This window comes from Schistocerca cancellata, chromosome 5 (genome assembly GCF_023864275.1).
Source record: "Schistocerca cancellata isolate TAMUIC-IGC-003103 chromosome 5, iqSchCanc2.1, whole genome shotgun sequence".
In the NCBI taxonomy this organism is placed as follows: Eukaryota; Metazoa; Arthropoda; class Insecta; order Orthoptera; family Acrididae; genus Schistocerca; species Schistocerca cancellata.
In genome coordinates, this window is record NC_064630.1 from 73,746,637 (window position 1) to 73,818,725 (window position 72,089).

Consider the following 72,089-nt stretch of genomic DNA (forward strand, 5'->3'; position numbering starts at 1 on the left):
TACGTCCACCCGGCCTCCCGCATGCCCACTATACGCCCTCGCTCAAAGTCCGTCAACTGCACATACGGTTCACGTCCACGCTGTCGCGGCATGCTACCAGTGTTAAAGACTGCGATGGAGCTCCGTATGCCACGGCAAACTGGCTGACACTGACGGCGGCGGTGCACAAATGCTGCGCAGCTAGCGCCATTCGACGGCCAACACCGCGGTTCCTGGTGTGTCCGATGTGCCGTGCGTGTGATCATTGCTTGTACAGCCCTCTCGCAGTGTCCGGAGCAAGTATGGTGGGTCTGACACACCGGTGTCAATGTGTTCTTTTTTCCATTTCCAGGAGTGTATTTCACTCAGCAGTTTAAGAATATTGAGTAGGCATTCAGCAGTTTAAGTAAAATTATCTATGAAGAAGTTTCAGAACAAACGTATCAACCTCCTAACATACTTTGAATATTTCCACTCAATAATCTAGTATGGAATAATTTTCTGGGTAACTCATCACTTAGAAAGAAAGGCTACGTACCGTATTTTGACTGCGGTGTGACAATAAACATTTTCGCTAAGTAAATTCGTCATAAAAAAATCCATCACAATTTGAAAACAGTTACATACGTTCTGTAGAAATATTGGAACACGTGAGGCAATACTGACCCTACGACTCATCTTAGAAGAGAGATTAAGGAAAGGCAAACCTACGTTTCCAGCATTTGTAGACTTATAGAAAGCTTTTGACAATGTTGACTGGAATACTCTCTTTCAAATTCTGAAGGTGGCAGGGGTAAAATACAGGGAGCGAAGGGCTATATACAATCTGTAGAGAAACCAGATGGCAGTTATAAGAGTCGATGGTCATGAAAGGGAAGCAGTGGTTGGGAAGGGAGTGAGACAGGGTTGTAGCCTGTGATATTATTGGATTTCAGACATTTTGCATATGAAAAAAGGATAGCCATCGAGCTGTAGTTTGTAATGATACTAAGCATGACAACGCGAGAGCAAAGAAACGAAATCTGTTTATAACGTGCGCCTATACCAAAACGCGCGGCCAGCCTTTAAAAGGTACTTGTAAACACTATGACTCGCTGGGCGCAGATATTTAAAATCATTGCCGCAGCGCTTAATAGCAAGAAGCTGCGAAACAGAAGAAAGAACAATTTATCATTTGTTGGGAAAATTCTAGAGTCTTTATAGTTAGTTGTACTTCTGGTCGTCGATATGTTAACATGTACTTCATTACCTTTGATGTTTGGTCGCCGACTTGTTAAGACGTGTTGTGTAGCAACGCTACAAGTTATATGTCATTTAGTGTGAAAAACCACGTTATCACCAAGAAAAAAAAACGCTTTTATAAACCTTGTGACGATAAAAAATACTTACGCGCACGCCAGGACATTTAATTTTTACAAAATATCACACATACAAAAGCAGCGAGTGTTGGACTGCTCCATGTACGAGAAAAACATAAAAATGTAAGTTTTGTATTCATTGTAAATTTGTTAATGTTTATAGTTTAACGCCTTTGTTCTTTGAGAATATATTGATGCTTCACTGTACAGAAAATCTATGCTTATTCTTTTCTTTAAATTAACCACAAATAATGTTTATGTATAATGAACTTTGTTACAGGTTCGCTCTTTATCGCGGTGTCTCGATTGTATTTAGGAGACCATTAATGTGTTCAATTTCCGATCTGACAACATTTTTTTACAAAATTTCACTGTTCTGCATTTATTTACATTTTCTTTTTTTTTTATTCAAATTGGTCCCTTAGGTAATTTCACTGAAGAGTCTGATTGCGTGAAAGCAATCCGGGTTAAGAGGTCATTTGAGAAACTATTTTCGCGCAATCAATATGTACGTCTCCTGAACACAATCGAGAACCGACGCATCGGAGATCATTCATTAATTTTTGTCTCTTTCCAAGTCGTACCAAAAAACGGCCAAGGAGAACTGCCGTGAGTACGCAATCTAGTGTTAAAGGCTGCATTCTTTATCTTGTCGGCAAACATTGCCATAAATTATCTTCATCAATGTTATATTTGGTTAAATGTGATAAGCAAAAACCTTTTAACGCTAGATGTGGCGCCCGAACAGGAACCTAACTAAAAAACTAATTTGTTCTTTTTATTTTCATGCTACCATCTGGAGAAAATTGGAAGCCAAAACGAGTGATAAAGAAATGGACGCATATGCAGAAAATCGCAGTAAGAATCCACAACAGCAATAAATAGCAGCGCGCAAGACAACTAATGTGAATACGATTTTTCATTACGTTTGAAGCTTTGCGAACCGAGCATTCGGTCGGCTCGTGACATTCACTCTCTACGCTTTTTTGCTTTTCCTCAAGCAATTTAACTTCCAAATTTCTGTTTCCTTTTGCTATTAGATCCGCCTCTATCACATCATTTCGCTTACAATAGTTAGCAAGAATTTCCATTGTTGTGCATTTTAGTGAATCACAATGGCCGCTATCTGTGCCAGTTTCAGTGCTCTATAAGTGTTTTTCATTTATTTTATCACTCCCGTTGCCATATTGGCATTTTCGTGTGTCAGAGTTTCAATTGTTTATAACGCGCAAGCAATATCTGAAAAATCAGGACGCGAAATCCTTGGCGCACCTGACAAGTGAAAATCATAATTAAAAAAGTTATCTTTTCTAGCTCGTGCAGTGTAACTACTTTAAATTTACGATGGCTGATGAGCAACCAAGGCAACTTAGACCGCGCGCGGGTGTAAACAAACCTGAATCTCGTAGTGAGGGAACAACAGACGACGAAGCGACACGTGAGCTGTCGGCGCCACAGACCGCGTCGCAGTCACGTGAATGCTCGCTGTCAGATATACTAAAATTGTTTGCTGATATGAAAACCAGATTTGAAGCAAACATGGCACAGCTTACAAACAAGAGTGATAACATTGAAGCTCACATGGGTAATCTTGGAACGCAAATCAGTCAGTTAGCAAATCAAAGTGACAGCAGGTTCAACAGTTTAGAATCAAAGATAGAGGACACTCAAGTGCGAATGAACAATATGAATTCTGTTATTACCCACATCCAAGCACAAATCAAAAATTCGAATGACACCATGGAGGAAAGAATTAAAGCCATTACCACTGCTTATGCAAGCGTGCTAAACGCAAGCGAACACGCAAAAATTGATAGTGTTCTTTCGATGGTGGAATCCGCCGAGACCAATATTGGTAGCAAGTTCACAGATATGCAGGCCCAAATAGATGTGTGTAAATCAACTGCGAGTGACTCTTTGAAACATTACAGTGATATTTCAAAGAGAGTAAGCCAATTGACAGAAGGTGTCAACCACGTTGGCGAGCGAGTTGAAGACCTTGCTCAGCAAATATCCGATGTCAGTATTGACAAAAAGATCGCAGATGTCAACACCGGTATAAGCAATACACTTAATAGGGAATTTTAAGAGTGGATGCAATCCAAAGAACAGTACATTGTCAGCAAGGTACACGCTGAACTAAAGGGTACGGTTAAATCTGCTACAGCAGAAATCTTAACCGCTCCCGGTACTTCTGGTGACACTTTAACCAGTGAATTAGGTGAAATCAGACGAGCATTTTGCCACGATCTTCCGCAATGGAAACGTCAGCTAAACAATGATATATATCAACTGAAACGACAAGTTACGAAATTGCAAGGTGACAATCAAAGTGAGTATCCGCTACCGCCAGAACACGATAATCGTCAATATCCCGAGTGTCAGGTTCAATTCAAATGGTTCAAATGGCTCTGAGCACCATGGGACTCAACTGCTGAGGTCATTAGTCCCCTAGAACTTAGAACTAGTTAAACCTAACTAACCTAAGGACATCACAAACATCCATGCCCGAGGCAGGATTCGTACCTGCGACCGTAGCGGTCTTGCGGTTCCAGGCTGCAGCGCCTTTAACCGCACGGCCACTTCGGCCGGCCAGGTTCAATTCTCACCAACAGTAAATAATACGAAACTTCCACGTCACGTAGTCATGCCGATCAACTAACACTCGTTGAACTAATGCGAGACGAGAGTGTGCTAAAACACAGAGTTTTTCAGCCTTTTATACCTGAAAAACGAAATATACATCCCATGGTATTTCTAAAATCATTCACAGGTGCTTTTCCAGAGTCATGGAACGACAGGCAGCGGATACAGTTCATCTTAGGCTATGTACACGGTGAAGGATCAATTTGGGGTACAGAAATAATAGACAAATGTCACACCTATGCAGATTTTGAAAAGCATTTTTTGAATAAATTCTGGAGTTCAGGTATACAACAAAGACTCCGAAAGGAGGTTTACAACGCCGAACCTTTCAACACCAAAGGAGGAGGTTTGAGACGTTATTTTGAAAAATATCTACGTAAAATTAGCCTTTGTTCTTTGAGAATATATTGATGCTTCACTGTACAGAAAATCTATGCTTATTCTTTTCTTTACATTAACCACAAATAATGTTTATGTTTAAATGAACTTTGTTACAGGTTCGCTCTTTAACGCGGTGTCTCGATTGTATTTAGGAGACCATTAATGTGTTCAATTTCCGATCTGACAATTTTTTTTTTTACAAAATTTCACTGTTCTGCATTTATTTCCAATTTTTTTTTTATTATTCAAATTGGTCCCTTAGGTAATTTCACTGAAGAGTCTGATTGCGTGAAAGCAATCCGGGTTAAGAGGTCATTTGAGAAACTATTTTCGCGCAATCAATCTGTACGTCTCCTAAACACAACCGACAACCGACGCATCGGCGATCATTCATTAATTTTTGTCTCTTTCCAAGTCGTACCAAAAAACAGCCAAGGAGAACTGCCGTGAGTATGCAATCTAGTATAAAGGTTGCATTCTTTATCTTGTCGGCAAACATTGCCATAAATTATCATCATCAATGTTATATTTGGTTAAACGTGAAAAGCAAAAACCTTTTAACGCTAGAAGCCTCTCCCCGATGTTATTCAATCTGTATATTGAGCAAGCAGTGAAGGAAACAAAAGAAAATTTCGGAGTAGGTATTAAAATCCATGGAGAAGAAATAAAAACTTTGAGGTTCGCCGATGACATTGTAGTTCTGTCAGAGACAGCAAAGGACCTGGAATAGCAGTTGAACGGAATGGACAGTGTCTTGAAAGGAGGGTATAAGATCAACACGAACAAAAGCAAAACGATGATAATGGAATGTAGTCGAGTTAACTCGGGTGATGCTGAGGGAATTAGATTAGGAAATGACACACTTAAAGTAGTAAAGGAGTTTTGCTATTTGGGGAGCAAAATAACTGATGATGGTCGAAGTAGAGAGGATATAAAATGTAGACTGGCAATGGCAAGGAAAGCATTTCTAAAGAAGGAAAATTTGTTAACATCGAGTATAGATTTAAACGTCAGGAAGTCGTTTCTGAAAGTATTTGTATGGAGTGTAGCCATGTATGGAAGTGAAACTTGGAGATAAATAGTTTGGACAAGAAGAGAATAGAAGCTTTCGAAATGTGGTGCTACAGAAGAATGCTGAAGATTAGATGGGTACATCACATAACTAATAAGGAGGTATTGAATAGAATTATGGTTCAAATGGCTCTGAGCACTATGGGACTTAACATCTGGGGTGATCAGTTCCCTAGAACTTCGAACTACTTAAACCTAACTAACTTGCCTAGAAGAAGGGATCGGTTGGTAGGACATGTTTTGAGGCATCAAGGGATCACCAATTTAACATTGGAGGGCAGCGTGAAGGGTAAAAATCGTAGAAGGAGACCAAGAGATGAATACACTAAATAGATTCATAAGGATGTAGGTTGCAGTAAGTACTGGGAGATGAAGAAGCTTGCACAGGATAGGGTAACGTAGAGGGCTGCATCAAACCAGTCTCAGGACTGAAGAGCGCAACAACAACAACATATACGTACCTACAACACTAGAGGAAAAAACTATCCTTATTAGCCATTATTAAAGCTGTCAGCCGAGCGGTTCTAGGCGCTTCAGTCTGGAACCGCGCGCCCGCTATGGTCGCAGGTTCGAATCCTGCCTCGAGCATGGATGTGTGTGATGTCCTTAGGTTAGTTAGGTTTAAGAAGTTCTAAGTTCTAGGGAACTGATGACCTCAGGTAAGTCCCATAGTGCTCAGAGCCATTAGAACCATTTTTTAAAGCTGTCATTGGCTGAGAGAAATGTTCAATACGCAGCTGCAAAAATTTTAGATCATCTGCCGAATAACATAAAATGTCTGACAGGTAACGAAACAAGTTTGAAATCCAGTTTCAAGTCATTTCTCCTGAACAACTGTTCCTATTCCACTGTTGAATTTGTCATTAAAAACTGGTAGCCAGTAAAAAAAATCTTGTACATAAGTTTAGTTGCATGAGAAGGACTGAAGTAATAATTTGTTCATTAATGTTAACGCAAGTCACGAATGCGTATCTTGTAAACTGGCCCGTTCCGCATCATTTCGATAAAAGAATCGTTCAGACGATTTATGGAAAGTGCTGTGAGGTGAGGTGTGACCTACCTGGCTTGAGGGTTGGAGACGGCGACCCTGAGAGCGAGCGGCAGCGGCAGGATGCGGGTGAGGAGGAGCGCACGGCAGACCAGCTGCTCCTTGCCCGGCAGGTAGGGCCCGGTGCACTCCAGCTGCCGCGGCGCCGGCGGCTCCAGCAGCGGCTCGCACCTGCGGCACGGGGAGCGGGAATGAAAACGTGAAAACAGCTCTGCGACGGGTGACCAGCGCCGGCTTTAGGGTGGGGCGACCCGGGCGGTCGCCCAGGGCGCCGGGGCCCAAGGGGCGCCACATACTAAACGCATGTAAAAAAAAAATTACAATTTACAATCACCCATTTCGCGAAACTAAAATATTATTCAGTCTCATTCAACATACGTCGCTAATCTCACGAATGCGCGATGAATTCGGGGTAGCAGAAGAGAAATCAATGCTGAATGCAATCTTCGTATTGTCTGCAACCATCCATGTTTGACGCGGGCTAGCACGGGCTGTACCAAAGCGCCTCTCTTATTTGTTTCAAGAACTGCAACAAGGAAGAGTCCATGCAGCCGCACCATCTCTCGTTCACAACAGAAACTACCGGTCGGACTGACAGAAAATATAGGTTTATGGCTTACAGGTATATTAAATTCAATAAAAATATGGTACCCAATTCAAAATTAGTGTTTTTTCGTTATACATATTACCTGCTATATATAAAAATCAATTGTTGTGTGTTAGTCTCACCAAAACAAAGAAATGGCTTGACCAATTTGAATAATTTTTGTTTTGTTTTGTTCGCTTTAGTACAGGGGTGCTTCAGAAAAGAAAAGAAACATTTGGGATATACGAGCCTGTTTCAACCACATTTTACGCATATTTTCTTTGTTTGAAACACGCAAAAACAATTTTCTGGAGTTTTCGTAGATGTACAGTGCAGTACTACGCAATATTTTTAGACAATTTCCCAAAACGTGAATGCCCAAACAATATATCACTGCTATACTGACTGTTACGACAGCGACAGCAGCATGCTGGACTGACGTCACAGGCTACACAAGACTCACATGGAGCGTCTTAGCGGGCTTTCAGATTATTTGGATTTCATTTCCATTTAAAAAAATAAAATACTCAAATTTACGATGGAAAAAACCATGTTATGATCATAAGATGACGCCATTAACCACTTAAGACGATTTCTAGAAAACAGTCAAATACCGTGTTGCAAAGCACTGCCAGGTTCGCTATTTAAGGCGCCAACTGGACGACTCGCCCGGGGCACCTGGATGGCTAAGGCCGGCCCTGCGGGTGACGTGAAACCGGTGACGCTTGAAACAGCGCTGCAGGAGCCTGCAGAACAAGCAGGAGGTCGAGCACGTGGCGTTCGAGAAGTAACTACGATTTGCTGCTTCTCGGCGCACTGAAATATCACTCGCAAGGTTATTACAAAGAACAAACCAAACAGATATTTAACACTGCTTCTCATTAATAGTCCCTTTACATTTGTACGCAACAGTTTAAGCGATTTTCCCACTGTTGGAAGTAGTGCTGGAAGTCTCCAGAGTGAATCGCATTCAAAAATATTTGCGATTCCGTTTGAATCTCTTCTTCAGAATCATAAGTCTTCCTTTCAACTATAGCTTCATTTTCGGAAAAGAACAAATTACAAGGAGCTGTACCAGGAGAACAGGGTGAGTGGTGGAACAGTTGTCACGGTTTTATTTTTCCAGCAATTCCCTCACAGGGAAGGAAGTGTGTACCAATACATTGACATTAACTAGCAATCACACTTTGTTCTGCGTATCTCTCAGATCATTTGCATCTAAAATCTTTACTCTGTCTCCTCAAAACATCGCAGTAGAACTTCCGCGTGACTACCCGACCACATGGCCCAAATTCCTAGGAACAATTCCATAAATGTCAAAAACTCATTAGCACCGATTTGATGTAGCTGCGAACATTGTAAGAGGTACTACCATCAATAGTTGTATCACGTAGTAAATCGTACTCGTTACGCATGGCTATTTCTCTGGAACTTGTGGAGTTGAGCGTGCCTTTTCCAGACAGGTGCATTGCCTTGCTGTTAAGTGTTGTAACTGCGACCGGGAAGGTCGCGGGGTAGCAATCACGGAAAGCGCGGGGGACCCGCTGAGAGGCCCGCGAACAACACAACGGGAGAGGACGGACATGACCAACGAAGGACAGAACGAATACAACAAGAGCGAACAAAGGAGTCTCAAGGAAACAAACACGTCCACTCGTACACAGAACAACAAAGTAAGCTGTGTAACTCGATGCGAGGTGTCAAGAGACTTACGCGAGATTAGACTGGCTGGCTGAGCTTTTTTTTTTTTTTGTCCTTTACTGATTTTCAATTCCCCCCGAAGGGGGCGGACTGGCAGCAGCGTAGTACGCTGCTCTACAGCCTACAGACTTTTATTTTAAAAAACGGAAGAAGAAAAGAAACAAGAAAAACAGGCGATAAAACGGTGACGTCAAGTGTAAAATGGCGGAAAAATGCGGAAAGTTAAAACAGAAAGCAAAAGGGGTTGGCAACGTTAATAAAAGACACAGGAATCAGACAAGTAACATAGTACACACACAATTTAAAAAAGACGCGGCGACAGTCTGGTTTCTGTTCGCAAGAGTTAAAAGGCACACCCAGCGAGAGTATGATGGCCGTTCGCAACACTTCCCAAACAACACAACACGGAACACTCACTGTAGAACACTCACTGCAGAACACTGCACGAAAGTGGCGGCACAAAGATGACACTCCCGAGCCAAAGGCAGATGGGGGGGGGGGGGACCTGGAGGGGAGTGGGGAAGAACAAGGAGGGAGGAAGGAAAAAAAACGAAAAAGGGGGGATAACCAAGGAAGGAGAGGACTAATAAAGGGGGAGAAGGGCAGACGCGAGAGGGAATGAGAGGAGGCAGAGGAGGGAAATGTAAAAGGACTCGGGGGTGAGAAGGGGGCAAAGAGAGGGGGGGTGGGGAAGAAAGAGGATGGAAGGGGGGAGAGGGAGCCCGGGAAAAGGACAGAGGAAACGAGGGGGAGTGAGGATCAGAGTTGATAGGAGGGATAAATGGAGGGAGAGAGGGCATCATCCAGGAGAGGGAGTTGATGGAAGCCACCTTGGGAAAGGAGATGTAGGGTGTAGAGATGGAGGGTAGGGGGTACACAACAGTGAAGACGTGGCAGGGGGTGGGTATGGGAGAGAAGAGGAGCAACCAGGGGATGAGAGGTTTCAAGGCGGCGGGAGGTGTAGAGGATGCGGATATGTTCGAGGAATAGGAGCAGATGGGGGAAAGGAATAAGATCATAGAGGATCCGCGTCGGGGACGGGATGTGTACACGGAAGGCGAGGCGGAGTGCATGACACTCAAGGATCTGGAGGGACTTATAGAATGTGGGAGGGGGGGGGATGCAGATATCCAGGCAGGACTGGCATAACAGAGGATGGGATGGATTAAGGATTTGTAGGTGTGGAGGATGCTAGAGGGGTACAACTCCCATGTCCGGCCAGAGAGGAGTTTGAGGAGCCAAAGGCGGTTGTGGGCTTTGGATTGGATGGAGCGGAGAGGACCTGGCTGAGCTTTTTTTTTTTCTTTATTGATTTTCAGTTCCCCCCGAAGGGGGCGGGCCGGCAGCAGCTTACTACGCTGCTCTACAGCCTACAGACTTTTTTTTAAATAAAGGAAGAAGAAAGAAACAAGGAAAAACAAGCTATAAAATGGCGATTTAAAGTGAAAAATGGCGTAAAATTGCGGAAAGTTAAAACAGAAAGCAAAGGGGGTTGGCAATGTAGATAAAAGACACAGGAATCAGACAAGTAACACAGTAGACACACGATTAAAAAACATGGCGACAGTCTGGTTTCTGTTCGCAAGTAATAAAAAGCACCTGGAGGGACTTATAGAATTTGGGGTGGGCAGATATCCAGGCAGGACTGGCATAACAGAGGATGGGACGGATTAAGGATTTGTAGGTGTGGAGGATGGTAGAGGGGTGCAACCCCCATGTCCGGCCGGAGAGGAGTTTGAGGAGTCGGAGGCGGGTGTGGGCTTTGGATTGGATGGAGCGGAGATGAGGGATGCAGGTGAGGTGACGGTTAATGGTGAGGCCTAGGTAGATGAGGGTGGGGGTGAGGCGGACAGGACGGGCACAGACAGTAAGGGAGAAATCCAGGAGCCGGAAGGAGCGAGTGGTACGACCTACGATGATTGCCTGGGTCTTGGAAGGGTTGAGTTTCAGGAGCCACTGGTTACACCATGCAGCAAAAAGGTCAAGGTGATTCTGGAGAAGGCGTTGGGACCGTTGGAGGGTAGGAGCGAGGGCGAGGAATGCGGTGTCATCCGCATATTGCAAGAGGTGTACTGGAGGGGCGGGTTGGGGCATATCTGCGGTGTACAGGAGGTAGAGGAGAGGGGAGAGGAGAGGACAGAGCCCTGGGGCAGATTTCTGGCTGAGCGAGAGGCACTTAAGTACTCTATCGGGGGCGCCGCTATTGGCCGCTGGGACCACGTGTTCCACTGCGGCGCCCTCACGCTGAATGCAGGCCAGGAGGCGCGCGCCGCCATAGATTACGGGGCGATGGTGCAGAGACCTCTATGGGTCTTCGACGTCCATGACGTCTGGCGCGGATTCAAATTCCTAAGTCCAACAAATTCCTAAGTCCAACAACGGCCAAGGAATACCGGCGATGTCCCAGAGTAGGAGGAGAAAATCGTTGTTTGGGTTTCGTGCGAAACGATTAAGTGCAGTTGCGTCGCACCAAAATTATTTGAACACGTCAATGTATGTTCTGTCGATGCAACTAATTGAAGGCAGTTTGTTTATCGCCACATGCGTTTCGTTTCTTTTATTTGTGAAGCATCATCATTGGCCTGTAATACATGTTTCTTTTTATACATAAAATAAACGTATTATGTTGTAGATACAATATGTTGCTATGCTACATTTTGTCCTGTTTTGCTCTTGTTTTTTGGGTTAGAATAAACTTTTGTAGCACAAAACCTAAAAAAACAAGAGCAAAACACGACAAAACGTAAATTAATGACATATTGTATGTACCACATAATACGTTTATTGTGTGTATAAAAAGAAACATGTATTAAAGGCCACTGAAGATGCTTCATAAATAAAAGAAACGAAACGCGAAGGGCAATAAACTGCGTGCAATTAGCTGCATAGACGGAACACACCTCCACGAATTTAAAGCACCTAAGGAAAGACGGAAAACAGGAAAAATGACGATTATATGAAGAGTTTGCTAAAGAAATGGATTATAAGTCTGGTACTATTGCGTCGATAGGTAGAGTAATTGTGAACCATGATTTGGTTTATTCGCGGAAGGTGCACGTAGTTACCTATGAAATCAGTAGACGAAAGAATAAGGCCGTTCCTAGTCAGCAGCTTCCATTGGCTGGACCTGTTACTGTTTGAACAGTTCTAAATACGCTACAGTGGACAGTTAAAACATGAGACATTAATTGGTAAAAGCAATACAGCAGTGACAACCTGTTAATACGACCATGGATGGGCCTAGGCACTGACAGAGGAGGGTGTTACTTGCAAAATGTCAATAAACTAAGTAAAATGATCTGTGGTATTACCCTTCGAAAACAACATTTTTCCACCTAAAATTTTGAGGAACTTCAATACTTATAAACAGACACGTTTTCGTATCAAGCAACACGGTAAAATTTATTTTGCAATGGAGCGTTTTCTCTCTGTTAATCATCCCCTAACAATGTCCGATCGCTACAAATGAGCATGATAGGAGATAAGTGGGAGGTTATAATTCGAATGTTCGTTTGCGATAATTGTTGTTTTATTTCAGGATCATAGCCATACTCCAATGATTTATCGGCAGTTATGACGCTGCACAGGATATCTGCATTATCTAGAACTGCCGTTTGCAATGCACTGCACCACTGCACCCGATCGTGTCGTTTGTCGGCGTTCAAAGGACGATGAATTAACTTCCCTGCAATTGGTCTCATTAGCTAGAATACATGGACATCTGCCGCAGGAAATTTCAAAGCTTTGACACACATCATTGACTGTCTGACCTCTGTCCTTGTGAACCACTTCATCAACTTTCGTCATCGTTTCTGCATTTGAGCAAGATGATAGTCGGCCCGAATATTTGTTATCCACCATAAACATCCAGCCATCTTCAAATAGCTAAAACCACACTACTACTACTTTCTCGCACAAACCTTGCTTGTCAAACGCTTCTCTTGTCGTACCTTGTGATTAAACTTCAGTTTTGGAGCTTCAAGCAAAACTTAATGCAGATACTTTGTCCCTTTAAGTTAGCCATTTCAAAATTCTCGGACACACTAGACCGCAGTGTAAAGATATTAGCAACAACATCCATATTAATCCAGTCACAATGAGGACACGTATTAGACTGGAGACACCTTTGTACTACCGATTGTTTGTGTGCGATATTTCAGATCCCGGAAATTTTGGGTAGCTCCCTGTGCACTATCACCAATTATCTCTGATAAATATCGAGAGTTCTCTCTCTCTCTCTCTCTCTCTCTCTCTCTCTCTATTACACAAACACACATATTCACTCTCACGTTTACTTTTCCTCTTACAATATCTCCCTCTTTTTCTGTATTTCTTTCTATGTCTGTCTGTTTCTGATATAGCTTACATACACAGTCATGTACGTGCACGTGCTCACAGATACACCCGTACACATACACGCACACACCCACATGCGCGCACGCGCGCGCGCGAGCGCTCACAAATGTGACAGCTATAAATACAAACAGACCAAGATCGTACAGTGCTCGACTTGCGCTTGTGGAGTGGTAGAATTTGTCCTGTGCCAGCACGGTTTCTGTTGCCAACGATGCCATAACACAATTTTTACATCGTTGGATTCATACTGTTTATTACTCCTTTGTGGAAAGGTGAAAGTTCAACGTGATTAAGTATTTAGAAGGGAGTCTTTTGCAAAGTACTCCCTGGAATAAGAAATTATGCCGAGTTATTGCGAGTAACCCACTAAAGCCACTGAGGTAAAGTTCGTACTCTTCGTCGGAATACACGCCGTGATGAACTCGAGCAACGTATAGCTGTGTGCTGCATTACAGTTCAAGTCCAGGTGGCAGGCTTTTGCGAGCAGTCTGCTCAACAATTTGCGTTTTTACAGTTGTATTGCTGCTCCACTGTTCTGCTCCACCGAAGATTATGAAACAGCAGGGAGAACATTCTTTGCAGTTGGTTGTTTAAAAGATAAGACCCACTTAGGACAACCACTAAAACGACTGCATAATGCGTGTGGAGGCTGCAGCGTCCTGTGGGGCGCCGGTTAATGAAAATAATAAATCATAAGTAATAGGAAATATTAGAATATTGTTCGCTGTCTTTATACGAGAGCCTGAAAACTATTTTTGTGGTCAGCTAGAAAGCGATGGAGAACATACTGACCATAGTTTCCAGTCTGCAAGTCCACATTCTTGTCCAGCCCACTGACAGAAATGTTTCTGTTTTCTGCTTACTCAGCGGAGTCAGGAACTACGACTATAAATAAAGATTTTGAGTTCTAATTGATAGATATATTTGACAAATTTTCAAACGCACAGCATCGTAATATTCTTGACCTTAATACCAATAATAAATCTCTGTAAGCTAAAACGCACTATGAGCAGTTCAGAGACTACCTCTACGGTAAGTTCCCATTAAATTGTTTTTTGCCCTAACTTCTGATAATCAAAATAATTGCTCGCCACAAAAGTGGGAAATAACTGTAACCACTTGCCACGCGGATTTGTTAACATTATGGGCGGCACACAAACCGTCACTTCCGCGAAATCTAAGTGATCCAGGACGGTGTACACTTCTCGCGATTTCACTTCCTATTTGTGCCGAAAACGTGAGTTTAGTTGAGGTCTGGCTGTGACGTCATCCGAGGCATCGCGAACTCTGGCGTTTGACTGACATGGACGTACGTTAGTGGGTGCGAAGTAAAGTCTTTTCAGAAATCTAAACGATCCAGGACGGTGTACAGTTCCCGCGAGTTCACTTCTATTATTACTGAAAATATGTGTTTAGTAACAGCCTGTCTCTGACGTCATCCGAGGCAGCGCGTACTCCGGCGCATGACGGACGTGGATCGTACGGTAGCTGGGTGCGAAGTGAAGTGAGGTCTTGCCTCTCAGGCCGTATTTATATATGGGCGCAGCGGACGGCCAAGGGAACATCTGGTGTTATCCGCTCTATGCCCACGGTAGCAGCCTCTAAACGGCCGCTTTCTCGGACACACAAAATTTTATAACAATGTCATGAATCAATTTCGAATCTTCATAAGTTTTGTATCGATGTAGTTAAGTTGGATATAACCACAAAAAAGATTTAGCTTGCCTACATATAAACTCTGGTATCTAGAAATTTTAGAACAGAACTGACAGTAGAACATGACCTCTGAACTACATTTTTTATTTGCTATTATTTACATCCAGCCCATGAAACTTGTTAAAGATGTATTATTTAATAGGTCTCATCACATGCTGTAATTAGAACTTTCTGACATTAATATAACAGATACATAATCTACTACAAATAAGGACGTTTTAGTCGGCAAGAGTGGCCGAGAGGTTCTAGGCGCTACAGTTTGGAACCGCGCGACCGCTACAGGCGCAGGTTCGAATCCTGCCTCGGGCACGGATGTGTGTGATGTCCTTAGGTTAGTTAGGTTTAAGTAATTCCAAGTTCTAGGGGACTGATGACCTCAGATGTTAAGTCCCATATTGCTTAGAGCCATTAAGGACGTTTTTATTCCAAATTTAGTTTTCAGTAAATTATTCGAAGACTATTAGAGGTATCTTAATGGGGTCACGTAGTTAATATTTTTATGTTGAACTGAAGCGTCATACAAATTTTCATATTTCTAAGTCTAATATTTAGCGCCTTCAATTTTTTTAAAAACGTGGATTCTGACCAAAATATTGCCTTAATCACGTTGAGATTTGTACCAGTTAATTTTGACATACATTTGCACATTCTGACCAGTTTTTGGCTTCCTAGCTTTATTATTTAGCGCCACTTATTTTTTTCTTAAAACCATGTATTGAGGGAAAGATATCCATCCGATCACTCCGAGATTTGACAATTTAAACATTAACATACTGAAGCGTTTGTTAACAATGTTTGGAAAAATAACTTTAACTTTTAATTTCATTCTTAAATTATGGAGCAATACTTGTGTGCCACGCACAGACGCGTTATGGTGACGTGGCGCTACTAGCAGTGAACTGGGGTAGGTCCCGGCACACTCGCTCGCCTCTGTATCTCTCAAATGATACAGCGCTTGTTTCGCCACAATCTGCAGAACGTTCGCCAAAAGTATTATTTGTAAGTGGTCACAGGAATTGGGAGTTCCAAGCTGGACATTACTAAAACGTATGATATAACTGGAATAAATGAATTGAAGTTAAAACAAAATGACTGATAATGACAAGCAAAAACGTCTCCCGGCTTGTGGGCAAATGCTTATTGCCGTTACAGCTTTTCCTTCAAGGAGAAAAGTGTTTTTTGTTGTGGATTGACAGGAGAGCCAACCCAGTGTTATTAGAGGAAGCCGAAAGGCACGCGTTTTAGCTCACGCAGGCTGGCGTGAGGTCTGGAACAGGTCAAGGAAATTAGACTAGCAGAAAAGGACGTAGATGTGGAATACTTAACTATAATCAAAAAGTGGTTCAAATGGCTCTGAGCACTATGGAACTTAACTGCTGAGGTCACCAGTCCCCTAGAACTTAGAACTACTTAAACCTAACTAACCTAAGGACATCACACACATCCATGCCCGAGGCACGATTCGAACCTGCGACCGCAGCGGTCACACACATCCATGCCCGAGGCAGGATTCGAACCTGCGACCGCAGCGGTCGCGCGGTTCCAGACTGTAGCGCCTAGAACCGCTCGGCCACTCTGGCCGGCTAACTTTAATCCATAAATGGTGAACATAGCTCTTGACGGTACATGTTTTACAGCATCAATAGTGACTGGTAATGGCGCCTTGCTAGGTCGTAGCAAATGACGTAGCTGAAGGCTATGCTAACTATCGTCTCGGCAAATGAGAGCGTAATTTGTCAGTGAACCATCGCTAGCAAAGTCGGTTGTACCACTGGGGCGATTGCTAGTAAGTCTCTCTAGACCTGCAGTGTGGCGGCGCTCGGTCTGCAATCACTGATAGTGGCGACACGCGGGTCCGACGTATACTAACGGACCGCGGCCGATTTAAAGGCTACCACCTAGCAAGTGTGGTGTCTGGCGGTGACACCACATTTTTCACCTACGAGTGTGCAATATTGCACTACAAAAGCGAGGCACATTTATTTCTGGAGTAAAGACAAACAACATTTTTAAAAAAAAATTTGAACAAAACCCACTACATGTCATGACCTGGGCAGAAATGTCTGAAACACGCTCTCTATGTTCACGTTCCTTTGACATATCTCACCATCTTATGTGATTGGTTTGTTCAACACCTGTAACATCGGAGACTGCTCGGTAGTATATGGTTCCAGAAGGATGGAGCACCAGCCCATCATGCTACTGCCTTTAGAAAATATTTCAGTGAGGTATTTCAGAATAAGACTTCTGTCCCTTTGCCTGCACCTTTGGGGTGACCATCTCAAAGTCATGACATGTCATCGTGCGTCAATGCGTTATCGAGGTTCATTAACCAGAAGATTGCTGCCACACGTTACGAGACGGCTGACGAAATTGAGGATGGTGTTCGACGTGTATTTACTGCCACCACTCCAGGAATGTTGAGAATTTCACATCGTTCAGGGAGAAAAATCAAAGTGTTATGAAAACGATGGTCTACACATAGACACTGTGGAATAAACTATTAATAGTAGTCACACTACCTCAAAATTGTGCTCTTCCACGATACCACATTAACACAATGCGACCATCTAGAAATATGTGGACACGCGGTAGGGGGTAAAGTGCCTTTGTGACCACACTGCAAATCTATCAGGCAGTCCGACAAATTCAGCAGGGAGATAGGCCTCGCACCCATTACCTCAGTACCTTGAACGTATGTTGCACGCACTCTAACAATATCGACGATAATTTTGCCGTTGTCAAATATCGAGAAAAGTTCTCCAACATATGTCCAGTCCTGCAGTGAGCATTTCGATTATGGGTTCGTCTTTCAAGACGATAACCCGCAAGCACACAGTACGCACCTCGTGAAAATTCTCCTGAAGACAGGAGTGACTTGCAGTATCTGCTAAATGTCCCTGATGCAGTGTGCTCTTGAAAGGTTGAAACTTGGACTGCGTCATCACGGCAATGCTTCTCACACACTGAGTCACATCAGGGGTACCACCTTCGAAATGTTGGACAGAATTAAGCCGTACTGTTTCAGTCGTCCTGTTGACTATCTTTTCGACCACCTTGCGGACAACATGTAAAGGAGATCCAAGTCTGTTACCATGTACGATGTGGAGCAACACGATGCTCACTGTTACTCAGCAGCAAATTTCGATTTTACAGTTGAACAAATCTGTACTTTCGACAGGCTGCCCTATTTTAGATATTGTTTTGTTGTTATTACACAGTGAGGTCATTTTTATTTTAGTTTCATAAGGATTATTCTTTCGTGCCCTTCTCTTACTGAATTTCAAATCACACACCTTCGCAAATAACCTGGTCGTGTAAAACGTTTTCGAGCAGTTTGCATCCATGCTCTGAGATCCACGACAAATTTGCAGACGCCTCCCTTCTGAAGTGATCAGTTGGTGTTCAGAGCGCAACAGAGACACTTCTCCGTGTCGATGGATCGCGGGTAAAACTGCATTAACAAAACGCTGCTGACAGCGAGTCACCTGTAAATTTGTTGAATGTAATAATGCCAGTTAAAAGGAAATTCATCGAAGTTAATACAATTCTCAAAGGAAACCCGAGTTTATAAGAACTATACCCACCGCAATCCATAGCCTATCGACGCTTTACCTAGAAATATTATTTAGAGACGAGACACATTGCTGGCACAAGACGAGAAACAAACGGCCAGGAAAGTGGCTGAACTGAACTTAGTTCTGATTCATTTGATTCACATGACGTCGATGTTTTACCATCACAAGTCGCTGTAACATGCAGTCGCGCGACTTCATTTCAAAAGACGTAAGTGTAATGGGGAAACCTCGGCGCCCTAAAATCGCCAATAAGGATTTTAGAGAAAGGACAGGACCCTGGGGTTTGTATCGTCATTCACCATTTATTGCACATAAAATGATTTATTCATGTAAGGGTTTCAGAATTAAAGCAAGCAATAAACTGTACTGCAAGTATAAAGGTTCTTTAAACTCGATCACAGGTTACAAGTTATAGCAGAAATTCAACAACATAAAGCTATCAAATAGAAAAAAAAAACAATAATTTAATTGCAAAGAACCGCAAAATACGAGTATGTTTGTATGACCTTAACTACAACCTCTTAGAGGACAAGAGATCAGTAAGTGACACTTCATTTCACATGAATCACAGTTTTAGTAACTACAAATGGTTGAACGACTAATGGCAAATCCCAAAATTTCTTCGCAACAGGTAACAAGTCTCAGGCACGCAATCATGCTAACAATATGTTCCGTTAAGTTTCGAGTGTGCAGCCGCTAACAATACTTCGCCTATAGAAGGAACGAGATGACGGAAATCACGGGCAAGAAGTCGATCCAAGAAAACGAGGAAATCTCAACCCCTGTTTATTAAAACAATTTTGAAACATACATGATAATTGCTACTAGTGGGAGCTAGAGATTCCCATACTGTTAGTGAATACCACGAGCGAAATTTTTCGTGTCCACCAACATTTTTTGGAAAGCATTAACATATAAACCTTTTTTCTTTTAGAAATATAAAACTTCAGCAACAGTAAAAAATATACCAATCTCAATATACAGCCCGAAGGTATGGCAATATACAAAATTAAAATCCTTTTCTTTGACACAGAAGTTAATGGTTCAAATGGCTCAGAGAACTATGGGACTAAACATTTGAGATCATCAGTCCCCTAGAACTTAGAACTACGTAAACGTAACGATCCTAAGGACAACACACACATCCATGCCCGAGGCAGGATTCGAACCAGCGACCGTAGCGGTAGCGCGGTTCCAGACTGGAGCGCCTAGAACCGCTCAACCACATACAAATTAATGACCGCTTGGAGAGCACGAGCCATTAAAGGTAACACTCCACAGTTGTGTCAAAGACTCTGAGGGATATAATAAAACAAATATAGTTTATCTTGTATATGAATTACGTGAAAGGAGTGGGCTCCGATTACACCGACCACACAACGGTAGACACAGTTAATACCTCGCTAGCCCGACCGTTCGAAAGCTGGCGAGGGGACAAGCAGTGTACCGCTAGACTACGGGCGTGAGTACCCAAGATCAGAAGCCCCAACCAGGCTCGTACATGGACGCCCGCGCATGTCAGTCGAAGGCCCACAAGCAAGCAAGTTTAGTGTGGACACCTAGAGTTCGGAGCATGTATTAATAAATATTAATTTACGGTGACGCCAAACGCGTGCAAACAAAATCAAATTGACACAACTAAGCCCGAAATACACCAATGGACCCCTAAGTGTAGTGACCCAATTTCAACTGAGTATACAAAATACAAGTAAGCTACAGCCAAATCTACTAAACAACACAAGGAAATTTAAATCTTAAAACGATTGGGTCAAAACCACACTTGGCCGCCCGCTGTGGCCGAGAGATTCTAGGCACTTGAGTCTGGAACCGCGCGACTGCTACTGTCGCAGGTTCGAATCCTGGCTTGGGCATGGATGTGTATGATGTCCTTAGTTTAGTTAGGTTTAAGTAGTTCTAAGTTCTAGGGGACTGATGACCTCAGGTGTTAAGTCCCATAGTGCTCAGAGCCAAAGCCACACTTAAATTTCCCAATAAAACTAATTCACAAAATATCCGATTATAAATCTGTCTTTCAGTCACTGCTTATCCAGTGCAGAGGAAATGCCCAGTATCCCTCAGAAAATATCTGGCGGAATAACATGCCTGACGAATACGACCTCTACTGGGCAATACACAGTACTACTTAGAACATACTAAATGCCAGTACTGGGAGGGGGGAAAACAACAAATACTCACACTGATGACAGATTTTCAAGGTAACAATATTAGTGAAATAACTCAAACCCCGACGCGGATAATTTGATTTACTATTCAGCATAATACTTCAGGATAAACACACCTACAGATACAGAGGCCGCAAAATATGTTCAAAGAAAACGACGTAAGCACAGGGAAATCATCTTAAAACATCTCCAAGAGTCTGCGTCTGACAGCATAAATTCTCGGTTGGAATATAAGCGAACCAGGTCCACATAGGAACGGCCGTCAGCGCCCCCTTATTACTTAGGCTCTCCAGCTAGTCCAGAACACACTGCAATTACTGCCGACGACCATTTCGCGAGACACTTGCTAGACTCGCACTGCTCTCACCTCTCTGCAGGGACTCATTTGTAGCTCCACCAGAGCGCGCCACCTCCCCCTCAAGTCGCAACCGACGACCAAAGATCAAAATAGTGGTCAAGGATCGATATCCAGAGAGCCGCCATGGCTCGGTCAGTACAGAGCAGGTCAAATAGCATCTAGCTCCTGAAAGGCTAAGAAAGGTTCAAATGTTTCAAATGGCTCTGAGCACAATGGGACGTAACATCTAAGGTCATCAGTTCCTTATAACTTAGAACTACTTAAACCTAACTAACCTAAGGACATCACAAACATCCATGCCCGAGGCAGGATTCGAACCTGAAGCGCCTAGAACAGCTCGGCCACACCGGCCGGCTGCTAAGGAAGGTATTTCGCTTATCGCCAACATTGGGGAATTTGGAACTAATGTTAGGACTGCCTGTTTCCATAAAAAAAAAAATGAAACAAAAACTGTCCGAACAGGCCTTGAAGGCCGAACAGTACCGACCGGCCGTCGTGTCATCCTCAGCCCTTAAGGTACGTTGTCCAAGACGCGACGCACACTAGCGACTGCGACGGGTCGCTACGTGACATCAGAAGTTGCCTGCTGGCGCATGCGCAGTTCGAGTTTGGGATGCGACGCGCGACTGTTGCGGCAGCTGCCGCAGCACTGCACCAGTGAGCAGCGTTGCGACGGAAGTCGGACGACACAAGGACGTGCGGCTGCCAGAAAGATGTCGAGCCAGTCAAGGAAAACTGAAATGAGCCACTCACAGGATGTGGTGCTCTGTGAGCTGGTCTCGCAACATCCTTGTCTTTACGATTTGAAGAACCCTAAATATAGAGACACTATGTTCAGAGACAGAATTTGGGAAGAAATTGGTGCACAGTTGAAACTGGTAGGTGAGTGAAATATATAATATTTTCCCATTAATGCAAATTTTTCAGGCCTGTTATGAAAATCAGTATAATCCATGCAGATGTAGAATTAGAATGATGAAAATGAACTTGAAGGTCAATTTTCGCATTACTCTTTTCTGTGACGATAAAAATTGAAAACGGCAAGTACATTATAAAATGAACAATCTAAAGTACAACGAGAAAGTTACATTTTACAATACCTTCACTTTGATAGTAAACGGTAGATTGGTGTCTTGATGATACCTTCTAGTTGTGAAAAACCGCCACCAGATTTTTGTACAGCTTTCTGTAATCAATAGATGTTCGTTTTTGAGGAAGGCGTTTCTCAACAGATTGCGCAAACAGTATGCTGCAATAAGTAATTTGTCACATTCACTTCAAAAAACTTGTGCCAAAAGTGCACTACTGTTTTACAAGGCCCTTCTGACACAGTTCACAATTGAAATTCGTCTTTTGTAAATCCTGGAGTCATCTTTTGAGTGCAGCTTGGCAAGATTAAATGTTCATGTCATCCATAACGATGTATGCTGTCAGAATATAAGAATATGAAAGTTCATTTGGATGGGAATAAAGAGTCAGTCGGCTATGAAAGTTGCCTTAGCTTGTTCCAAAATTTTCTACATGGGAGAAACTGACAAGTATAATTTGGGGAAATTTTGTGAACAAGCACGGACATTATTTCTTCCACATTTCTGCCAGTGTATACTGTAGACGTTCAGACTGAAAATTCTAGAGATGTTTAAGGTATAACCCTATCTTGTTGTCAAGAACTTGATACAATGCAATGACTCTAGCGTGCGCTTATTGTTAATAAACTTATCTTTCATTGGAATTTTAGGTGAAATGTGCAAAAACAGATGGAGGAATATGCGGGACTCGTATCGGAGAAATAAACGAGAAAGAAAGCTTGGAACAGGTTCAGATGCCTCAGCAAAACCAAGAAAATGGGTTCTGCTTGATCACTTGGCTTTAAGAAACCTACATTTCGTGGCATTTTAAATTAAATTGTCAAGAGCATATGGAGAAATATTAGTAACTCATACCGGAGAAATATGACATAAAATGGTTTCATTAGGTCCAAATGTGTCAGCGAAACAAAACAAATGCATTCTCTATCGTGTGATGACCACACGATTCTCGTTGGGCGTCGACAGAACTGGCGGCTGGTCGCGACGCTCCCGGAGATATATGAGCCCAAATCTCGGTAACGAAGTTCGATATCATTCTGATCTCAACTTTAAAAATAATTTCAATATGTTATCTTCTTTTCATCGGCAACGATGTATGACCTAACGTGAACTATACGTAAAGTAGCCAGCGACCACATTTTTCACTGTACACAATTCAAATTTTATGCAGTAGGTTACTTGTAAATTAAGTATCGGAATAACTGTGACGAATATCGGAAAAATAGACACCTCATTATCAAGCTGCGATGTGAAACTGTAAGTTACGCAAACATCAATTTTTTGTGCCTTTTACTTTCCTCACAATTGATAGAGAAGTAATATACAGCGAAAAAAACACGCAAAACCGGAAGAGATACTTTTCAATTTTTTAAAGTAAAAGGAGAATCTGTATCGAAAAACTAACTTTGGGAGCCGATGTAGCTTTGTTGCATTAACATACAGTATTTTTTAAAGCAAGAAAATCGGAATTCTTATTTTTCTTATGTATTTGAATCCACCGCCGCCGACCGGAGCTTGGGAAACAGCGACGACTCCTGTCGTGTTGCGGCCGTGTCGCCGTCTGCCAAGGTGGGAAAAGAGGAGGGGGCAGCGTCGCAGTGGCAGCCAACTGTCGCATCTTGCACAACGTAACTTTAGGCGTCACCAGATGCAAATACGGAGGGGCATGTGGTCAGCACACTGCTCTCCCGGGCATTGTCAACTTCCGTGACCGGCGTCGCTACTTCTCAATCAAGCAGCTCCTCAATTCACCTCACAAGGGCTGAGTGCAACCCTTTGGCCAACAGAACTCGGCAGACCCGGACGGTGACCCATCCGAGTGATAGCCAAGCCCGACAGCATTTAACTTCTGTGATCGGATGGAAAACGGTATTACCACTGTGGCTCTATGTACGTAAAGGATTGGGCAAAGTACAGAAACATCAAAGACCCAACACATCACCATGACTAATACGATGTAAGGAAATGCGTTGGCATCAATAACAGATTCCAGCAGTAACGGAACGGATAAATACACGTCCTGTATGTTTTCCAAAGAAATTTTATACGATCCTTCCTGCAGTTTAGTGGCAAGGTCACGTAACGATGATGGAGGTGAATAGTTATCATGTATCCATCTGTGGTGGCCAGGGGAGATCGACAAGTCATCCTCGTGCCAACAAAATCAGTGCTGCAGGCTTTGTGAACAGTGGTCTTATTGTCTTGGAACACGGCATCACTGTTGGGAAACGAATATTGTATCATGGGATGGACCTAACCAGCCATAATATGGTACTTTGCACAGTAATCACAGTGCCCCCTGAATACCAAGATATGACTGCCCAAATCATCACCAAAGACCCGCCATTATACACTCTTGGGACGTAAACTCTACCAGGAGGTGGAATCAGTGTGAAATAACGCTCGTACGACCAAACTGCTCTATAGTCCAGGTTTTATGGCTTCAGCATCATGTTTTCTTCTTCTTACAGGCATTTGTGTCACTGATGAGTGGCTTCGGAATTCCACCTCCGCCTGCAATTCCCTGCTCTGGACCGCCTTTCGTGCTCTTTTGGTTTTGACAGGGTTCAATAATGCGACATTCAGTTCTGTAGTGACGTTTGCAGCTGCAGTCCTATTATTATTCTTCGTTATCCTCTTCAATGGCCGTCTGTCACGATCACTCAACACACACACACTTCCGACCGCGTCGTGACTTAGCGGATGATGTTTCTCCGCATTCCAACAAGAATTTGTCGACGCTCGAATTCCCTTAGCGCCCACATAATGGACTCACAATTACACAGAACACTTTTCTTACCACGACTGACACTTACGATGTATTGAGGACATCGCTGAGGTGTCGTTCGTGGTCAAATATAACTGTGCAACCGGTAGGCTTGGTTATCATCTGCATTTACGTTCAAGTTTTGCATTTCTCGTGGCATCTGCGAATTTTTGTCCGACTCCAGTAGTTGATCCTAAACTTTGTGTGGTAGTGGAAAAGGTTGTTCTATTATGATTCGACTCACATCTCAATAGTGGCTGCAAGAATTGGACTCTAAAATGAAGTCACACGTCTGGGTCAGGAAAGTACACGCCGTTCCTGGTATTTCTGTGTGAGAAGCTCTTTGTGCACATTCTATATTCTTTTACTGTCAATCTCTTGGCCGGGGCGGGGGGGGGCGGGGGCAGGGGGAGGGGGAAGGGTGCAGGGGGCAGTGCAGTGGATGACAAACGAAGAACTGACATCAAGTTCTTGGTCCTAATATTACTGTTCACATCTCAGAATCTTTATGAGAGCAGTCACTGAACTTAAATGGGGGCACTGGGGTAGGAACACTACTATGGACGACTACCATTACTAACAAGAGCAGAAGAATCGTCGTAAGGACACTCTGCAAAATCAGTATAATCTCCTGCTCTCCGACTTCGCATGGTCTGTACCTCTCTCATTTTTACCGGAGGGGCAAATTTAAGCACCAGTTACTTTTTGTTTTATTTCATACATCGTTACCTATAATTTAAATACGTACTGTACTTATTGTTTCTTAGATTGTTGCTATGAATAGCTAACATTAATTTCTTCAGATCAGCATCTAATAAAATAATATGCACAACAACAACTAACATAATACACTCCTGGAAATTGAAATAAGAACACCGTGAATTCATTGTCCCAGGAAGGGGAACCTTTATTGACACATTCCTGGGGTCAGATACATCACATGATCACACTGACAGAACCACAGGCACATAGACACAGGCAACAGAGCATGCACAATGTCGGCACTAGTACAGTGTATATCCACCTTTCGCAGCAATGCAGGCTGCTATTCTCCCATGGAGACGATCGTAGAGATGCTGGATGTAGTCCTGTGGAACGGCTTGCCATGCCATTTCCACCTGGCGCCTCAGTTGGACCAGCGTTCGTGCTGGACGTGCAGACCGCGTGAGACGACGCTTCATCCAGTCCCAAACATGCTCAATGGGGGACAGATCCGGAGATCTTGCTGGCCAGGGTAGCTGACTTACACCTTCTAGAGCACGTTGGGTGGCACGGGATACAAGCGGACGTGCATTGTCCTGTTGGAACAGCAAGTTCCCTTGCCGGTCTAGGAATGGTAGAACGATGGGTTCGTTGACGGTTTGGATGTACCGTGCACTATTCAGTGTCCCCTCGACGATCACCAGTGGTGTACGGCCAGTGTAGGAGATCGCTCCCCACACCATGATGCCGGGTGTTGGCCCTGTGTGCCTCGGTCGTATGCAGTCCTGATTGTGGCGCTCACCTGCACGGCGCCAAACACGCATACGACCATCATTGGCACCAAGGCAGAAGCGACTCTCATCGCTGAAGACGACACGTCTCCATTCGTCCCTCCATTCACGCCTGTCGCGACACCACTGGAGGCGGGCTGCACGATGTTGGGGCGTGAGCGGAAGACGGCCCAACGGTGTGCGGGACCGTAGCCCAGCTTCATGGAGACGGTTGCGAATGGTCCTCGCCGATACCCCAGGAGCAACAGTGTCCCTAATTTGCTGGGAAGTGGCGGTGCGGTCCCCTACGGCACTGCGTAGGATCCTACGGTCTTGGCGTGCATCCGTGCGTCGCTGCGGTCCGGTCTCAGGTCGACGGGCACGTGCACCTTCCGCCGACCACTGGCGACAACATGGATGTACTGTGGAGACCTCACGCCCCACGTGTTGAGCAATTCGGCGGTACGTCCACCCGGCCTCCCGCATGCCCACTATACGCCCTCGCTCAAAGTCCGTCAACTGCACATACGGTTCACGTCCACGCTGTCGCGGCATGCTACCAGTGTTAAAGACTGCGATGGAGCTCCGTATGCCACGGCAAACTGGCTGACACTGACGGCGGCGGTGCACAAATGCTGCGCAGCTAGCGCCATTCGACGGCCAACACCGCGGTTCCTGGTGTGTCCGCTGTGCCGTGCGTGTGATCATTGCTTGTACAGCCCTCTCGCAGTGTCCGGAGCAAGTATGGTGGGTCTGACACACCGGTGTCAATGTGTTCTTTTTTCCATTTCCAGGAGTGTATTACTTGCCCTTACGATAGTCATTTCTACATCTACATCTGCATCTACATTTATACTCCGCAAGGCACCCAATGGTGTGCGGTGAAGGGCACTTTACGTGCCACTGTCATTACCTCTCTTTCCTGTTCCAGTCGCGTATGGTTCGCGGGAAGGACGACTGCCGGAAAGACTCCGTGCGCGCTCGAATCTCTCTAATTTTACATTCGTGATCTCCTCGGGAGGTATAAGTAAGTGGAAGCAATATATTGGATACCCCATCCAGAAACGCACTCTCTCGAAACCTGGACAGCAAGATACACAGCGATGCAGAGCGCCTCTCTTGCAGAGTCTGCCACTTGAGTTTGCTAAACATCTCCGTAACGTTATCACGCTTCCCAAATAACCCTGTGACGAAACGCGCCGCTCTTCTTTGGATCTTCTCTATCTCCTCCGACAACCCGACCCGGTACGGATCCCACACTGATGAGCAATACTCAAGTACAGGTCGAACGAGTGTTTTGTAAGCCACCTCCTTTGTTGATGGACTACATTTTCTAAGGACTCTCCCAATGAATCTCAACCTGGCACCCGCCTTACCAACAGTTAACTTTATATGATCATTCCACTTGAAATCGTTCCGTAAGCATACTCCCAGATATTTTACAGAAGGAACTGCTACCAGTGTTTGTTCTGCTATCATATAATCATACAATAAAGGATCCTTCTTTCTATGTATTCGCAATACATTACATTTGTCTATGTTAAGGGTCAGTTGCCACTCCCTGCACCAAGTGCCTATCTGCCGCAGATCTTCCTGCATTTTGCTACAATTTTCTAATGCTGCAACTTCTCTGTATACTACAGCATCATCCGCGAAAAGCCGCATGGAACTTCTGACACTATCTACTAGGTCATTTATATATATTGTGAATAGCAATGGTCCCGTAACACTCCCCTGTGGCACGCCAGACGTTACTTTAACGTCTGTAGACGTCTCTCCATTGAGAACAACATGCTGTGTTCTGTTTGCTAAAAACTCTTCCACCCAGGCACACAGCTGGTGTGATATTCCGTAGGCTCTTACTTTGTTTATCAGGCGACAGTGTGGAACTGTATCGACTAGATACTAATTTAGTTTACGTCCAAGTCAGGATTTTTTTGCAGAATCCATCGTTCCCCCGGTCTGTAGACATCCCGCGCCGGCACTTTGGGCCAGTGGGGGGGTAATCTGATATGTTTCGAATGAGTTGCTGCCGGCCAGTATCAACTGCATGTCCATACAGAGTACTCCTACATCCTCTGCATATATGTTCTGATGTATCTTTGTAAGCGTACTGTCACATCGCTGGCTTGGTTGCGGACTATCTCTGCGGGCAGTGCGTTTTCAGAGACGAGCACGGGACAAGGAACTGGTACGTTGTGTAGTGGGTAGCTCTGCATGTGAGAGGCATTGTTAGTATGGAAGATGAAGTGTTGCTGCAAGTTCTACTACAGTAAAGTGATGATATATGGAAGTTATTTAGAGGAAAGTGCGTCAAGATGTAATTAAAAATGAACAGTGCCACCGATAACGTATTTGTGTATCCTTTCGTTGCGTGTCGTACCGTACAGTATCAATCATATGCACCATGTTCGGTCTCCCAGAATGAAATGATGTGAATCAGTAGAAATTAGTTACCACAAAAGAATGTAGTCATGTGCCAGTGTCTTGTAGCGAGCGTAAGAAAGTACGTTCGGTCATCGAGTTTCCGCATCATCAACAATCAGCCGCGTCGCGACGGTTACGCGCACGTTCGCACAAGTGAGAACTGAGAATTGAATAATTAATTCTATAAACAGTGTTATATCATTACTAGTGTCAAGGAGGACTGGTACCAAAAGAAATCAGTGTATGCGTGGCGAGCGTATGAACTTTCGTTCCATTATTCGGCTTCCGCATCATCAAAAATCATCCGCGCCGTGTTCGGCTACGCGTATGCTCGTCAGAGTGATATTGCGGACTGGTAATCACCCATTAACTGTGATAAACACCTATGACTTAGAATGTAAACAGTGCAACTTGCGATTTTCTTTTATCGTCTCAGAATATCGTTGTTCATACCAGGCGTAGGACAGTGTTGTGTTTTAACGTTGAGTGGATCCCCTAAACCCGCTTGCACAATTCGATAGATAATTTCAGGCAAGCCAGCGGCAGTGTGGAGCAGAACAGTACGACAGCTGCGGGATTATCAGGTACGTGGTGTGGACAGGGCGCACGGTCTGAAGTGAGAAAAACAGTTTAAGCCTCCTCCTCCCGCCCTTTGTACCCCCCGGGCTTGTTACACCAAGTTCACCACAGGAACATTGTGAGACTTGCAGTTTCCCCTTAACATGCCTTTATGTGGTATACGATTAAGGTGGCTCACTCCAGACTGATTTTGGAAAAGGATTCTTTTCGTCGGACTCACTGTTTAGGATTAATCCCATCTGTTCTACCATAGGAGAGGGATCAGATTGCGAATTTGGTGATTGAGTGTGATCTTATTCTGTACTAGACGGTATCTTCAGGAAATACTTTGTTGCTTCCTTTCGCAGGAATAATTCCACACTCTGGAAAACCTATAACAGGATATTAAAACCCTATAGCAGCCATTCTATAGGTAGAGATACCACGCGTGTCTGACAGTTTTGATAAATCATGCAGTATGCCGCATCGGCGTCAGCTGTGATCATTTCCAGTATCTTTCTCAGAGATCAGTTTTCCTGTGCGTTACATAAGCCAGACTTGGATCATTTTATGTATTCTGTAGATATGTAAAGAAGTACTGTAGAGGTAACTTGCATCAAAATAAACGGAGCAGAAGCTCGATTAGATGAAACAAGGAAATCAACCCTGTTCAGTTCAAAGAACCGTTTTCAACATTCCTCTTAATGAAATTAGGTGAAAGACGTAATTGTGTGCATCCAGACAGGAATCTTAGCTCAGCTCCTCTCAAATGCGGTTCCAGTGCCTTAAGCAACGCGTCTTTCTTGGTGCCGATGAATGCACGTCCTCCCAGTAAGTATGTAAAATATCCTTACACACGTTCTGTAGTTACACCGTTTATTTCCTACTAACTTTAGGACTTTGTGATATTCTGTGGATTGTGTGATACAGTTGTCGCAAGTGACTATTTAATTACCTACAAACAATCAAATAGGTTACTGTTCTATTACTTTATAACAGTAACTATACGAAACACTTCGCTCAAAGCCGGCCGATGTGGCCGTGCGGTTCTAGGCGCTTCAGTCCGGAACCGCGCTGCTGCTACAGTCGCAGGTTCGAATCCTGCCTCGGGCATGGATGTGTGTGATGTCCTTAGGTTAGTTAGGTTTAAGTAGCTCTAAGTCTAGGGGTCTGATGACCTCAGTTGTTAACTCCCATAGTGCTGAGAGCCATTTGAACCATTTTGAACTTCGCTCCATTTACGGTTTGACTTTCAAAATAATACGTAATAAGTAAAACAGTAACAAGTAGATTTCCGTTTGTCAGTTTGTGTTCTTGATTAAATTAGTATCAAAGACATATTTCAACTTCATGAAGCAGTTAAAATATTTCGAGGGGTGTATCACTGAAAATTAGGTATCTCTTATTTTATGAACAAAATTTCTTTGAGTTTATTAACATGCATTGAGAAACTAGATAAAAAATAAACAGAAATGAAATAACAAATCTTGTGCGGGATGAAAAATAAAATTATTCATGTACATTAAGGTTAGTGTTGTCAGAAAGTATATAGCATTGCTAAGGCAAGGAATTTCCATTCAAGTCTTTAAAATGAAAAATGTGTAAGTAAAATAATTTTTAACATAATTACACTCCTGGAAATTGAAATAAGAACACCGTGAATTCATTGTCCCAGGAAGGGGAACCTTTATTGACACATTCCTGGGGTCAGATACATCACATGATCACACTGACAGAACCACAGGCACATAGACACAGGCAACAGAGCATGCACAATGTCGGCACTAGTACAGTGTATATCCACCTTTCGCAGCAATGCAGGCTGCTATTCTCCCATGGAGACGATCGTAGAGATGCTGGATGTAGTCCTGTGGAACGGCTTGCCATGCCATTTCCACCTGGCGCCTCAGTTGGACCAGCGTTCGTGCTGGACGTGCAGACCGCGTGAGACGACGCTTCATCCAGTCCCAAACATGCTCAATGGGGGACAGATCCGGAGATCTTGCTGGCCAGGGTAGTTGACTTACACCTTCTAGAGCACGTTGGGTGGCACGGGATACATGCGGACGTGCATTGTCCTGTTGGAACAGCAAGTTCCCTTGCCGGTCTAGGAATGGTAAAGCAATGGGTTCGATGACGATTTGGATGTACCGTGCACTATTCAGTGTCCCCTCGACGATCACCAGTGGTGTACGGCCAGTGTAGGAGATCGCTCCCCACACCATGATGCCGGGTGTTGGCCCTGTGTGCCTCGGTCGTATGCAGTCCCGATTGTGGCGCTCACCTGCACGGCGCCAAACACGCATACGACCATCATTGGCACCAAGGCAGAAGCGACTCTCATCGCTGAAGACGACACGTCTCCATTCGTCCCTCCATTCACGCCTGTGGCGACACCACTGGAGGCGGGCTGCACGATGTTGGGGCGTGAGCGGAAGACGGCCTAACGGTGTGCGGGACCGTAGCCCAGCTTCATGGAGACGGTTGCGAATGGTCCTCGCCGATACCCCAGGAGCAACAGTGTGCCTAATTTGCTGGGAAGTGGCGGTGCGGTCCCCTACGGCACTGCGTAGGATCCTACGTTCTAGGCGTGCATCCGTGCGTCGCTGCGGTCCGGTCCCAGGTCGACGGGCACGTGCACCTTCCGCCGACCACTGACGACAACATCGATGTACTGTGGAGACCTCACGCCCCACGTGTTGAGCAGTTCGGCGGTACGTCCACCCGGCCACCCGCATGCCCACTATATGCCCTCGCTCAAAGTCCGTCAACTGCACATACGGTTCACGTCCACGCTGTCGCGGCATGCTACCAATGTTAAAGACTGCGATGGAGCTCCGTATGCCACGGCAAACTGGCTGACACTGACGGCGGCGGTGCACAAATGCTGCGCAGCTAGCGCCATTCGACGGCCAACACCGCGGTTCCTGGTGCGTCCGCTGTGCCGTGCGTGTGATCATTGCTTGTACAGCCCTCTCGCAGTGTCCGGAGCAAGTATGGTGGGTCTGACACACCGGTGTCAATGTGTTCTTTTTTCCATTTCCAGAAGTGTATTTAAGACTAAACTTAAATATTTTAGCGTAATAATCCCAGCTTTCATGTGTCTTTAACATTTGGTGACACTGTTAAATTTTAAACATGAAGAGCCGCCACGATAACATAGTAACTCAAAATAGGACAGTATAAATTGAAATTAACATACATTAACATCAATGAAAAGTCGCTGGCAAACACAATTCTCGCGTCTGCCTGCGAATAGCAATGCAAAGTTCCATTTCCTCGAAACAACTGTTACACACCTTAAGGTTCTTTCGGAGCTTCCAGCTTCAAGATGAGAGTCATGATATTCTCCGCTGTCTAACACAACTGGAAATTCTAAACTCCCAGATGTGGGAAGAGCCCCAGCGTGTCGCTCTGTATCTTACAATAGTAATTAAAATTGTGGAATATTAGACACGACGCACTTGGTGGGCATTAATTATTAGTCGCTGGGGGGGGGGGGGGGATTTAGCTCGTAGTGGGCAGACGCCCACAAGAAAGACTGATCGTGGCGCGAACATCACAGCACTTGGGACTGTAGATCTTACAGGTGCCAGCAACCATCTCCCGCGCGGAGCGAGTAGTTATTTCAGATGAGTTTACTAATTCTTGACAGCGCGTTTAAATACGTGCAAGTTGTCGATAGCACGTGAAAAAGTTAAGACCTTTAAACGGTGCCTTTTCAAGTACATTTTTTTTCCCCGTGGGCTCTGCATGGAGCCGAGCATTCGCGAAATGTGACAGACAACCCCATTAGTGTGGCGTCACAAGATCGTTTCTGGGCCCGTATTTCCCGTGAACGTCGTGCCAGGTATCTAGCACAGTAACGCTGCACATGTGCACTAGATAGGGTTAGTATTCGCGCAGCGGCTTCCACATTTATAGGGACCGCGAGATGCTACCATGCACGCGCGTAAAAGCTCTCATAGACTGAAGAAAATAGCATTCGCAATGTCCTCTGCAGTGAAATGAAGTGAGGTTTACCGTGCGTACACCGTGGGAAGTTCCTGATTTGCTGGAAGCTACCATGGCTAAAAGCTGAATTAAAAGTCCGTAATGCGCTGCATTCGGTCTGTTACCGGAGCTTCCTCTATCTGCCATTTTAATTTAATGGCAGTCAGCGCTCGGTTCCAGGCAGTGTTTCACTGAAATCCCGCATCCCTGTTGATCAAATTATCTGCCATTCGGATATGTATCGCTTCATTAGTAACAAAACTCCAGAACGAAAGTGCTGATGATAAAACATATATTGGCCGATGTTCGAACAAATCTCTGTTACTGCCGATTAGGCATGTTGTCCTAGCCGACTATGTCAGTGGTATGAAAAGAGCGTTCTTACACAGTGTAAGAGCTGTGCCCAATACAAGACTTCCGACAATGGCATAGAATGTTGGATGTGCCACATTTTCTAAGGGCAAAGACCTCTTTGAACATATCAGATTCCATAATTTTACGGATGGGAGAAAATGTACATTATCTCCTGGTAATTCATTTGATTCTTGAATATATTCCGGTAAATAACGTCAAAAACCCCTTTGCAGTGAGTGCCTTCGTATCTTGATTTCCCTTCCTGGACTGAAAAGCTTTGACCGGAATATATTAGGGATCTCTTTTTCACAATTACTATCCTGTGGAGCAACGTTATTAGACGTTGCAACTCACCCAGAGGCTGCAGGATCCAGAAACCACATGTGTTCTACGTACCAGGGTGCGTAAGACATAATCGCTCGCTGATGAAAAATTTTGGTCTGTGTGATTCCTGCTCGTGGCCTTGACAATTTTGGCCTCCTCTGCCCATACCTCATCCGTCGCATCTTGTAGCTGCTGAAGATGCCAAGCTCTTATTTCGATGGAATATTTTAGAACTTATTCAATGTTATCTGGCGGCGATAACGAGAAGTCTGTTTACAACGCATCCAGAAGGAAGGCCTAAACAGTCACCAAATTACAGTATTTGTTATCATGCAGAAGTAACGCTATATAAACTACAAATAAATATAAAAATAATGGCAATGTCTCAAAAGAACATTTATAACCTTCAGTACTAAAAGTTATTTAGGCGCCAATTTTGCCTATGCAAGAAGAGTCAGAGGCAGTAAGAGAGTAAAAGGCACTAAGCGAGGCAGAGTCTGTCAGAATAACTCATTACAATTGGTAAAGAAACGTTTTTTCTTTAGTTTTACAAATATTAGCCCAGATAATTTTAAATACATGCACCAGAATATAAACTTTACAAAAAGAATACACTGCGGTTGGATAACAAGAGCAGACAGTTAAACCGGATACCAGAAACACGACGAAGCGCGGACGGAGTCGGGACTTAGACGTACAGAGCTTCTGTGACATGGAGTGTCCGAACTCTCAAGTTTGGTCTGACGAGACGCAGAATCACTGTTATTCGCAGGCTGTACCGCCCACGAAATGACTGCGGTTGTCATGAGGGAATCAGATAAAATTGAAGCTAACTAACAGAAATAGTATGTATGTTCTGGCCCACAGCCAAAGTGTCCGCACCTAGTCAGCCCTAAAGTCACCAAAAAATTCAACATGGTGCTAGAAGGAAATTTAGGTAGGTTATGGTAGTGGCAGCAAACTTAGAAACCAAATTTGACAGCCGGCCGAAGTGGCCGAGCGCTTCTAGGCGCTACAGTCGGGAACCGCGAGACCACTACGGTCGCAGGTTCGAATCCTGTCTCGGGCATGGATGTGTATGATGTCCTTAGGTTAGTTAGGTTTAAGTAGTTCTAAGTTCTAGGGAACTGATGACCTCAGAAGTTAAGTCCCATAGTGCTCAGAGCCAGTTTTGAACCAAATTTGACGCTGGTGAGATATTTAAAATGAAAGACGGCGGTGTCAGCACATTTAAAAATCATAGATGTCACTAGCAGGAAATGTTTTTGCACGTATTAAAGTTGTAGCAGCCGTTCCGAGGTCAGTTTTGTTTTTATACCTAAAACGAAGCAGCCAGCCAGTATGTACAGCTATCCATGTTCAAAATTATCTGATTTTTTTACACCATATCAAAAAGTATCGAATTATACTACTATACTTCCACATCAAAAAAATTATGTAAATTGGTGTCATGCATCACGCACACAGGCACGCACACACACACACACACACACACACACACACACACACACACACGCGCGCGCGCGCGCGCGCGCGCGCACGTCTGAGAAACATATCATGCAGTCGAGTGCACTTGGAATGCTGGAGAGAGGGAGAGACAGTCATTGGGGTGTCTGACCACAAGCCGAGCCCAGTGCTAAGAGGAAACATATGTTAGTTTTATTACTGTTATGTCAAATTTCATATCTCTCTCTCTCTCTCTCCCTTCCTTTCTCCACCTTGTATGAGCCTTAGATAAATATTACAGGGGGAATGGGAGGAAAAACCAAACAATAAACTATAAAAACAAAGTGATTCAAATAGAAAGAACAGATTCCAATCGTTTCTCACATGCAAGCTATGAAATAACACATTGAATATGTTATGTTGGCACAGGCGCTGTACCATACTCTCAGCATGAGCACAATGCATTGCTCGAGAAACATCGAAATGGTAATTCATTTCACTCCACACACGTATCAATAAGTCCCTGTTTACTGAGTCGACAGCTTCAACAATTCAGTTTCTCATTTCTTGAAGAGTAGCTGCCACAGGGGGGGGGGGGGGGGGCAAAGGCTATGTCTTTTATGTACTCCCACAGAAAAATGTCACAAGGTATGAGGTGAAGTGGAAGGCCAAAAGCAATAAACAAGACCGAGCGGGGTGGCGCAGTGGTTAGACACTGGACTCGCATTCGGGAGGACGACGGTTCAGTCCCGCGTCCGGCCATCCTGATTTAGGTTTCCCTATATCGCTCCAGGCAAATGCCGGTATGGTTCCTTTCAAAGGGCACGGCCGACTTCCTTCCCCGTCCTTCCCTAATCCGATGAGACCGATGACCTCGCTGTCTGGTCTCCTTCCCCAAACCAACCAACCAACCAATAAACAAGATCTTGTTGTCTACCTCTCATAATCGGACGATGTGGGATGGTTTTGTCGTCTCATGTCACCGATCTGCCAACGAATATTGCACCAATACAGCGGCGCAGAAGATTGTGGATTACCCTCTCAATAGACATCGGTTTTTTCTGTTTCAATGGTTGTATTGCTGTTAACCGTAGTGATCGCGGCAGATAGAGTCCCAGACGTGTTCCACCGGCTTCGGATCAGCGAATTTAATGGCCAAGACATGAGATCACTATGCCACCGCTGTATCAGAGTGATGCCTACGTAGTCCAGTATGTTATCTATCGTGTGGTCTGTAACAACATACATGTAGTCAACAGATGGTATGTTTCTTTCGATTACAACCACAAGTCCTATGGAAGCCCAGGTAAATAGCTTTAAACTGCCCCCAATGTGTGCATTCATTCCCTAGTGCGTATATCGACTATCCATACCCCTCTATGATGGTATATCCAGACAAGACCACCGACCATATGTAACAAGAAAAGTGATTCATCCTACCATGTGCTCCGTTCCGTTGTTTCTTGGTAAAAAATTCTACGATTTCAAGTCCACTGCAATTGCAGTAAACGATGTAATTGGGGCAACGTTGGCACATGTAGGTATCGTCTGATGAAGTGTGTCATATTCAGCAGTGTGCGCTGAATACCGTGTTCCAAAACACCTGCACCAGCACTGTACACACCGCCGTCTATCCCACTTCACATAGCCAGCAAGCCTCCACTCTCGACGTTCTGTGATAACCCTTGGACATCTTACACTGTCGCTGACTCATAATTTCACCTTCCTTCAGCTAGTTTCCGTAGATGCTCACAACTGAATCACACGTACAACAGACCATTTCCGTGATGCTCGTTCCAAGACAGCTGCCCTTTGTCAAAGTCGCTTTGACAGTGGGTCTCCCTATCTGCTAGGATGATTCCCCCTTCGTCTCTGATCCTCGTATACAGGGTGCAACGGGTATGAGTGCAGATATTTTTGTATTTGGTACCTTAATATGTACATGCATCAGTGTATTGGTTGTTTCTTCTCTACCTCGAACAGTCTTTCCACAAACACGTCACAAACTTTACAACGTGATGTTTTCTGTACTGTCGTAACTACACCTCTAAGTGGACTACACCTTTCAGTATACACTAAACGTTTTGCATCCACTCGTCAACACTTCAGCACCTGACCTGCTGTCCAGGGGAAAACAAGCATTAATGGCTTGTTTGTGGCACGCGTACATGGAGGTACTTCTCAACCTCAAAACACACGACTTGTAATAGCTATAATTATTAGTCTACAAATGGCGTATATAATGCTGTAATGTTTTTCAGTACACCGTCCTCAGTCACCAACAAAAATATCTACAATCATACTCATTAAACCCGGTATTCTTTCCTTAAAGCGTCACTTACTGCCTGTAACGCTACATGACGCTATATACTCTCGCGGTGAATCTGTCGTACTGTAACATATGGGAGTTTCAGCGCAAAAGCGCGAGATGTAGTACATATTTAAATGTTTAATTTGAATAGAAGTAAGTATAACAATTGGAATTTTGTGTCGACAGACTGACAGGTCGTATATACGAGATGCGGTCACATTGGTTGTGGCAGACTCTTGTATACGCTTGAAAAGACAGGGACTTGGCTTATGTGAAACCCATCAGTCCCATCTAAAAATCTTCGTATTTTCGCTGTGCAGTGACTACTGTACTAAATTTTTGGTGTGCAGCCGCAGAAATTCCACGTCTTCATCAATATTTCAGCAGCATACCACTCGGCCTTGTTCAAAGGGAGTCAAAACACCAACGCTAAACCTTTTATCTTTTCTCGTTATTGTTACTTCAATTCCCCACAACGGGGAAGGGCTGGCAGTGGATAAAAACCGCTCTTCAGCCAAAGGTTACACAAACTGTATTCAGGAATGATTAAAATATATAAAAGGTGACTACAACAGATGATTTTGTAAAACCAATACTTACTGGGTGATATTGACAATTTTTACATATAAACAAGCGACAATAACCAAGGAATTTGCGAAATACAAGTAGGTGGAAAGTATTGACAGTTTTTAAAACTCGTTTGACGATTTCATATTATAGTTAAAATAGAGTCACTGGTGAATGTGAATGATGTCATAGTGTAATGATAATGCTAGGTGACACATGAAAACGTTGGATGATGAAGGTGCAATGAAGAATATAGCTGTGAGGCCCTGCAGGTTCGTAGGTAGCGACTAAAAGTCAGGAAGATGGATCAAGGAGGAAGGAGAATATGGGAGGATAGTGTCAGGTGGAGCGTTGTGATTAGGGTTGGAAAGATGGGTATACCTTGGGGTGTGAGAATTGGTTAAAATTCCGGCGGGTCAGGATGGGTAAGCATGTACCTGCATGGACGGTGGAACATGGATGTAGCACCGCAGCAGCGTACCTGGATTGGTTACTAGTGAGTGGGAAATTTGGTGCTGGGACTGGTTTTCGCGAGTTATGTATCGGATCCGAAGGTGCTCTAGCAAGAGAAGAAGGTGTGAGACGTGAATGAGTCGGTACAGGGCGCAACGTGGGGAAGGTAGGCGGATGTAAAAGGCGAGGCGGAGTGCGTGTCTTACCAGGATTTCAAGGGACTTGTAGAATTTAGGCGAAACTGACATCCAGGCAACCCTGTCGGTCAGATTGGGGCGGATAAGGGATTTGTAGGTGATGATAATAGTAGAAGGACGTAGAACCCAGATGCGGGGTGTAAGCTGTTTCAGCTGTTATGGTCAGTTTCGGGCTTTGTGTTGGATGGTGAGGAGGTGTGCGTTCCATGTTAGTTTTCTGTGGAGAGTAAGTCCTAAATACTTTACAGTGTTAGTCAGAGGGATGAGTTGGTTGCATATGGAGAGATGGAAGTCTGGACTACGTAAAAACCGAGTGGTGCGGCCAAAGATAGCGGCTTGGCTTTTCTGTGGTAGTACTTGAAGTATCTACATATAACACCACTCGAGTAGGAGATTCGAGTGATATTTGAGCGAGGTGTGGGAGAGTCGAAGGGTGTGATGAGTGGCTAGGTAAGTGGTTTCCTCAGCACATTCCAGAAGGTACTTAGGGAGTGGCGGTTTGAGAATGTCTGCAGTTCAGTGGAGAAAACGAGGAGTGAAAGGACAGAGTCTTCAGGCACACGTGCAGTTGGGTGAAAGATGCGGAAGCAGGCGTGGTTCACTGTGGCATTTGTAGGACGGTGTTGAAGGAAGGACACTAAAGGTGGACTTAGTTCACTGAGAGTGCATAGGTTTGTAACTTGAAGAGTACTCCAGAATGCCATACCCGGTCGAAGGCTTTTTGGATATTAAAGGAGCAAATATGGTGGAGTTCCGTTCATTCAGTTGATGGGAGATTAAATGGGTAAGACAAAGAAGTTGGTCGTCGATAGAACAGCTGTGAGGAAAGCCATGTTGGGAATGGTGGATGGATTGCAAGCTGCTGATGGATTCGTTGGTTACGAATGGTTTCAAAGATTTTGCTGAAAACTGGCGTGGGGTTGATAGTGCGACGGAGCGGAAAATAAAGAAGTGTGGTTGCAGAGTTCACACGAATCTGCATATACAAATGTTAGGTAAAAAATGTTAACGCAAATTTTGGCCCTCATGTTTATCTCAGGGGATGATTTCTACACTTGGTGCATTAGTACACTGTTCCACACCCGCCCATTAGTTATAGTTTTTTGAATTAATTATTTACTCAGACATGAGTACAGTTTATGCTAGGGAAAAAAATTAGGCGATCATGAAAGCAAAATCATTTTTTTCACGAAACAGTTCAATCACTATTTATTGGCATCGTCCTTTTCTTTCACACAATTAAATTAGCACTGGTGAGACGGTTTACAGTCTTACTTTAATAATAGTTTGGCTCCGAGCCCCCAATAGCAGTAATACAGGCTGCTACAAACGAAAATTACTCAATCAATTCGAACAGAACCACAAGTCCCACTGTCCTCTTTGTTCTAGCAGGTTTGGCGCGAAATCACAGATCACCCCAAGTTCACTTACGCCGATGTATACCTCGTAATTCATACTCACACAAATAGTCGTAGCACTTCCGGTTCACAAAATATATGCTTGCACACTTGCACTATCAAACAATACTCTTTGCCGAAATAAATTCTCAAACGACCACATGGGCCACCCTCAAGTGGGGCGCGCTCGCCACCCACCCTCCAAAACGACTGACCAAGGACTGACCCCTGGTCAAGATGGCCGCTCGCTTATACAGGGTGAGTCACCTAACATTACCGCTGGATATATTTCGTAAACCACATCAAATACTGACGAACCGATTCCAAAGACCGAACGTGAGGAGAGGGGCTAGTGTAATTATTTAATACAAACCATACAAAAATGCACGGAAGTATGTTTTTTAACACAAACCTATGTTTTTTTAAATAGAACCCCGATAGTTTTGTTAGCACATCTGAACATATAAACAAATACGTAATCAGTGGCGTTTGTTGCATTGTAAAATGTTAATTACATCCGGAGATATTGTAACCTAAAGTTGACGCTTGAGTACCACTCCTCCGTTGCTCGATCGTGTGTATCGGAGAGCACCGAATTACGTAGGAATCCGAAGGGAACGGTGATGGACCTTAGGTAGAGAAGAGACTGGAACAGCACATTACGTCCACATGCTAATACCTTTTTATTGGTCTTTTTCACTGACGCACATGTACATTACCATGGGGGGGGTGAGGTACACGTACACACGTGGTTTCCGTTTTCAATTACGGAGTGGAATAGAGTGTGTCCCAACATGTCAGGCCAATAGATGTTCAATGTGGTGGCCATCATTTGCTGCACACAATTGCAATCTCTGGCGTAATGAATGTCGTACACGCCGCAGTACACCTGGTGTAATGTCGCCGCAGGCTGCCACAATACGTTGTTTCATATCCTCTGGGGTTGTAGGCACATCACGGTAGACATTTTCCTTTAACGTACCCCACAGAAAGAAGTCCAGAGGTGTAAGATCAGGAGAACGGGCTGGCCAATTTATGCGTCCTCCACGTCGACCGTGGCCCGTGTTTGTTACAACACGCAACTAAACGTCGGAGGTTTCAAGCGTCAACTTTAGGTTACAATATCTCCGGATGTAGTTAACAATTTACAATGCAACAAACGGCACTGATTACGTATTTGTTTATATGTTCAGATGTGCTAACAAAACTAACGTGGTTCCATTTAAAAAAACGTAGGTTTGTGTTAAGAAACATACTTCCGTGCATTTTTGTATGGTTTGTTTTAAACAATTACACTAGCACTTCTCCTAATGTTCGGTCTGTGAAATCGATTCGTCAGTATTTGATGTGGTTTACGAAATATATCCAGCGGCAACGTTAGGTGACTCACCCTGTATAGGCTCGGACGTCAGCAACCCCTCCCCCCCCCCCTCGCCCCTGATCATGCAAGTACCAATCTCACCAGTTAAGGTTACAAATATTGATACAGACATCCCTCGATAGAAATAAGTACACCATCGGAAAAGCGCTAAAAAGTACATTTTATTTACTATGTTACATTAATTTCTAGGATTATCCTATCGCCCGTAAATCAAGTTTTAGTTTTTCCAAAGTTTCGCCACTTAGCGCAAATTTGTTTGTTTATATCTGTGCTGCAAAGTTTTCACACAGAACTGCATTTTTAGACGTAATCTATAGCGATCTACACATTGCGACGGAGGCATCTCACCGACCGTTGTAAATCTCGCGCAGGTGCGCCACGCGCTTCCACGATTCGCGCACCATGTAGCGCGCTCGCTCTCCGCAAAGCAATCCTTGCATACTAGAAATATTCATCTAGTAACGGGGGTTTATACCGTCACAATAGGTCGATATTATAAGATCTGCGAGTGTTTTTCTAAAGCACTAGCTTCATCCTTTTAAACCCTCCGATTGCACCACTTCGCATGCGGCCACAAATACACAGGAGCCAGAAACTTTGATCTGAAGCAAAGATGTATGCATCAGTTGAGCCTGTGGCTACCTCGACCAGCCACACTGGGAAGTCGATGAATCATTATGTGCTGCACTGTGTCGACGCCTTTGAAACTTTATTAAAGAGAGCGCCTCATTTCGCAGCCTGTCCAAGCTGAAACCGTTATCTCTATCAATTAAATTCTTTTCTAGACGCGTTTCTTCTGTTTCTTTCACAACAGAGACTAATATGAAGTCGACGCTAGAATTTCGGTATTTTTGTACAGTATAGAGTGACCGGTGTCAACGCAGCCGATTTATTGGGCTGTAAAATCTGGGTACTTATGGTGTTCCGTACATCTTTTATGGACTGTACGAGTTGTCTGTGCGATATGCGACAGGACTTCGAGGAATAGGCGGTGGAATTTGCTAGTTTGAGACCCATCCCGTTTTGTAGACATGGTGACCAAACGTTTGTAATGTGGCCCAATGGTGAAGACAAGGTCCGTCGCAAAGACGATGGCACCTTGAGACATCATGTTTATGAAAGCCGACAGGTTTATACTTACGTGCAAATAGAGGCCACCATCCTTCCAAGACGATGAGTGCCCTCAGAACTTTGTTTCAAAGAGCACGTATCATTGCTGAAGACAGCGAACTGCAGGATGAGCTTCTACACATGAAGAGATTTTTTTAAAGCCAATGTGCGGCAGAAACGTAAGGCGCTACAAATAAAAGCCAAGGTAGGAATAAGGATTCCGGAAGAAGACTTAGAAATATTTAAAACCATGGTCTTGCTGCCCTATGTGGTAAGCCTGTCGTCAAAAATAGGACGGATCCTCACCAACCACAAAGCGAAAGTGATTTTTCCTCTCCGCCACAAACAGCAACACTCTTGGGTTCCGTTTAATTTGATGCTCCTGAAGTCTGGGGTTTGCAAGTACCCCAGCAAGTGTGGTGTTTTGTTCATCAGAGAAGCGACTCGTGTAGTCCATGAAAGATGCACGGATCACCGTAAATACACCGGCTTTTACAACCCAATAAATCGGCTGTGGCGGAGCACTGTATCGACAATGGACGCTCTCTATTGTACGAAAATGTCGATACTCTAGTGCCGACTTTATATTTTGGGGGCTCGGGGGTGAAAGAAGCAGATGAAATAGCAGATGGCGATAAACTTAATTATCGGAGGTAGCTTTTCAGCTTGGACAAATCACGGAATTCGGCGCTCTGTTTAATAAACTTGCAAAGCTACGATGCATCGACTTCCCAGGATGGGTGGACCACGTAGCAACAGATTCAGTTCATGCATAGCTCTTTCCCACCGATCGAACTCTGTGGCGCTTGTGTATCTGCGGCCGCATGAGCAGTGGCGCTGACCGCGGGTTTTAAAGCTATAGCAGTCAGTCGCATGATGTTTATTGAATATCTAGATTTTATAAAAAAAAAGTTACTGACTTAAGTATTTGAACAAGATGTTTTGTATGTTTTAAAATTACGTTCTGTTGTAAAATGTGGAAAAGTAACTGACGCCACTGGTTATCTCACACATTTACCAAAAAATGGTTCAAATGGCTCTGAGCACTATGGGACTCAACATCTTAGGTCATAAGTCCCCTAGAACTTAGAACTACTTAAACCTAACTAACCTAAGGACATCACACACACCCATGCCCGAGGCAGGATTCGAACCTGCGACCGTAGCAGTCCCGCGGTTCCGGACTGCAGCGCCAGAACCGCTAGACCACCGCGGCCGGCACACATTTACCACCACGCACAATTGTAAAACATTAGTCCGTGCTTTTAGTTACAACCACCTTATTGTTTTATGGACACAAGTCATTAAAAGTATAAAATTATAAACAAAATGATAAAATATAAGAATTTTGAAGGTAGAATGAAGTTAAAAGGTGTCAGCGCATCACACATGTAAAGAGGGCGCTGTAGATTGGCATAATATACACTGTAGATAGCTGTGTTGTAACTGTAAACAGCGGTCTCAGTGTGAACTCTACCTCCGACATGAAAAGTCTTGTTGGGACTGTGTGCATATTCAACTATTTTTACTGTTTCAACTTACATTTGCTGGTATCTATTTTATGACTGATTTACATTTAAAGCTTATGCAACTGTACATTTAATAAGGCATACATGTTACATTATTGGACTGGTTCTTCACATGTTTCTTAGCGCTGAAGACTGCCACACAGTTTCCGTACTCTAGTTGTACAATAAACATCACTGCGACTGATTCCTATACCGTCTCTTACCTCTAAAAATGTCTGAAAACTTTTCGTCATTATTTCGTTATTTTTCATCACTCATTGCGTCTTTTCTCTTTTAATTAGTGGATTGAGAAGCGACGGTTGTATTGATGTTTCTGTGTTTGCATGTTTGTGGGGTTGTGTTATGAAGATATTGCTAATTGCGATAGATAATTTTCTTCCTTTCTTTTCTTTTGCTTCATTTACTCTGTACATGTGTCATTGACGGTCTAGAATATTTTTTGTTTTGTTCTTTAATATGAAATGTAACTATGTTTTGCTCTTAGTCTGCTGGTTACTTCGCCGTTGAGCGCTCGTGAACTTCATGAACCTCTTATTAATTGACTGTGCAAAATTTCAACACATTCTTAGTCTTCAGAATGCGACTTTCACTCTGCAGCGGAGTGTGCACTGATATGGAACTTCCTGGCAGACTAAAACTGTGTGCCGGACCGAGACTCGAACTCGGGACCTTTGCCTTTCGCGGGCAAGTGCTCTAGCAACTGAGCTACCCAAGCACGACTCACGCCCCGTCCTCACAGCTTTACTTCTGCCAGTACCTCGTCTCCTACCTTCCAAACTTTACAGAAGCTCTCCTGCGAACATTGCAGAACTAGCACTCCTGAAAGAAAGGATATTGCGGAGACATGGCTTAGCCACAGCCTAGGGGATGTTTCCAGAATGAGATTTTCACTCTGCACCGGAGTGTGCGCTGATATGAAACTTCCTGGCAGGTTAAACTGTTTACATTCATCTGGACTTCATTTAAGGCATTTAAGGCATACTCACGACCAAATGCCAGTTTATTTGGCTTTCCGAGTGATAACTGCTCACAGTTACAGTTATTTCCTTAATTATTTACGGGATTTTTTGTGTTTCATTTTCTACTGGAGTTTGGTACCAAACTCTGACGTGGTTACTTAACTTTTGAAATAAAGCGGGTTCTTTTGAGTTGAAATAACCAAAATTGACGGTCAAAAGTACGCAAAGTAGACCTATAAGAATAATTTCCTTGAAGTGTGTGTGTGAGAGAGAGAGAGAGAGAGAGAATCTTGATCTTTAGGATATGGCATGTTTTAATTCATCTTGACACTTCGATGGGTTTCTTTTTAACAACTTTCCTTTTGAAGATTTTCGTACGGCTGTTAAAAACCCAGATGTTGTGCATCCAACAACGGATATCATCGTAAGCATTATCTGTTGATAACAATAGAAGTTTTTATCCCTCCATCATTGCAAATGGTTCAAATGGCTCTGAGCACTATGGGACTCAACTGCTGAGGTCATTAGTCCCCTAGAACTTAGAACTAGTTAAACCTAACTAACCTAAGGACATCACAAACAACCATGCCCGAGGCAGGATTCGAACCTGCGACCGTAGCGGTCTTGCGGTTCCAGACTGCAGCGCCTTTAACCGCACGGCCACTTCGGCCGGCTCCATCATTGCACATACAGTTCATACAGATATATAAAATCAATGATCTATTCAGTTTCGAGGACTACTATTTTCCTCCAGCACAATCCTGTCACCAGTTTAAAGAAATTACGCGAAGTATCAGAACGATAAGCAGGCGAAGTGACCGGTTTGTGCTGTCAACGAACTTCGAAGCTGATCACACAGGTTCTGCTTACATCCTCTACACATATTAAACGGGCGCAAAGACAAGTATACACATATTTCTAACTAGGTATACGCCGTGCTTCGCAACGAAATTTAAAGAGCGGCATTTGCATACCGTCGCATGTTAGGATTCGTATGCGCAGCTGGTGGTCGCTCCGGTAGTGTTCTCGCTTCCCTCGCACTGGGTTCCAGGTTAGATTCCCGGCGGGGTGAGGGATTTTCCCTGCCTCGAGATGACTGGGTGTTGTTGTGTCGTCTTCATCATCATCATTCATCCCCTTTACGGGCGGAGAAAGGCAATGGCAAACCACCTCTGCTAGGACCTTGGCCAGTCGACGGTGCGGGTCTCCCGCATCGTCCCCTACGCTCCTCGGAGTATGGGACCTCATCATGATAATCATCATCATCCCAGTCGATAAAAAAGGAATCTTTATGGAATCACTTTGTCGATAAATTCATTTTTTCTATCCAAGAAGTCAAATGTGAAAAAAACCTATCAAAAGAAGCAAAGCAATTTCGTTAAATTTTTAATACTTAAACCGAAATGAGAAAATCCGTATATCCTAGCCAAGCAAATTCAATGTTAGCTTGTATTCGCAAAGATAAGATTGCGGCGCTTAAGTCTGTCGCTCCCATAAACTTGCGATGATAATTCTGTCACTGCGGTAAAAAGCTAACAGCTCCATTTATTTGTTCTTTTATATAGGCCTACTACACCGTCACTAAGTTAAACCTCCAAACTACTAAGCTGAGCAAACTCCTAAAAATTTAAATTATAGTGTCCCTTTTTTCGGCAAATTTTGATAAAATAAAGCGTATATTTTGTCCCAGTGTACGCTTGACTTACCTCTGAAAACCCCATGAAAATTCGTCTAGTAGTTTTGGAGATTTGCATGTTCGTGCAGTTAAACAAACAGACACGACGATTATAGATAAAATTTAAATTACGATATTTTTTTCGTTATCCGATTTTGATAAAATAACGCCTGTATGTTGCCCCAAGCTATGGTTAACTTACCTGTCAAAACCCCACGAAAATTCGTCTGTTAGTTTTGGAGATTACCGTGTTCAAACAAACAGACAGGTACGACCGTTTTACAGTTTTTTTAAGTAGAGGTACACGCTGGCGTCCAAAATTAAAGCAGCAAACCGCTATTTCCCCGTTCTGTGACTATTTTACGATATAATCATACAAACAGTCAACAGAAGTCCGTACGAACGTGTTCTGCACGGAAGGTGGCATTCCAGTTACCGGACAACCACGCCAATGATGACGTCATGGCACCTGTCAAACAGGGTACTGTTTACTTGGTAGTCCGACATCCTCAATCGCTGTCTACACAGTCACAGATGATACAGTATGGCACAAAGGAGAGTCTTACCAGACTCTCTGCTCTGGAGGGCCATAGGAAGAATGTAAGCTGGAGAGTCGCAAACTGATGTGGTCCTATGGTTTAATGTGAATCATTCTGTTGTTTCTTGGATGTGGCGACAGTTTATAGAGACCGAAACTATATCCCGAAGACCAGAGTATAGCTGACCATGTGTGACATCAGAAAGAGAGGACCGTTATTTGGCTGTAAGGGTAAGACGCTACCGCCTTAGTACTGCACGGCAAATGGCATCTGACTTGGCAGCATCCGCTGGACGTGTTGTAACGAGGCAGACGGTGTACAGAAGGCTTCTGCAGAGTGGCCTTTACTGTCGAAGACCTGCTGTATTTGTACCTCTGATGCGTCTTCGCAGAAGTGAAAGCCTAGAATGGAGTTGTCGACAAGCCAACTGGAATGTCGAACAGTGGTCCAATGTTCTTTTTGCAGATGAGTCCCGATTTCGTTAGGATAGTGGTTCTCGGTGGATTCACATCTGAAGGAACACTGTTTCCGGACCCGAACATTGTGGAAAGAGACCAATATCGAGGAGGATCCCTAACGGTGTGAGCAGGGATTGTGTTAACCGCACGAACAGCTCTTCACGAGATTCGGCGAGGCTTAACTGCTGTCAGGTATCGAGACGAGATCTTGAGACCTCATGTGCAGTTGTTGCGAGGTGCTGTGGGCCCAGACTTCATAGTGATGAACGATAATGCTCGACCTCATAGAGCACGGGTGATTAACGTTTTCTTGGAAATGAAAGATATTGCACCCATGGCGGGGCCTGCTCGCTCTCCCGATTTGAATCCCTTAGAGAATATCTAGGATGCACGGGGAGGCGGGTAGCACCAATCACTCTACAAGACCTGCGACTAGCTCTTCAGGGGGAACGGGCGTTATTGTCTCAAAATGACATTCGCAACATCATTCACAGCATGCCCCGTCGTTGTCACGCCTGTATTGCTGCCAGAGGGGGTCACACCCCGTACTGAGGGCATTGACCAGTTGTCAGAATGTGTTTCCAAATCCGTTAAGTTGGAAAAAACGAAGAACATTTTTGTCTACAGCTACGCGCAGTTGTTTACGTTCTGTATTCTTTACATTATTTCTGCTTTACTATCACCTGTATATGCTGTTTCGTGACAAAATAAGCGCAGTCTTCCAAAATTTCTTCTTCTTCATCTTCTTGCGTTACGGCCTCTGTTGGACCACAGGTAGCCCCTTCGTGGACTGCATTTTCCTCTTCTTCTCCCAGAACCTCTTCATTTCTCTCATCTTCTCTCCCGCTCTTCTTCCGAGATCTTCAGTTTCCGTTTCTCCTGTCGGCTCCACTGGTGACACTAATCTTTTCCTGTATTCTTCTCTGTCATTGATCTCCGGCATATTGTTCGGTGTATATTTGTTCCTCCAATTTTCCTTTCCTTCGACATTGATCCCCAATTCCTACCAGTTCTTCTGAAGTTCAACAACCCACTTGGTTCCTGTCTTTCCACTTGTCCTCCCTGTTGTTTCCCACACTCTCTTCGTCATTCTGGCCACACTCATCTCAACTACATGTCCAGCAAACCTTGCCCTTTAGAGTCTGATTTCCCCGGATATTGTTCTCATGTTCCGGTACAATTGTTCCCTAGGTCTTCGCATCCACCTCTCTCCACCTCTTTTGGGACCTAGTATTTTTTCAGTATTTTTCTCTTCTTTCTCTAGTTTTCTGTCCCATTTCTTCCTAGTGTCATCGTCTCAGCAGTATATAATACTGCATTCCTCACCGTTGCCTTGTAGTGCCTTATCTTTGCCTCCGTGGATATATTCTTTTTATTGTATATCTCTCTCGTCATGCAAAAGGCTGACCTCATCTGGTTTATCCTATCTGTTATTCCCTCCTTGCTTCTGTTCCTTCCTGTTCAAAAAATGGTTCAAATTGGCTCTGAGCACTATGGGACTTAACTTCTGAGGTCATCAGTCCCCTAGAACGTAGAACTACTTAAGCCTAACTAACCTAAGGACATCACAGACATCCATGCCCGAGGCAGGATTCGAACCTGCGACCGTAGCGGTTACGCAGTTCCAGACTGAAACGCCTAGAACCGCTCGGCCACATCAGCCGGCTCCTTCCTGTTATAAATTCTCGTAGGTCTTTGTCCACCATTTGCACAGTGCCTTCCGGTGTTTCCCAGTCTGCAGTGGTATTTAATGTCTTGTTAAAGGCAATCCTCAGTCCCACCTTTCTGGCTACCTTACTTAAGTTGTCGAGTTGTGTCTTTGCGTCTTCTTCTGTCTCACTTACTATTGCTTGTCATCTGCAAAGGGTAGGCAGTCCACTTGAGCCCTGTTGTCCTTTTTCCTTTTTGTCCCCCACATGGGTCTTTGGTATTCTCATTTCCTCGTTTATTGCACTCCACTGCCTGATCACTTCGTCCAGTGCTATATTGAACAACAATGGTGACAATCCATCTCCCTGTTTAACACCAATCTTGATCTCAAATTCTTCTGACAGTACTCCTCTGAATCTCACCCTTGCTTTTGTGTCTGTCAGAATTGCTTTTATGAGTTCTTGTGTAGTTCCATGAAGTCGTCTGTTCTTCAGGATCGCAACAAGAGTCTGTCTGTCGATGGAGTCATATTTCCGTTTGTTGCTTTAATTTTGGACACCGGTGTAGATATACGTTCTCAATTTCACGTTAAGTCGAAAACAAACTCGCTGTTACATCTGCATCTACATCTACATACATACTCCGCAATCCACCATAAGGTGCGTGGCGGAGGGTTCCTCGTACCACAACTAGCATCTTCTCTCCCTGCTCCACTCCCAAACAGAAGAGGGAAAAATGACTGCCTATATGCCTCTGTACGAGCCCTAATCTCTCTTATCTTATCTTTGTGGTCTTTCCGCGAAATATAAGTTGGCGGCAGTAAAATTGTACTGCAGTCAGCCTCAAATGCTCTTTCTCTAAATTTCCTCAGTAGCGATTCACGAAAAGAACGCCTCCTTTCCTCTAGAGACTCCCACCCGAGTTCCTGAAGCATTTCCGTAATACTCGCGTGATGATCAAACCTACCAGTAACAAATCTAGCAGCCCGCCTCTGAATCGCTTCTATGTCCCCCTCAATCCGACCTGATAGGGATCCCAAACGCTCGAGCAGTACTCAAGAATAGGTCGTATTAGTGTTTTATAAGCGGTCTCCTTTACAGATGAACCACATCTTCCCAAAATTCTACCAGTGAATCGAAGACGACTATCCGCCTTCCCCACAACTGCCATTACATGCTTGTCCCACTTCATAAGGCTCTGCAATGTTACGCCCAAATATTCAATCGGCGTGACTGTGTCAAGCGCTACACTACTAATGGAGTATTCAAACATTACAGGATTCTTTTTCCAATTCATCTGCATTAATTTACATTTATCTATATTTAGGGTTAGCTGCCATTCTTTACACCAATCACAAATCCTGTCCAAGTCATCTTGTATCCTCCTCCACTCAACGACGACACTTTCCCGTACACCACAGCATCATCAGCAAACAGCCTCACATTGATATCCACCCTATCCAGAAGATCATTCATGTAGATAGAAAACAACAGCGGACCTACCACACCTCCCTGGGGAACCCCAGATGATACCCTCACCTCCGATGAACACTCACCATTGCCCGCATCTCGTGGTCGTGCGGTAGCGTTCTCGCTTCCCACGCCCGGGTTCCCGGGTTCGATTCCCGGCGGGGTCAGGGATTTTCTCTGCCTCGTGATGGCTGGGTGTTGTGTGCTGTCCTTAGGTTAGTTAGGTTTAAGTAGTTCTAAGTTCTAGGGGACTGATGACCATAGATGTTAAGTCCCATAGTGCTCAGAGCCATTTGAACCATTTTTTTTTTTTTTGAACACTCACCATCGAGGACAACGTACTGGGTTCTATTACTTAAGAAGTCGTCGAGCCACTCACATATTTGGGAACCAATCCCATATGCTCGTACCTTAGGAGCCTGCAGTGGGGCACGGAGTCAAACGCTTTCCGGAAGTCAAGGAATATGGCATCCGTCTGATACCCTTTCATCCATGGTTCGCAAGATGCCATGTGAAAGAAAGGCGAATTGCGTTTCGCAGGAGCGATGCTTTCTAAAGCCGTGCTGATGCTTTGACAGCAACCTCTCTGCCTCAGGGAAATTCATTATATTCGAACTGAGAATATGTTCGAGAATCCTACAACAAACCGATGTTAAGGATTTTGAGGATCCGTCCTTCTACCCTTCTTATATACAGACGTCACCTGCGCTTTTTTCCAGTCGCTCGAGACTTTACGTTAGGCAAGAGATTCGCGATAAATGCAAGCTAAGTAAGGAGCCAATGCAGTAGAGTACTCGCTGCAAAACCGAACTGGAATCCCATCAGGACCTGGCGATTTATTTATTATTAAGGAATAACGCTGTCTTGTTCACTCTACGTTGCTCAGTGAAGTGGTAAGCTGCAAGCAGCGGCAAGGCGTACCGGCCGGTGAAAGGGAAGGAGCAGCAGTGCGGAACCTCGTCCTTGTGGCGAGCGAGCGCGCGGACCCTCCAGAAGACCTCCCTGGAGTCCGGCGGCGGCCAGCAGCTGAGCAGCACCGAGTAGCTGGAACCCGCCTGGAACGAGAACGGCTGCGGCGCGTCCAGCAGCTGCGGCACCAACTGGCCCTTCGTCTCGTCCACCACACTCAGGTTCCACCTGCCACAACATGGCCTGCTGTAAGCATTCACAAGAAGCGGCCCGGTAGCGACGTTATTCACTACACATGCCCTCCCAAATCTAATACCTATGATCAGTCCCAACTGAAATGATCCAACAATCATAATGATGAACCCATTCCAACGGCCGGCCGGAGTGGCCGAGCGGTTCTAGGCGCTACAGTCTGGAACCGCGCGACCGCTACGGTCGCAGGTTCGAATCCTGCCTCGGGCATGGGTGTGTGTGCTGTCCTTAGGTTAGTTAGGTTTAAGTAGTTCTAAGTTCTAGGGGACTGATGACCTCAGAAGTTAAGCCCCATAGTACTGAGCCATTTGAACCAGCCCTTTCAACGAACCCCGTGTGCCTCACATACAAGCCATTTCACCCAGCCAACTCTCAACGTTACTCACATCCTGCTGAACATATCAACTGCTTTGTCAACACAATCCTACGAAATATCCATCCCTTTTAACATACCTTCAAACCCCAAAATACCCAAGTGCCTGCCACTTCCAACATATATCTCACTGTCTCTACATCATTATCCCACAACCGTCCAAACTTCACATTCTCCATCCATGGGTACCGACCGACCGCCGTGTCATCTTTTGCCAAAAGTGCCACTGCATGCAGTATGGGGGGGGGGGGGGGGAGTGGGGCCAGCACACCGTGTTGTAGCCGCAGGAACAAGCCAAGTCTAAATACAGTCTTTCTCAGGCAGTACGACGGAAATAGTCCGTAAACACTAGGTGAGTTAAAATGTAAGCTGAATGCCGGGCGCGGCAGAGGGGTCATAAAGGAACACAGCTGAGGAGCCAAGGCGGAAGTCCAAACTGTCGGGCAGCTACGCGTGATAAGAAAAGAAACAGACTCCTTAGAAAGACAAAAGAAGCTCTGTATAGGGACTCGTGACAAGTAGGCAATTAAAAATATCAACCGTAAACGTCTGGTTAGAGACCGGTTGGGAGCGCACTACGTCATGAGGAGCCAACGAAGGGCCCAGCACGGAGTGCGTGATCATATTCGGTTGGCGCCTCTATCCCTCCACCCAGCCTCTGAAGAACAATAACAAGAATAATACTTAAACGTTACCAAACAAGGGTAAGTTGCCTTCGACGCTACGTCATGCCAAGCGCTGGCGGGGTCGGAGGGGCGAGAGAACGCCACTCGGGCGTCTCTCGGTATTAGGCTCCAGGTAGCGATACCATTCAGGATGATAGCAGCAGCCGACTGGGGCTGAGGAACGGGCTGTAGGCAGGCAGCCGGAGACAGTCGCTGAAGAGCGTTATGGCGTAGCCGCGGGACTCTGACGTAGGGCGCTACGAAGTATTGCAGAGCTTCTAGCAGGCAGTCGGGACGGTGGAATCAGTCACTGTCTCTGTATTAGACTTGACCTTCCTGTGAATGCAATCACAACGCAGTTAGGGTGAGCTGTAATTCTTCGGAATAAACTGCAACTTGTTAAAGTTAGCAAGACTTTAATTGCACACGCTTCCTAGCCTGGTACCTTCACACCAGGGATTTCCACATATTAGCCAGATCAAAAAGCCTCCCTCTCACTAAGGTCAACCGGCTAAATCCCTTTCACGAACCGTATCACTCCATCCCTTGCAATACCCACGTTTGGGATGCGACAACCGCTCTCGCAGTCGTTATCAGTTTTCGTGACCTGGAGCTATTACTAATTGGTCAAGCAGCTCCTGATTTGGCATCACATGACTGAGTGCACCCCGTTCCAGTCCTCACACCATGGAAAAATCCCTGGAATCGGACCCAGGTCCTCCACGTGGCAGTCAGCAATGTTGACCACTCAGTCACAGAGCCAGACCACCAACCTAGATGGTCTCGCGTAATCTGTCTCCCACTTAAGCCTGTGCAGTACATTTCATGATGGTGTACCAATGATCTCAATACACATACGAGTACTTTGGGCATGCCTAACTTTTCTACTTCTCTGGGCGAATCTCCATCCACCATACCATCCTGCGTTCTCCTACCTATAAATAGCCACTGCATTCACAAATTTCGCTCGATACCACATATGGCTCTACTTTCGCTAATAGCTGTTGATGTGGTATTGAGTTAAATGCTTTTCCGAAGACTAGAAATACCACATCTACCTGATTTCCTTGATCCATTGCTTTCAGAATATTGTGTCACCAAAATGTAAGACGGGTTTTGTATGACCGATGTTTTCAGAATCTGTTTTGGTCGGCTTGGAGGACATCATTCTGTTCTCAATACTGTGGCACTGCAACTGAATCCCACCTCGTCACATACCAAAATGCGTACATGAGCGGTCGTGGGAGATCAGTTAACAAAGGGAAAGGCCCCAGTTACTTGAAAACTGATTCCCCCCAGAGTATTGTCCTCGTATTACAGTTAACACTCTGCTGTACTTAATTTTTAATATCGATTTTATTTCGATGTCTGCACAATTTTACATGCAGATTTCCTTCCACAAAGAAAGATCGGAAAGTAAAGAGACAATCAAAGCAAGATTATTTACATACCACAGAAAAGCATCCCGGAACCTGACCTCCGACACGATAATCATGGGAGAATCTAGAAATGTCCCCAAAATAGCGACAACAGTTAGAATCCGCCGAAAATTTTAAAGGCCCCTGTTTCTTCAAAGAGGCGCTTTGATACAGAAAAGGTATCCCTTTGGACTAGTTGGCGTCTTGGCAGGAAAGAAAACCTTTGAGGAACGAAGCCATTACTTGCTCTCTATGTCCCAGGAGGGAAAACGTGCCGGCTGCATTTCTCAACAGTTGGTAGGAAATCTACATTTTGGCGGCGGAGTCTTACCGTGGAATAGTCACTCCGAGGTCATAAACTCCGACAGGTAGCCGTTTCGTACCGTTCTCCTTGTTGTGAAATCAGTGGTTGCAGTTAGATGGCACGCCATGGAAACGCCAATGGTTACGGCAGTCGGCTCCAGGGACGTGCCACCTAATAGTCTCGCTACAGTTGCAGCTGTTCATTACTTTGGACAAAGAGGCACAATGACTCCGCGATAAATAATTGTTTTAGGAATGAGCGTTGTAGCAGCTTGCTGTATGTTCCAAGGAGCCTCCGACGTCGGCGTGTAGTAAGAAGACTTTGCGAACACCCGCTTTGTTACTAGGCCCAACTCTGATTAGTACCATGGTCTATCTGGTCTTCCTGGTTTATCTCGAAAGCTTTCAACCGGCAGTATCTGTAGTGTAGTGCTAAATGCTCCTAATACCACTAGTGTCAACATGACCCCATAAGTACATTGGAAATATGTATCCCCCTTGTTTTAAAAACTGTTATTTTCAAAATATTTGAATTTTTCCCTTTGAGTCAATTGTATGCTATGACGTTTCCTTCATTTTCTTATATTGACAGCACATTACAGTGTATTCATGATTTTTGCACTGAGTACCACTGGGATCAGTATGCCCCAATTTAAATTGTTTGTTTGTTTCTTGGATACAATATTTATCAAAGCAGAACGGTGAATATTACGCTGAACACATTTGAAACACCTGTAACACTGAATATATTATTTCACACCTATCTTTATACCCATTGTTACGGTATCATGCCTCAGCTATTATAGCATTCCTATTACTACTGGGGTGATAATCACTCTGGAAAATCGTACATCCCTTCTTTTTCAAAACATCTGCCTTTCTCCCTCTGAGTTAGACTATCCAGTCACGTTTTCTTCACTTTTATATTTACAACACAATAAAATTTATTCATGGTTTTTTGCACAGAATACCACTGGAGTCAATATGAACCCAATCTAATTCTTTTCTGTTTCTTGAATGTAATATTTATGAAAATAGGATGACTGCTACGATGAACAGTTGTAATGTATGTTTTTATGTTAGTTCATTAAAATAATGCGAATATATTCAGTTTCTTGGGATCTACGTGACCCCAGCGGAAGTCAGTGAAACAAAAATGTCCTGGTACTAATAGGGCTAAATTTAACTTTCAGATTATAGACAAGTCATCCACCAGTCTGTAATCTTTACATTTTTAGTAATAATACCTCTGTCCCTGTAAGTGTCAGCATTCTGCTTATGTTTGTCTCCAGTGAAATCTTGGCCACAACCGTAGTTTTGTGAAGGCTGTTCTCGGCAATATTTGATTCTATTATAGATTACTTTAATGCTAACTTTCTTCTTTGTGCTTTGTAACCCCTGTGCATCTCCTCAGTCTCTTAATTAATCAATGTAGAACCCCTGGAAATAGGAGAGAATTTGACTGCTGTACACGGTCAAGACTGAAACCAGAAATCATAATTAGTTTTCCCAGACACAGAGCACAAGTTGAAGACACTCTTCTCCTGCCACGAACATGGAGTGGCTCTCTACCAGACAAGAAGTTACCAAAACGTTCCAGTACCTCATCACGTTTGAGATCAGAACATGTTCTCGAGCTGAACTGGGTGATTATAATTAAAGTTCCGCTGCTAAAAAGACTTCAAATTTCAAAGGAATATTATCGAAGAAGGGTGCGCGTCATGGAAAAAATAAAAATAAACGATAATTTTACCACTAAATGGCACTGTAAGCGTCATAACGTAACTGATTTCGGCTAGAAATGACAGATGAATCGGAACACGACGGCTGTGGAGTGACTTGCACATTAAACCAACCGTACTGAGCAATGTGCATGACTGCACGAGATTAGCATTCAACAGTTGTGGCGATGTAAGGTAGGTAAGCCATCCACCAAGGCAAGGTCACACTACATCGGATGCGTAAAATAGTTTTCTAATTGTCCTCGAGCCAAAACCCACATAAAAAGCAACAATGACATTGGCTTTTAATTGTCCTGGAGCCAAAAACCGCATAAAGAGCAACAGTGAGATCGGTCTTTAATTGTCTTGTACCTAAAAACCGCGTGAAAATCAAAATGACAGCGCTTTTTAACTGTAGCGAGACTGGTGCAAGACATAAACAGTATGCTCTACACCATTTTCTGCCACAAACTGGAATCGAGAAACAGCATGTTCCACAGCAGATCGGAGTTTTTACGGGTCGTGTTCAGAATATGTAGCGCAGAGTTAACCTATCGGAACACTGAACACGGCAGATTTCAGATAACCCCAGAGCCAGAACGCACATAGATTAAAATCAGGCGATCTGGACGGCCAGGCTGTAGGGAAACGACGGCTAATAATTCTGCATTTCCAAAATGCTTCTGTATCAGCTGATTCATGGGCTGTGCAATGTGTGCAGAACCGTGAACTTGCATAAAAATAATGCTACCGACACATTCAGGCAGTTGAAGCGTTGGAATGAGGTTGGTGAGCAAAATACTCTCATAGCGTTTACCAGTGATGGTACAGGTAACAGGATCCGTATGCCCCATATCCTCAAAAAAATACGGCCGTACGATAAAAGATTCCGTCAACATGCACCACACAATTACCTTTGCAGAATGAAGCGGTACCGGTTGATGTGCGTGCGAATTTTAGTCACCCATATTCTGAAAATATGTGTATTGACATGTTCTTTGAGAAGTAAATGGGCTTCGTCTGACCACAGAATGTTCGATGGCCATTCATTGTTCATTTCCACGTCAGCAACACATTGTAGAGCAAGTGTTCGTCTTACTGGCAGGTCAGTAAGAAGCAACTCCTGAACAAGGGTGTTCTGTATGGATAGCAGTGCAGAATGTTTCGTAGAATTTATGCACCACGCTCACGCACTTGTCCAAAGTTTAGGCGACTCCCTGTTCACTGCTTGTTTGCACACCACTGCTCAAACCCTCCTGCGGTGCTGGGATCACGTCTTCCACTAACGTTAGATCAGTTGTTTTCCTCCCTCTGGAGGAGTTCACTTCAAAATAACCCGTATTTTCGAATATTGTAATAGTTTTCTCCGGACCTTTGGCAGAAATAGGACCAAAACCTTTGTTCATACTCTTGAGTGCCCGAAGCTTCTACAGACGTACTACTGCACAGTAACAGTTCTTGTAAAAGAGCTTTATCAGCAGCGCACGATCTTGCATTGAGACAATCAGGTTGAGCATCTCAGATGCAATGTGTGGGGCAGCCATCTTCCACACACATCTTTCATTTTTCATACTAGGTGACACATCCAGCATTGCCCGGGTATCAATTTTGGCAATTTTCCATTAGAAACGAAAAAAAAGACAATGAACTGCGTTTGTTATGAAGTATCGACAAAATTTCGTTTTCATGTATTCGTGAAAACACATTTGAAACTGTGAAACAGTCATGTAAAGAAATATGCATAATGTACAAATGTACAAGTTCAGTACCCAAACTAAGAAACATATTCACGGATAGTTTCTGTATCCTGGACGCAACTGTTTCGCGTGTCTACAAAGCCATTTTGTGAAAGTATCTATGGGAACGCCTCTTCGTAACTCTGCTTAAAGCGCTACCATATGTCAAATATTTCGTTAAGGTGATTCGTCTGTAGGACTGTCTTAATAGTAAAGAATAAACGTATTAAAACTTCATGCAGGATGCGGCATACTACAGGTATGTCGGTATTTATGACGTCGTATGTCTTGAACTATGTGTCTTACAGTGATATATTTGTGTACATACATTCAGCAGTGCATACCGTCTGCAAAACGTGTTGCGTGTTACTGTAGTAGAAAAGAAGTAGTAAATTTAAACTTCTTGCACACTGTGACAGTTTTTCACGTGTCTTCTGAACTGTACACTGACCACCCAGAACGTTATAATTTCCGACCACTATCGATATAAACCCTCCAGGCGACAGCAGCTTCACCTGGCGAGAATGACTGCTAGACACACGCACGGTGCATGTAGTATCACTGAGCGTGCTGTCCGTCCGTGTATAGAATGGTGAAAGCGTGCGATCTGTCTGACTCTGGCCGAGGGCAGATAGTGATGGCCTAGAGGCTCGTCACTAGCATATCGGAAACTGCTGACTTGTAGGGTGTTCGAGGAGTTCTGTGTTGAACGTCTTCAACACGTGGCGAAACTAATGTGAAAGCACATCCAGACATCGTGGAGCTGGGCGGCCACCCCTCATTCCAGATGCCGGACGTCGTAGGCTGGGTCGACTGGTGGAAAAGGACAGGCGGCGAATTGTAGAGGAAACAACATGCGACTTCAATGCTGGGCAGAATAAAAGTGTGTCTGAACACGAAGTGCACCGAACCCTCCTAACGATGTGCCTCTGTAGCTGACGACCCATGCATGTGTGCCAATGTTAACACCACGACATCGGCAACTACGACTGAAATGGGCACATCGTCGTCGGCTCTGGACGTTGGCGCATTGGCAGACGATTGCATGGTCTGATGAATCCTAACACCTTCTTCTTAATGCCGATGGGAGGGCGCGAATCCGTCGTCTTCCAGCGGCACAGCTCCTTGAGACCTGTACTCTGGGATGGAGACAAGCTGGCGGTGGCTCCATTATGCTCCGGGGAACATTGGGTCCAGTGGAGCTCGTGCAAGGCACCATGACGACCACGGAGTGTCGTACACTGGTTGCAGACCACGTAGACCGCTTGACGACGATCAGGTTCCCGACGGAAGTGACATTTTTCAGCAAGATAATGCGCCATGTCACAAGGCCAGGAGTGTGATGGAAAGGTTTGAGGAACACAGTGGCGAGTTCCAGGTGATGTACTGGCCCCCCAACTCGCTAGATCTGAACCTGATCGACCACTTCTGGGATGTGATTGAAGGTGGCGTCCGAGCTCATAGCCAGCCTCACAGGAATTTATGGAAATTAGGTGCTCCCTCCAGCGACCTGCCAAGGCCTCATTGCTTCCATGCCACGACGCGTAAACGCTGTTATCCGTGCCAAAGGTGGACATACCGGCTGTTAGGTATGTCGTCATAATGTTGTGGCTGATAAGTGTATGTGTTACCATGTCATATTTTTGCTCCATTTAGCGGTATATATAGACACTGCCAGCTAAATTTATTGAGGAAAGCAGTTAGTAGCACAGAACTAATAATTTTAAACATTGTACAGGATGTGGCACTTCTTCAGGTATGTTATTGTTTATGACGTCGTATCTACTCAAGTATGGTTCTTATCCCTACAGCGATTGATGCCTGACGTGAGGGATATGGGTACCACATTTTGTTGGAATCGGCACAGTGGTTAAGGTGTAGATGTGTAACATGAACACACAGATACACATATACATTTTATACACTACTGGCCATTAAAATTGCTACACCACGAAGATGACGTGCTACAGACGCGAAATTTAACCGACAGAAAGAAGATGCTGTGATATGCAAATGATTAGCTTTTCAGAGCATTCACACAAGGTTGGCGCCGGTGGCGACACCTACAACGTGCTCACATGAGGAAAGTTTCCAACCGATTTCTCATACACAAACGGCAGTTGACCGGCGTTGCCTGTGAAACGTTGTTGTGATGCCTCGTGTAAGGAGGAGAAATGCGTACCATCGCGTTTCCGACTTTGATAAATAACGTATTGTAGCCTATCGCGATTGCGGTTTATCGTATCGCGAAATTGTTGCTCGCGTTAGTCGAGATCCAATGACTGTTAGCAGAATATGGAATCGGTGGGTTCAGGAGGGGAATACGGAACGCCGTGCTTTATCCCAACGGCCTCGTATCACTAGCAGTCGAGATGACAGGCATCTTATCCGCATGGCTGTAACGGATCGTGCAGCCATGTCTCGATCCCTGAGTCAACAGATGAGGACGTTTGCAAGACAACAATCATCTGCACGAACAGTTCGACGACGTTTGCAGCAGCGTGGACTGTCAGCTCGGAGACCATGGCTGTGGTTACCGTTGACGCTGCATCACAGACAGGAGCGCCTGCGATGGTGTACTCAACGACGACCCTGGGTGCACGAATGGGAAAACGTCATTTTTTCGGATGAATCCAGGTTCTGTTTTTAGCATCATGATGGTCGCATCCGTGTTTGGTGATATCGCGGTGAACGCACATTGGAATCGTGTATTCATCATCACCATACGCCGTATCACCCGGCGTGATGGTATGGGGTGTCACTGGTTACACGTCTCAGTCACCTCTTGTTCGTATTGAAGGCACTTTGAACAGTGGACGTTACAGTTCAGATGTGTTACGAACGGTGGTTCTACCCTTCATTCGATCCCTGCGAAACCCTACATTTCAGCAGGATAATGCACGACCGCAAGTTCTGTGCAGGCCTTTGTGGATACAGAAAATGTTCGACTGCTGCCCTGGCCAGCACATTCTACAGATCTCTCACCAACTGAAAATGTCTGGTGAATGGTGGCCGAGCAACTGGCTCATCACAATACGCCAGTCACTACTCTTGATGAACTGTGATATCGTGTTGAAGCTGCATGGGCAGATGTACCTGTACACGCCATCCAAGCTCTGTTTGACTCAATGCCCAGGCGTATGGAGACCGTTATTACGGCCAGAGGTGGTTGTCCTGGGTACTGATTTCTCAAGATCTATGAATTCAAATTGCGTGGAACTGCAATCACACGTCAGTTCTAGTATAATATGTATGTCCAATGAATACCCGTTAATCATCTGCATTTCTTCTCGGTGTAGCAATTTTAATGGCCAGTAGTGTATTATGTATGGATAATGCAGGTTACAGCACCTTTTTTAGCGGTTCCCCCTTCATAGATAATGGTCCCTTTGAACTGGCTATCGTTGGAGCTGGGACTTTAATTATAATGACTCGGTACAAGAGATGGACGAGAGTGATAGTTTTGAGGGCCACTTGACGCACCTGGCCACGGAGACGACGGCACTGAGGGCGCACAGGCTGTCGCTGGAGGTGGAGCGGCAGTGGTTGAGGCTGAAGAGCGCGAGCGCCAGCCAGCCGCGGGTGCCCTCCGTGCTGGCGACCCCTCGGCTGTCCCACGCCGCCGCCAGCCCGTCCAGGTCCCAGCCGCACGGGTACAGCGCCTGCAGGCGCGGCCGCCCGCACAGCAGCGCGCGCAGCAGCCGCACCCCGGAGTCCGTGGGCGCCAGCAGCTCCGGCAGCACCCTGCGCACGCCGCGCCACCGTCGGGAATCCAGCGTACGTTCCAGAAACCAGGAGGTGTAATCCGAAAGTTGCATTCAACATCTCGAATAGAAGTTACGCAATTAAATTAGCTTGTTCGCGGCTACATCGTCTGCAATCCTGGTGCAAATTTAAATTTAATGTATCACGCAGAATCGTTAATATGTTCACGCACAGGTTTCTCGCTGTGGGGTGGCGCACGTATTCGTGCTTTCCTTCATCTGCTAGCGCAGCTTTTAATTGTACGAGGTGCATTCAAGTTCTAAGGCCTCCGATTTTTTTTCTAATTAACTACTCACCCGAAATCGATGAAACTGGCGTTACTTCTCGACGTAATCGCCCTGCAGACGTACACATTTTTCACAATGCTGACGCCATGATTCCATGACAGTGGAGAAGGCTTCTTTAGGAGTCTGTTTTGACCACTGGAAAATCGCTGAGGCAATAGCAGCACGGCTGGTGAATGTGCGGCCAGGAAGAGTGTCTTTCATTCTTGGAAAAAGTCAAAAGTCACTAGGAGCCAGGTCAGGTGAGTAGGGAGCATGAGAAATCACTTCAAAATTGTTATCACGAAGAAACTGTTGCGTAACGTTAGCTCGATGTGCGGGTGCGTTATCTTGGTGAAACAGCACACGCACAGCCCTTCCCGAACGCTTTTGTTGGAGTGCAGGAAGGAATTTGTTCTTCAAAACATTTTCATAGGATGCACCTGTTACCGTAGTGCCCTTTGGAACCGAATGGGTAAGGATTACGCCCTCGCTGTCCCAGAACATGGACACAATCATTTTTTCAGCACTGGCGGTTACCCGAAATTTTTTTGGTGGCGGTGAATCTGTGTGCTTCCATTGAGCTGACTGGCGCTTTGTTTCTGGATTGAAAAATGGCATCCACGTCTCATCCATTGTCACAACCGACGAAAAGAAAGTCCCATTCGTGCTGTCGTTGCGTGTCAACATCGCTCGGTAACATGCCACACGGGCAGCCGTGTGGTCGTCCATCAGCATTCGTGGCACCTACCTGGATGACACTTTTCGCATTTTCAGGTCGTCATGCAGGATTGTGTGCACAGAACCCACAGAAATGCCAACTCTGGAGGCGATCTCTTCAACAGTCATTCGGCGATCCCCCAAAACAATTCTCTCCACTTTCTCGATCATGTCGTCAGACCGGCTTGTGCGAGCCCGAGGTTGTTACGGTTTGTTGTCACACGATGTTCTGCCTTCATTAAACTGTAGCACCCACGAACGCACTTTCGACACATCCATAAGTCCATCACCACATGTCTCCTTCAACTGTCGATGAATTTCAATTGGTTTCACACCACGCAAATTCAGAAAACGAATGATTGCACGCTGTTCAAGTAAAGAAAACGTCGCCATTTTAAGTATTTAAAACAGTTCTCATTCTCGCCGCTGGCGGTAAAATTCCATCTGCCGTACGGTGCTGCCATCTCTGGAACGTATTGACAATGAACGCGGCCTCATTTTAAAACAATGCGCATGTTTCTATCTCTTTCCAGTCCGTAGAAAAAAAATCGGAGGTCTTAGAACTTGAATGCACTTCGTATTCATAGGCGTTCGTTACACCTCCCTGATAGGTAACACATCGTACATCAATGTACTGCTGGTAGCACGAATAGTAAAGTCAAGCATGAGCCACCAGTGGTACATGCCGACGTGTACGTGTTGGATGAAATTACAAGGTAGGTTGAGGAACAAATTCTTGTACATCAATTACGTTCCGTCACGCAGCTTGCGGCAGTTAGCGGAATACACACACTGATGCATAAATGAAGGAGGGAAACTAAAACTATAACCGCCATTACTAAGTAATAAACTCTTCTCATTGTGCCGTGGCGGCGGTATTCCCGATCGATTCTCGATCGTTGGGCCTCCGAGTGGTGTTTCTTTCTCTGTTGCGGGGCGCCTCCTGGCGGCGGGTGGCGCCGTCTCTGCCCGGTGATGATGATGATGTTTGGTTTGTGGGGCGCTCAACTGCGTGGTTATCAGCGCCCGTACAATTACCCAATCTTTGCTCAGATCCAATTTCGCCACTTTCCTGGATGATGATGAAATGATGAGGACAACACAAAAATCCCTGACCCCGCCGGGAATCGAACCCGGGACCCCGTGCTCGGGAAGCGAGAACGCTACCGCGAGACCACGAGCGGCGGACATCTGCTCGGTGGCGTGGAGAGTGCGCGGGCAGTCAAGCTTGGGCGCGAGCGGCGCGGGCGTTGCCTTTTGCGTCGGACGGTGGGTCCCTCCGCGCTGTCGCTGGCCCGGGCTGGTGTTACTGCTGCTCCCCGGGGCGGTGGTAGTTACCGTCCAGTGGTTCAGTGCGCCACGTGACGATTTTTTTTCACCCTGCCTGTCCTATCTCCCTGGCTTTAGGTTGGTTCCTCTGTGCCCGTGCGTAAGTGTGTATGTGGGCGATGGTGATCGTTTCCTGACTTGTTTACCGTTTCTTGCCGACTTCTCTGCATAAATTGCCGAATTTGTAATTTGGTCTATGCCCTGTTATTGCTTAAAGTTGGTTCGCACACTCCCCTTGGTAATGATATCTGCGCACCTATGAATTTGAATAATGTTTTGAACTATTGTAAACTGGCGGCTGTCACCGTGTGTGTTAAATTTTAACTTGTGTTTGAGTTTTGGTGTAATTGTATTTTGTTAACTGAGCTAATTTTATGTTGCCTACTGCTGCGATGTCAGAAATGTTAAAATCTAGCCTTGGGCTCCTTGTGAATTTTTATGTTGATAACTGTGAAAGGTGGCTACACTGAGCCACAGCGCCAAAAATCGCGCCAGAGAGAGTATTGTTCCGCCGCCTCCACTGGCAGTGCGTGTTGAGAGGTAGCGGCAGGCAGTGCTTTATGAGACGTAGTGGCAGGCAGTTCTTGCCGAGAGTTCTTGCCGAGCAGTTGTGGTGGACACAGCTTGTAGCTGAAGTGGGATGAGATGTGGTAGTGCAGAGTGTTGTTCCATGTTTTATGCAGTTGTTGATGGGAGAGATAGCAGATGTTGTTCCAATGCAGATATTGTAATGATCTGAGTGCTTTTCGTCAATATAAATTAAGGTAACTAACTACTGTTCTTTATTTTCTTATTATTTGTGTGTCCTGAATAATGCTTCATTACAGGTTCAGTCAACAAAGCATCTGGCGTGTGTCCTTGTATTAGAGTGTAATTCTGATTTTCTTGCACAATGGTAGTATTTCTAATTTTCCTTTATCACGTCAGTATAATTGGTATCAAAAAATTCTTGTCTTGTTGAAGAAGGACCGTGCCAGATGTGCGTTGAGTCATACTACCACATACAGAACAGCTACACTTGTGCCTTGTTGGTTTCGTAGGTTTTATAGTTGCTGGGGACTTAATTAATTAATTGTGTTAATGAAAAGTTTCACTTCATTCTTTGTTGTGGTTCTATGCAGTCAGATAGCGTAACAATAGTTGTCAGGGCCAACCGGTTACGAGACTTGCGTAATCGGACAGACAGCTACTAAAATTATTTGCATTTTAATTTTTCATTTTATTAAGCCCCCATGCACGTGGCGACCGCTGCTTCGGATCGTCCCTTGGAATCTTCTGATTGTAAAAATAGTAGACCGTAGCATTGTTGTAGTAATTTGTAGTTTCGTAATTGTAGTCTATTTTGCATGTGTAGATTTGGTAATTGGCATTCTTCTAATGGTATTTTTCAAAATTTAAATTTTATTGTCTTGTCTATGGGTTTGACAATTTAGTGCAATTATTTCAATTGTTTGTCAATCGTGTTTGAAGGAAGCATTTCTTGTGATTGATATTGTTGGTGATAAAGTGTCATTGTGTATAAATTTCACATAGTGACGAGTTTTGTATATTTTGTAAATGATTACGCGGTCAATGAAACAGGCAAAAATGATGAATAGTCAGAATAACGAAATTGTTAACATGACGAACTCGCCAACAGAGGAAAACAGTGTCATAAATAATGTAGTGGAAAACAATTTAATAAGTAGGGAAAATAGTCCGGAACCATTTCAAAATTTTTCTCAATCAGAAAATTCACAGAACCCGAGATTAACGACAGAAGATTCTGGAATAGTATCGAACACAGATAGCTTTACAGCTATGACGAGGAAACTGGTTTTGTGGGAAATGTTAGGGGCGAAAGGAATCTCGAACAAGTTAGTATGGAGCAGTTGATGAGTGCAATATTAAATTTTCGATCTGAATTAAAAACAGATATGGAAAAACGGTTAGACTCACTGGGATCACAAATGGGAACAATGGAAACACGGTTTAGATCTGAATTAAAAATATATAGGGAAACAATGGAAACAGGGATAGACTCAATAGGATCTGAATTAAGTGCAATGATAAGAGAGTTACGCTCACAAACAGGAACAAGTAAAACCGAGATGGAAACAATGGAAACACAGTTAGACTCACGAACAGGGACATGTTTCAAAAACATGCAAGATGAATCAAATAAAGAAATCAGAGAAGAAGTACAACCGATTTCGAATGCTCACAACAATAGTTTAATTGCAGTAGAGATTAGGCAAGAGGAACAGGACAGAGAACAGGAAGATAAAGATCGCGTGATAGTACAAAAATTTTCAGAATTAAATTTACAACGTGCAGTCGATAAGGAAGAAATATTTGAGAGAATCGAGGAATCCGTACCAAATGATAGAATAAATAACTTAACGCAACAGTGTGAACAGTTAACTACTAAATGTGACAATACTGAAACCCGAGTCGCGACACTTACGGAAGACGTAAATAAACAGAAAGAACAAATAGGTGACTTATCGGAAAGAGTTGAGGAAATTTCAGATAAACTGACAAGTCTTAGTTTAAATGGGGACATAGATTCGGATGATACAGCTCCATTGCCACTTTCAGAAACCGAAGAGTACCAGAACATAAATAAGCATGTTGAAAATTACGGAAAATTTAATGAACGCGTTAAAAGGGAAGTTGAGGCATTACGAAAGCAAGTGAAACAAATTGAAAGCAAAATCGTAGGAAAGGACAGTGGAAGAAATTTGGAATCACCGATAGCAGCGGGTTTTGAAGATAGTAATTTATTTCATTTACGGGATGCAACAGGAGAGCGCCAGGCGCGCGAACTTGACAATAATCGACATTCGTACTGGGACAGACGCGGTAGGTCTTTGTCGCCACGAGGCGAAAACTTTGAGTATAAACACTTTTTGACTGTTCGGAAATTTAAGATCTTCCGCAATTCTAAGAATGACATACATCCATGTGCATGGTTAGATCAATTTACGTACGCACTTCCGCCAAATTTGCCACTAAGTCACAAACTGAAATTAATGTGCAGCTATTAATGTCCTCAGGGGATTCACTATTCTTAAGTGAATATGTGCTGTAGCGTGCACAGGGCCTCGAGCTGTAGTGGTGCTATTTCTCTTTTAGTTTTCTGTACCGCTGCCTACTCTTTCACTATTCTTTGCATCTGTCAAAACAACTCTTCGACTATCAATCTATCTAGTGAGTAAGTAAACAATAACCGGATATGACTATTTACCTAAATGTGATTTCGTAAATTACCGTTTGGACTTTATCTTCAGCAGCATTCATTCGTAGTTTAAATGAAATTTTACCTGTTTATCTTCGTAACAATAGTACTTCATATGTTGACGACATTCTTATTGCTAAACATTCTTGGAGTGAGCACAACAAAATTTTGGATTCATTATTATGTACTTTTGCAAGAGTTGGCATTACAGTGAACTTAGAAAAAATCTGAATTTGGTCGTTCTCAGGTGAAATTTCTCGGTCACATTATTTCTACAGAAGGTATTCTTCCTGATGCAAAAAAAAAATTAGACGCTATTCGTAATTATGCTGTTCCTACCACAAAACGTGATGTTCGTAGTTTCCTTGGTGTCTGTAATTTTCTGAGACGCTTTGTTAAATTGGACGATTTGGCCACACCTCGTTTTTGCGATCTATCTGGAAAGTTCTTTTTAAACGAAAATCGGTCGACAACTCTGTTTGGTTAGTTTGTATTCCTGATGAGTGGGTTAATAAGCTGATTGGTATACGCATTTCAGTTATGCGCACTTTGGTCCCAGAAAATGCTTTCATAAATTACGAGAAAATTGCTACTTCAATAATATGGAAAAACGTACTCGATTTGTTCTTGCCAAATGCAAATTATGTCAAAAGCCGCCGACAGTTTCTCACAGAGCACCGTTGTTTCCTATCATTCCAGCAAAATTAAAGGACATGGCTGCAGTTGATTTGTTCGGTCCAGTGGTTCGATCTACTAATGGTTTTGCGTACATTTTCGTAGCAGTGGAGTTGACATCAAAATATGTGTGTTTTACTCCGTTACGCAAAGCAACAGCTCGTTCAGTGTCTAATGCTTTCATCAAACATTTTCTTAAAGAAGTGGGTCATGTTGATAAGGTTATATCAGATAATGGATCACAGTTTCGTTCTAAAATTTGGCTTCGTACTCTACAGCGTCGTAAAATTAAACCAATCTTCATTTCACTTTTTCACCCTCAATCTAACGCTTCAGAGAGATGGATGAAGGAAATCAATAAATTGTGTCGTCTTTATTGTCATCAGAATCACAGAACTTGGGATCAGTATCTTCATATTTTTCAAAACATTCTGAATGAACTTCCTAACGACTCAACTTCTTTACCACCTATACTGATATTAAAAAACAAAGCACCGACAAATCGCATTTCTGAAATCGTTCCTTTTCCGCCTACACAGAAACTGCGGCATTCTGAAATTGTCAACCTGGCTCTACGAAATATTGCATCTGCGGCTGCTAGAAGGGAGAAATCGGCGAAGCGTCCTGGTCGTTTAAAAATCTTGTCAGTTGGTCAGAAGGTGTTAATTAAGTCTCATCGATTGTCTCACAAACGAAAAGGCTTGTGTCGGAAATTTTTTCTGCTTTATAACGGTCCATATAGAGTTCGCAAAATTATACATGATAACACTGTCGAAGTAGAAACTCTTAAATCACGACGCTCTAAGGGAATACATCATATATCTAACGTTAAAATTTTTGTGGAATGATATAGTTTTGAAAAATTTTTGTAGAATGACATACTTGTGAGAAACTAACAGCTACATGTAAACATGCGGAGAGTACAAGGACACCGCGCTGTGTTTTGGCGGCGGCGTATACTCAAAGCAACAGTCAAGTCTGCGCCGCACAGGGCAGTCGTTGACCGCAAACAATCACTTCCTACGTCACGCGCCTACAGCTGATCGAGCGCTCAGTGCGAATGCACTGACAGCCGTAAATAAATACACAGTCTAATTTCTCCGACTAAATTCAGTATAAAGCTATAGTGACTTGTTGAATTCTGTTATTAACATTCAGTATTTTTCAGGATACGGTTCTATAAGGTATTTAAGAACTTCAGGTAAATTCTGTGCGTGTCCGACGTTAAGACGACTTGCTATCGAGAAAATTTAAGGAAAATGTCATTTCGAAGAAGAAAGTAATAAACTAAAAAGGTAATTATTAGTTGAGTTTATTTTTCAGATAACATATTTCCACTTAGGTACGTACGTTAGACGTAATTTGCTGCTCGCGATTACGTGATTCATACTTTGTGCTAATTATATGTTCTATGAAATTACTTGTGAAGCGACGTGCTTGCGTACGTTAACTGATTTTGACAATTTTTATTAATGTACTGGATTGTAACGTGTGTATATTATGCATCGCTTGGCTGCACTGCTTTTTCACTGATGTCATATTTTTAATTATGTGCCTGCTGTGCCTATTTATTTAAATTATAATTGTCACCTGATTAATTGTGCTGATGTGGTTAGGTATGTAAGTTATACTTTGTGATTTATCTGCTTGCGCCTTCATGGTTACTTATTTGCTTGCGCCTTCATGTTTATTTATTAGATTACATATGAACATTTATTTGCTTACGGTTATACGATGCTGATGACCTGTTTATTACGTAAGGTATGTTTGCTGCTATGCGCATGGATTGCATATTTATACATTTCTGTTGTTGTCACAACTACTCTCTAATTTTGTATATAGAAATGCTATTATACTGTGTATGAACATAGAGTTTAGGTTACACTATGGTACTAGTTACAAATTGTTCGCTTGGCAGAGCCTCGTTGTAAGAATTGTGCTGCATCCACTTGTTGACATTCTGTTCTCTACTGGTATATTTACTCGCTATTGCTTGTTTTGCTTACGCACAGTGCTTTATATTTTAACATAAGAAAATGAACTGCAGTAATTCGACGAGCGACTTTAGTGCAAGAAACGTCATAGAAGTCACATGAGCTGGAGGTTTTATGAAAGCTGTATAAATGTATGCCAATAGGAAGGAAGCTAACGACATGACATACCAACACAGTTATTACACTGCATTTTTCGTGAGCTATTGAAATAGGAAGTGACACTTGACACAAGAAATACTCCACATGTTTGCTTCTGTTTGCCATAATTCTTGAAGTGGTGTACACACTGTGAAATATTATGATCATTCACACTCCGTAATCGTACTTAATTACTGAGGGTTATTCGAACTAAGTCTGTTAGAGGTCATGTATGCATTCTTTGTTTATAATTCATAATGAGTAGAATAATTTGGTCAGATGGATTACACAGAGGTTGTGTGTTGACAGTGTGACTTCGGATTGTATGGGATGAGGAGGTTTGCATTAGGATTTTATCTGTACTTATTCGAGGAGACTGACTTGAGGAAAGAGTTGTTATGGAAGTGAAATGATATTGGTGCTAAGGTTTATATGTCGACGTATTGAAGAGGTATTATAGAGGTATTGAGATTATATGAAGTTGATTTGAGTCTTAGTGGATAAGAGGCAAGTAAGTGAGGTGCATATTTTTTTGTTGTTGGTCTATATGGAACAAGGAGGATGAAGATAGCAGACTAGAACACTAAAATGGAAGTAAGATTGTCTACACACACTCTGTTAAATCACTAAGCAGTATGTATTTTTTTTTGGAGAGAGGAAGCATTGCATATCTTGGCACACTGACAGTTGTTCAACAACCATACATTTTGATCTGGCTTGGCAAACATTGGTCTTGACATGATGACTATGACGTTGACTTAACAATTATTGACTGTTATACATTGCTGTCACTACTACTTGATACACATGATGAACATAAAATTTGACAGCAGTGGTTCAGCCAGTTAACACTATACAATTACACAGTAGTACTTAATGTGGATGAAAGATGAGTGAGTGTGTTTTGTGTGTTTTCCTTTCCTAATCCTAGCCACCTATCTCCTAAATATTATTTTATTTGTTTGTAGTGGCTTGCACTGACACCCAAAAATATTAACTGATGTTTGTGTATTTGTAATAGTAATATAACAATTATCTGATATCATTTGTGTGTTTGTTATGACTTGTATGTTTAGTGTAAAAGCATTGTAAAAGCATTTGTAAGTGTATTCAAACTATTATTCATGCTTGAACTGTCCTATTACTGATGATGAAATTATGGACTGTTACTTGTACTTTTTCTACATGATTGGTGCCACTAGGATATGTTTAATTTCTGCTAATGAACTGTGTGATAAGTGATAGTTGTTTAATGTCATTTGTTGGAGTCTGAACCTACTCCACAATGCTGGGTGCCATTGATGAACTGCTTCTACTGAGAAATGTGACTTGTTGCTGTGTGCACCTGTTCAACATTGCTGGGTGCCATTGATGGACTGCTTCTACTGAAATGATGTCACCTGTTGTTGTCTGCACCTACTCAACATTGCTGGGTGCCATTGATGGACTGCTTCTACTGAAATGATGTCACCTGTTGTTGTCTGCACCTACTCAACATTGCTGGGTGCCATTGATGGACTGCT